Below are 72,089 nucleotides of genomic sequence, written 5' to 3' on the forward strand. Positions count from 1 at the left end.
AAGGAAAAGTCTCAATAATTCTAACCATTTCACATGTATTCGATTAAGCTTGTGTTGGCCTTTCAAGTGTTGTAAGCATTGGTGGTCAGTGTGAATAGTAAATTCCTTTGGCCACAAGTAATATTACCATGTTTGTAGTGCTTTCACTAAGGTATAAAGTTCTTTGTCATATGTAGGATATTTCAAGGTAGCCTCATTCAGCTTCTTACTGAAGTACATCAACAGTCTTTGATCCTGCATTAAAATAGCTCAAATCCCTATTTCACTGACATCGCACTCAATTTCAAATATTGGTTCAATATTAGACAGGGCAAGTAAATGTGCATTACATAGCTTATCTTTCAATTCACTGAAAGCACGTTCTTATGCTTGTCTCCACTCAAATTTCACATGTTTCTTTATAAGTTCATTTAGTGGTGCAACTATGGAACTAAAGTCTCTAATGAACCTCCTATAGAAACCGACTAGCCATAGAAACTCCCAAACTCACTAGCATTCTTAGGTGTAGGTCACTCCCTAGTCCCTAATTACTCTAACTTTCTCAGAATCAACTTCCACTCCATGTTTAGACACTACAAAACCTAAGAAATTTACTTTTTCCATGCAAAAACAACATTTTCTTAGATTAGCATGAAACTTTTCCTTTCTAAGCGTAACCAGAACACATCTAACACGCATAACATGATCCCCTAGTGTCTTAGAATATATCAAGATATCATCAAAATAAACAATTACAAACTCTCTTAAAAATTCACGCAATACATGATTTATAAGTCTTGTAAAGGTACTAGATGTATTAGTTAAGCCAAAAGTCATAACCAACCATTCATATAAACCATGCTTGATTTTCAAAGCGGTTTTCCATTCAGTCTCCAAAATGCATCATAATTCGATGGTATCCAAATTTTAAGTCAATTTTTGTAAATAGGCTACAACCATACAGTTCATCTAGTATGTCATCCAACCTAGGGATAGGATGTCTATACTTAATTCTAATTTTATTAATAGCCCTACAATCTATACACATTCTCCAAGATCCATCGTTCTTTGGTATAAGTAAGATAGGAACACTAGAAGGACTTCAAATTTCATGCATATATTTGTGAGCAAGCAACTCATCAACTTGCTTCTAAATCTCTTTAGCCTCTTTGTAGATTGGTCCAGGACACTGGTCAGTTTAGAATCTAAGCACCTAGAATAAAGTTAATCTTATGTTCTATGTCCCTCAAAGGTGGTAACTCCTTTGGTAACTCCTTGGGAAAGTCTTACTTGATTTCCTACAAAAGAGACATAAAAATACTAGGCAAAAAGGATTCAAGGTCCTTGGTTAGCAAACAAGCTTCTTTAAATATAACCACGAGTATGGTTCCTTCCGAAAACGTAGCTTTCCTAACCTCACAAGATTTAACACTCTAACTTGCTAGTTTTCTCTCTATTTTCTCTCTAGGTTGCAAGCTGTGATCTTGCTTTTCTCTCAATCCTTCATTTTCTCTTCTTCTTCTTCTTCATGTTCTCTTCTTCTTCTTCTTCTTCTTCTTCAATAAACACTTCTTTAGGGGATAAGGGTATAAGTACAGTTTTCCTACCATTGTATGTGAAAGTGTAACAGTTAAGAAAATCATCATAGATAATATTCCTATAAAATTGCCAAGGGCTACCAAGGAGTATGTAACCTGCATGCATAGGCACTACATCGCACAATACTTCATCCTTATATCTCCCTATAGCAAAAGGAATCTTCATCTGCTTAGTCACCTTGAGTTCCCCACAATCATTAAGCCACTGTAGTTTGTAAGGTTGTGGATGACATGTAGTATCCAAGTCTAATCGCGAGATCAAACTAGAGCTCACAACATTCGAATAACTCCTACTATCAATCACTACACTACATGGTATGGTTTGTACAAGATGACGTGTATGAAAAATATTCTCTCTTTGATTCTCCAAATCATCCTCTTTCATGTGTGTACTTAAGACCCTTCTAATGACTAGGGATAATTATGACATATCTTCTATTTCTTCCCCTCCCTCATAGTCACTCATTAACCTTTCTATCTTCTCATATCTTCACTCACATCAATGACTATCTATCCTTCTCTAATGATCATTGTCCTCCTATTAGGACATTCTCGACTTATGTGTCCCATTCCTTGACATTTTTAACACTTAAGGTCTGTATTTCGATCTGTGGGTGCCTCCATCTTTGGTTTTGCTTTCGATGAGGACTCTCCCTATCTTTAGGTTTATCAACTTCTAACTTGGCTTTAAATTTAGATTCTATAGGTTTGTCATTGTGTTTCCCAAAAGTTGAATTGGAAAAGATTTTAGAAGTGTACTTTGATTTTTCTCCTCTGAAGTTGCTTTTCCACTTTCTGCGGTGCACTAATTCCTCAATATCCTTGTATACCTGCAATTTAACATGTTCCATCATATCAATATTTAAACCATGAAGAAGCCTAGCCACGGTGTTCTCTTCATCCTCATCTATCTCCAATCACTCCATCAACATCTCCATCTCTTTGAAATAATCGTCCACACTTTTACTCCCTTAGTGTAGAGCTTGAAGTATTTGTACACAATCTCTCAAGTAATGTTTTAGTACAAATCTCCTCCCTATGAGCTCTCTCGATTCTAGCTATGTTTCGATAGGACCCTCTTGATGCCGCCTCCTCTTAAAACACACATTATCCCACCATGTTTGTGCATCTCCATCAAAATTTGTTATAGAGATAGTTACCTTTTTCTTTTAATAGAGATCATTACCACGAAAAATATGTTCCGCCTCATGTTCCCATTGGAAGTAGTTCTTAGGGTCAGACGTACCATAAAATTTTGGAAATTTATCTTTTATATTTCCAAAACCTCGATCTCCATAGTGGTGTTCTTTTCTATCTTGCGACCTTCTATTATGAAGACCTCTTATTCCTCTCCACCAATATCGCTCCCCTCTTCTGGGTCCACCTATAGTAGGGCTAGAGTTAGATTCATTTTGCTCTAAGTCTTCTTCCTCCTTATGAGCCTCCACAACTTACCTCCTTACTTAAAGTCTTTCCCTATCTTGAAGCTTTTGTTCTATTCTATCCAATCTCGCATTGATTAAGGTTTCCAAATTGTGCATGACTCCCTCATTGAGTCCTTCTTGTAATTGCCTCCATGGAATACCTCTATTGTTTGACATTGCTGCAAAACAAAAACAAGTGAAAGAAAAGTGGATCTCATAAGTCACTCCCTCACATGTTTCACTTAATAGGTGATGTTTGCTTGTGTTTACACTCTTTAATCTAGGCGCTCTCCCATAAAAAAGAATTCTCTCAAAGGTGATGAGCAAAAATTTTGCAATCAAGATCACAAGGGCAAGCCAAAAACAAATCATACCAGAATGAGCATAAAATGTCAAGCTCAAGCAAGGAACTAATAGAATTTATAAAAAAAAAAAAAAAAAAAAAAAAAAAAAAAAAAAAAAAAAAAAAAAAAAAAAAAAAAACTTGAAATCAAGAACCTATTCAACAAACTAGATAAGAAAGCAAAAAAGCAAGATATTTTGAACTAAGAATTTAAGATTCAAGATTCAAAGAGTTGTGCAAGATGAACAGAAAAAAAAAAAAAAAAAAGGCAAAAACTAGACAAAACAATAATAAAAAGGAAACAAATAATTAGGAATAAAAACTAAAGACATTAATTTTACTGAAACTCCAATTTAATCTCAGCATGTAAATGCATCTTTGAAACTATTAATCTTTTCTTATGAAATTTCAACCACTTAAAACTCATGAAAATTAAGCTGCTTAAATGATGTGCCTGCTTGATTTACCTGTTTAACGTGCCTGCTTGAAAAAAAACTTTTGTACGTTTCCACTTCTCCATAAAATTTTTCCCAACTTCTTTTTCTCAAAAACTTTTGTACGTTTCCACTTCTCCATAAAATTTTTCCCAACTTCTTTTTCTCAAATTCATAGTATGCAACTGCCCAAGCCAATTTTGCCTCTTAGATTTTCAATTTTTTTCCACGTTTTTTCTTTTCCAATTCGATTTTGCAACCCCGAGCTCACTCCCAATTTTTCTTCTCAAAATTTTTTAAATGTCCGACGCCGCTCACACTTCAATTTCTTTCTTTTTTTTTTCAACTCAATTTTAATCGCAAATTTCAACCATCGATTAAACCTTAGATTTTGATCCAATATTTTTTTCCTTTTCATAAGAACCACAAAACAGAAAACTCTAGTCCTAAAAAGAAAATAGACTCAACAAAGCAAGCATATACCCAATCTAAAGCCTAGGCTCTGATATCCGATGATATGAAAAACCTTATGATTTGAAAATTAGGAATCCAACTGTTGAACCCCAAATGTCAAAATTATAAAATTCTCAGGCAATTTGACAACAATCCAAAGGAAAGGATTAGATTTGAATTACCATTTGATTGAAGACCAAGAGATAAGGAGAACTAGTTCCTTACTCCAACTTCGAACACTCCACAAGCAAAATGAACAAACTTACTTGAATATTACATTTCTTGGCATGTAACCCTGATTTAAGAATTGCAAAAGATGGCGATGAGACTTTGTCATCTACCAGGAAATTTTCATTTAGAGAAAATCCCAGAATTTCAAAACATCAAAATTGACGTACTGTGTTTTTGTTCCCCCTTTAAACCTATCATACTTAACTAAAGGGATTTAAAAGGTCCATTCTACCCCTAACTAAAAAAGAACCCAAATAAAACATATATGTGATGGAACACGAGACATACGCAGAGAAATAAGGATCTAATTACACTCTAATTTCTTTTAATTAAAAGGAAAATAACATGCAAATGAAGGAAAAAATAGTAAATTAATAATTACCTTTGAAGCTCCCGAAATGCTTTTATTCACTGAATCTCGACCCGAACTCTTCCGGACCACCACTAAAGCTGACCTACTATCCTCTGGACTCAGAACCGGGTTGTGGGACCCGATGGATGAAGAACCTGAGAGAGAGAAAGAGATAGAAAAAAAAGATGGAATTTTGGGTTAGGTTTGGGTTTTGAATTTGCTCCAAAGTAGTAATTTTTCCAGCCCAATTTTAGAAAAAGAATTTTGGCAAAAAGGCAAAAGTTTTTAATCCAAATTCAAAGTCCATATTTATAGAAAAGAGCCATGTAAAAATTGCATGAAATCAATTCATAAAAAATCCAACACCTAGATTCCACTATCTAAGTGGGCTTAATGTCTCCACTATAAGCCAACACCTAGCCCACTATTTTGTTAGTGGAATTATCCAACAAAAGTTTAGATTTTCCCACTAACTTTAGTCAAAGGGCAAAATAGTCATTTTGTCAAAGTCAAACTTTGACCTAAAAGTCAACATTTTGACTTTTTATGATTTTTTCCGTGTTGACTAACTTTGACCTCCCGAGCATGAATCCACATTCATTTTCTCGAAATTCAAATCACATTTGAATGTAAGGTCGGTCAAAGTTTGACTTTTCAAAGTCAAAAGTCAACTATTTGACTTTTTATATCTTTGACCATTTCCATCATTTTCGAGCTTCCGAATATGTACGTATACATATTCTTGATATTTAAATCACATTTAAATATTAAAGTTGTATCTCTAAACTGAAAACTGACTACTATATCACATATATTGTCGGTTTCTCTCTCTTCACCTAATTCGAACAATTCGAATCATTCTATCATACTGTTCTAAGTTTATTCCATATGAGCTAGTAAGGGAACCTAATGGACCTATAGATCATGGGCTCCAATGATTTGAGATTAGCTGGCTAAACTCTTTAGACGGAGTTAATCAACATTCGTTAACTCATGGGTCATTCCACTACAATCTCGTAGTTGCACTCCCCTCACTATATATATATTTGTATCCATATGATATAACCATGATTAGTAAGCTAATCCTTCATAGGCTGTTCATAATATCGACTGGGTCATAAAAACCGTTTTACACCCAAAACTACATCTTGTTCCAACCTATAAATCGAACCCCTCTCGGGCCAAGGAGAGGGTGGGGCCCCTTATTTGAGACCTGGATTTAGTACTAAAAAGAACAACCTATCTACTATCCTTATAACGGGTAGGAGTGAATTCCGTCTTGCACCATATGTTACAAGCTATCCACCTGATCTTGCTCCTGATTCCTCTGATGTTAGCGAGCGTCCAGCCAATAGCTCACACATGTTTCTTGAGAATGCTCATCAACGCATTCTCTTGATCTTCGTTGAGGGCAGAGGAAATCATCACTGGCAGCTTCTCATTCTGCCCCAAAAACGCGTACTTCAAATGTGTTGGTAGGGTTTTTAGTTCAAGTGTTGGTGGTTCCACGAGGGAAGGTTACGATGTTTTTCTTTCTTCTTTTGGCTATTCTTCTTATATTGCAATCGTTCCTTCTTCTTTGTTTGTTTTTGCTATGATCACATTGTAGGCAGCTACGGATGCATTGGCATCCTCTTCTTCACACTCTTCATCAGACTTTTCTTCTTCAATCAAATTCAGGTCATCATCAGAATCTTGCAGGTCTTCCTCATCCGAAAATTTCATGGCACGAATTATGTTAAACTCGAGCTTCTGTCCGTTTATGCTCAAAGTGATTTCTCCCTTGTGTACATCAATTTGAGCGCGACCCATTGATAGAAAAGGTCGTCTCAAAATGATGGATACATCCTTGTCAGCCTCATAATCTAGGATGATGAAGTCAGCTGGCAAAATAAATTTATCAATCGTGATCAGCACGTCCTTCACCTTACCTTCTGGATGAACTAGAGACCTGTCAGCCAATTGAAGAGCCACGGAGGTGGACATAATTTGCCCCACATTTAATTGTCGAAAGATTGACAGCGACATCAAATTTATGTTGGCCTCCAAGTCACATAGGGCTTGCCCAATATAGAGTCCTCCTATGGAGCAAGGAATCGTGAAGCTCCCAGGATCGCTCATCTTTGATGGGATTATAGATTTGGAATCTTGCGTTAATGGCACCGTAGAAAATTTTCTAGCGCCTCTCTTCTTAGTTACCACGTCCTTCAGAAACTTGGCATAGGCAGACATTTCCTCAATCGCTTCACTGAAAGGAATATTAACATGTAATTGTTTTAACATAGACAGGAAATGTTGGTACTGTACCTCTTCATTTTTCTTCTTCCTTAGCCTCTAAGGGAAAGGTGGTAACTGAATTTTCACGGTTCCCGTTTCATTTGACTTTGAGGTTGACGCAACCTCAGGTTCTACTGCTACATTTTCTCTTCATTACTGCAATTCAGGCATAGTTGCGATGGAAGTTGATCTATCTTGCTTCTTCTTTTCTCCTTCCACAATCTTTCCACTGCGCAATGTCACGACCTGACATTGCTCCTTTCTTGATCCCCCTAGGTTGCGTGGAAGCTCGGTTGAACTTGGCAACGCCCCTTGTGGTCTACTTTTTAGCTTATTCACAATGTGGCCCATTTGCACTTCAAGGTTGCAAATGGACGTAGCCTGACTTTGAAGTATTGTCTCGTTTTTCTCTATATATTGTTTCAATAGGCTCTCTAGAGAAAAAGATTGCGTTGGTTGTTGTGAGCTGCTTGTTTGGTTGCTCTATTGACCGTTGTTGCGTTGGAAGAATCCTGGTGGCCCTTCTTTTTGTGCCACAGATTGAAAATTTTGTTGTTGATTCTTCCAGGCAAAATGCCTATATGCAAGTCGCGCACCTTGCGGTGTTTTTACTTATTGTGTTGATTTGCCCATCTTGTGGTGTTGGGCTGCTGATCGCCATTCCTTGAATCAAATTCATCATTGCGTCATTTGGTTTTGTAATGAAACAATGGCACCATTATTTGCATCCGAATCTTTAAGTCTCAATCTCTGGTCACTCTCCCTCCAGTCTTCATGGTTCTTGGAGATGCGGTCCAGAATATTCTCCGCCTCATCGTAAGTTTTGTCAAGCAAATCACCAGCTGCCGCCGCATTGGCAGCAGTCTGCAAAGCAGGATTCAAACCATGATAGAAAATTTCCATTTGCAGGCAGTCTGACAGCCCATTATGCGGATAATGCCAGACCAACCTTTTAAACCTCACCCAAGCATTGCTGAGCGATTGGTCCATCTCTTATTCAAAATTAGTAATAAGCTTTCTTCGTCTTGCGTTCTCGGTAGGTGGAAAATAGTTCTTCATAAACTTCTTCACCACCTGTTCCTAAGAAGTAATCTTTCCTGATTCGAGCGAATAAGCCTATTTCCTAGCCTGATCACAGAGAGAAAATGGGAATAACGTTAGTCGAACTTCCTCAGCAGAGATGTTCAGGAACACAAAGGTATTGCAGATTTCAATAAAACTTCGGAGGTGGGCGTGCAGATCCTCGCCACGCCTTCCTCCGAATTGACCTACAGCCTGGATCATCTACAGCATCATCGGTTTCATTTCAAATCTACTTTCGTCGAGGGCAGGCCTCATGATTCCTGGAGAGAAATCATAGAGGTTTGGCGATGCATAGTCCATAATGGGCCTATTGCGATCTTTGCCAATAGAATCGGATTTGCCATGACATTGTTGTTGTTTGGTGCTCTATTTCTAGGCTGCTTCGCCATCTCTTCTTTCTCGGATTGTGGTTGCTATTAACGGTCTCTTAATCTCCTTCGAAATGTTCTCTCAATCTCCAGGTTGTAGTTCGCTAGAGATTGAGAGTTCTGCAAAGAAATCACAAAAATTACCGTTAACAATTATTTTGCCGAAGTCCCCGGGAACGGCGCCAAAAACTTGATGCGTTATTTTATTGAATGAAAATATGGATGATATGCGTTGATGGATTGCGTTGTGCACTCAAGTTTCTCCAATGGAATTCAAGTGTAAATTCCCTTGAGTTTCCTGGTAAGTCCAGGGTCGAACACAGGGGCTTGTGAAAATAGTTACGTTGGTAATATTTATGAAGACTTCGTGGTAACCAAGTAAATAATAAGTTTTGGGTGTGTTGTCGCGTTGATGAAAAAGAAGTAAATAAAGACGGCGAATTTGAGAAAGATAGTTGCGTTGATAGACGTAATGAGTATGTGATGAATGGGTTGAGAAGGTCTTTTAGCTAGCGTTACTCAGGAATGCGTCAAACCTTGCGATCATGTTACAACCATGCACAACAAGTTATTTTCCAATGTCAGTGCGATGCTCCTAAGTCTAGGACGCATGTGTTGAATGCAAATGTCCATAGAGCTTATCCCTAAGTCTCTACTCTTGTCCTATGTATTGATGTAAAATGCATGTAAGCAAGGTGATCACATACAATCATACCTTATTACTAAGATGCATGCGATGCATTAACAAAAAATAGTGCTCATTCCTAAGCGCCTATCTCCCATTTATGCATTCTAATCTGGTTCTTTCAAACCTAGATTCTGACCTGACCTTTCCAAGTCTAGATCCTATCTTTAGACTACCCTCATGAGTATCTCTAATAGATGAATGAAGCATACATAAACAAGATAATCGCAAAGATGAAGATTCCCTCGTTATGCTAGCTAACTACTTCTCAACCCATTCAACTAATTTAGCTACTCATGCATAAACAACAGGGAGTGAACAGATATAGAGAAAGACATTCCATTCTTATAATTGAGTTGAGTACAAAATGACAATGGAAAGTAAAGGTAGAGAGCCTAGTAGCAATTCCATGCTGACCGAGACTTTTTACACTGAATCTCTATTCTGATCTACAAATATTCTCGCTTCCGTAGGCGTCGGCCTTCTCCCTGTCTTGGAGTTTTCGGTGCTTTCCCAAGCTTGCCAGAACGATCTACCGACACACCTTCTTCCTCGCTTCCGCCTTAAATGAAATAAAACTATGGATAGAGGCATGAACTTATAAAGTGATGAAGTAATCGACTGCTTAACCCCTCTATGAAGAATGCACTTGGTATTTATAGAGTTTCCATGGTGAAAGGTGGCTTCACTCTCCCGATTATACAGATGGGACAACTTTAATTCCTGACTGATGCACTGGATAATTGTCATCGATAAAACTGAATGTACTTTGTGACCGTTATCGACTATCAACTTAATTTGGATCCGACTGCCGTCAGCTTTCTGTCCCATCGATCTTTATTATCCATTCACCCAGATGCGCCCACCATTTGCGCCAACCAAGTTGCGGTGATTCTTCTTGGGCGAATGTTTGCGAGCACGATCAACGCAAAGTCTTGCGGTGAAGTTTTCCTATGATCGTAATCTCTGCATTGCGTTAACGTATATTCTGCACAAAAAAATAAAGATCAACTGCTCTAATACATTGGACGCATGCAACCGCAATATTATAGAATTTACGCTTAATGGATGCAATTTAACATATTTCATCAACGCAATCCAACATTGTTTAAGAACTTAGTACTATGATAACGTGCATTTCTGCCCGTTATCACACCCCCAAATTTAAATAATGTTTGTCCTCAAGCATAAGCTAAAAATTCCTTTAGCAAGTTAACCGCAAAGTTCTTTCCCTAGATTTCTCAATGATACTTCGTTCAAATCATATATGCCAGAATTTCCTTTAGTCTTATTCAAGTCTCTTCCTAAAATATTTCTAAGACTTAGAGATTGAAAACTTAACTTTCAAAAGGACTTTACTAAATTCTAGAACATCGAATGATTTATTTCAAAAAGAAAATTTTCCCCCCGGGGTGTCATATGATTTATCCTTACACAAAAATTTTCTCCATTTCTATTTTTTTCTGACCTTGCGCTAATCCGAGTGCCTTGCCTTCGTTTTGGTTTGCCTCCACGTGTGTCATGTGGACATCCAACTACGAGCAATGCACTCTTTCTCAGACGAAACTCATACTGATTTGGTAGTGGAGTTGTGGTCATTGATTTATGCATTGATCCTGGTGACTTACTTTCATTTTGGCTTGCCCCCACGTGTGTCATGCAGGCATCCAACTACGGGTAAGTGCCTTTCACAACTTAACTCTTATCAACATGGGTTTCCCATTGCGTTGACAGTGGAGTTGTTATTCTCAAATATTTATATATATATTTTTTATAGCAAGGTCGAAAATAAATACCTCACCCCCAAATTTAAAGTACGACAATGTCCTTATTGCCAAAAGAAATTAAAATAAGTCATGCGATGGTCATAGAATGCGTTGTAAAGGAAGTTTGAAATAAAGCTAGCGAACTCCTAACTTCTAGAAATATTTCATGAGGTGACTATCTTAAGATTTAAGTTGACTCTAGTATATACGAAAGAGATAGAAGCATATTTTTCATCATTGAAATCATACTTGACAAAGAAACAACATGCGGTGAATTACTAAATTTATCTACTTGGAAAATGATTGTGGTAATTAAGGAAGATGCGGTGATAAAACTTAAAATGCAATGTAATAGCGCAAAATTTGAAATAAAGATAAGGAAGAGTACACTCCCAAATTTTGCGCCGTCGTCCGCATTGTGTATTGATGCATCCATCCTTGCGACGATCTTTGCTTCTGTGGATTGCGGTGATAGACTGAGATCATTTGCTTCTTCGCACTCCTGTGCCTTAATCCTTGTAAAAAAACAAAGAGGGGGTAAAACGATTTTAAAACAAAACAATTTTTTTTTTTTTTAGAGAAATAAGTGAAATACTGATAATCTAAAATGACGAAGAGTTAAATGTTCAAAAGTTGAGTAAGGGATAGTCTGGGTTGTTCAACTTTGCGGAGACTGTTTCTGGCTAGAAATATCCTCCGCAATATGTCTTTATCCGTTGTCCATTAACTTTAAATGTTCGACTGCCATCTTCGGTGATCAGTTCCACTGCACCATGTGGAAATATTTCTTTGATGATGAAGGGACCGAACCAGTGCGATTTTAATTTTCTCGGGAAGAGCCGCAATCTCGAATTGAAGAGTAAGACTTTTTGCCCGACTCGGAGGTTTCTAGCGCATATGCATTTATCATGCCAACACTTGGTGCGCTATTTATAAATCTTCGCATTCTCATATGCGTTGACCCTCAATTCTTCTAGCTCGACTAGCTAAAATTTTTGCGCTTCCCCTGCTTTCTTCAAATCAAAATTCAGTTTCTTGACCGCCCACAATGCTTTATACTCCAGCTCCAATGGCAAATGGCACGCCTTGCCAAATACCAACGTGTAGGGGGACATACCTATAGGTGTTTTCAATGCGGTCCAGTATGCCCACAATGCATCATCAAGCTTCATCGCCCAATATTTCCGCGAAGGTTTTACTACCTTCTCAAGTATTAATTTAATTTCACGATTGGACACTTTAGCCTGGCCATTTGTTTGGGGATGGTATGCGGTGGCCACCTTGTGGAGGATATTGTACTTGCACATCAGCTCCTTTATATTGTTGTTGACAAAGTGTGATCCTTCATCACTTATGATGGCACAGGGAGTGCCAAAATGAGTGAAAATATTTTTCTTGAGGAACTAGGAGACTACCGCCGCATCATTTCTGGCACATGCAATTGTCTCTACCCACTTGGAAACGTAATCGATGGCCAATAAGATATAATGCTTGCCATGCGAAGGAGGGAATGGTCCTATGAAATCAATCCCCCAGACGTCAAATAATTCCAGCTCCAAGATAGTGTTCATTGGCATTGCGTTCTTCCATAAAATATTACCGATGTGTTAACACCGATCACATTTCATTGCGTAGTCAGCAACATCCTTAAATAATGAAGGCCAAAAGAATCCACTTTGCAAAATTTTGGCTGCAGTACGTTGTCCTCCAAAGTGCCCCCCATATGGCGAATCATGGCACTGTGACAATATGCGTTGTTGAGCAGCGTTTGGTACGCATAATCGAATGATTTGATATGCACCTCTTTTATACAGATTCGGCTCATCCCAATAATAATGCTTGCATTCATGCTTGAGCTTCTTCTGTTGATGGTATGCGTAATCTTCAGGAAATTGTTCACAAACCAAATAATTAACGATGTCCGCATACCAAGGCAATTCTTCTATATGGAATAGCTGCTCGTCCGGAAACACGACACTCACTTTAGATTCATTGCGGTCAACCTTGGGATTTTCCAGTCTGGATAAGTGATCCGCAACTTGATTCTCTGTCCCCTTCCGATCAATTATCTCGATATCAAATTCTTGAAGAAGGAGAACCCATCTGATCAACCTTGGCTTTCTGTCCTCCTTGTCATCAAATATTTGATTGTCGAGTGATTAGTGTGAATGAGTACCTTGGTTCCCAATAGATATGCCCGAAATTTTTCTAACGCAAAAATCACAGTCAGGAGTTCTTTTTCAATGGTGGTATAATTGATTTAAGCAGGGTTCAGAGTTTTACTCGCATATGCGATGGGGTGCAAAATAGTTTTCTTCTTTTGCGTTAATGCGGCTCTCATCGCATACTCACTTGCATCGCATAAGATTTCAAACGGTAATGTCCAATCCGGCGCAATCAAGACGACCGTGATAATCAGTGCATCTTTTAAAATTCGGAATGCGTTGAGGCAATTGTTGTCAAATTCAAACTTTCTGTCCGCTTCTAACAACGCACTCAATGGTCATGCAATCTTAGAAAAGTCTTTAACGAATCGTCTATAGAATCCAGCATGGCCCAAGAAGCTTCGCACAGCCTTCACGTTGGTTGGAGGTGGAAGCTTTTCAATTGCGTCGATCTTTGCTTTGTCCACCTCCAACCCTTCCCGGGAGATTTTGTGTCCGAACACTATACCCTCTTTCACCATGAAGTGATATTTTTCCCAGTTGAGCACTAGGTTCGTCTCTTCACATCTTTTCAAAATTTTCTCCAAATTTGCCAGACAAACTTCATAAGTGTTCCCATAAACGGAGAAGTCATCCATAAATATTTCCACTGAATCCTCGAGAAAATTTGAAAAGATCGCCATCATGCACCTCTGGAACGTGCTTGGCGCATTGCAGAGGCCAAACGACATGCGACGAAAAGCAAATGTCCCATATGGGCAGGTGAATGTGGCCTTATCTTGGTCTTCAGGAGCTATCATGATTTGATTATACCTGGCATATCCATCCAAAAAGCAATAAAAATCGTTCTCTGCTAATCTGTCCAGCATTTGATCGATGAATGGCAAAGGGAAGTGATATTTCTTTGTGGCCGCATTCAATTTGCGGTAGTCCATGCAGATGCGCCATCCAGTGATGGTTCTTTGCGATATTAATTCATTGTTCTTATTTGGGACTACCGTCATTCCTCCCTTCTTCGACACACATTGCACTGGGCTGACCCACATGCTATCTACAATGGGATAGATAATGCCCGCATCCAGCCACTTGATAATCTCCTTTTTGACAACCTCCTTCATCGCAGGGTTAAGTCTGCGTTGATTTTCAATAGTTGCTTTGTGGTCGTCCTCGAGACGAATGTGGTGCATGCAGTACATGGGGCTGATTCCTCTGATGTCAGCGAGTGTCCAGCCAATTGCTCGCACATGTTTCTTGAGAATGCTCATCAACGCATTCTCTTGATCTTCGTTGAGGGCAGAGGAAATTATCACTGACAGCTTCTCATTCTGCCCCAGAAATGCGTACTTCAATTGTGTTGGTAGGGTTTTCAGTTCAAGTGTTAGTGGTTCCATAAGGGAAGGTTACGTTGTTTTTCTTTCTTCTTTTGGCTATTCTTCTTGTGTTGCGATCGTTCCTTCTTCTTTGTTTATTTTTGCTACGTTCGCATTTCAGGCAACTACGTATGTATTGGCATCTTCTTCTTCACACTCTTCATCAGACTTTTCTTCTTCAATCAAATTCGGGTCATCATCAGAATCTTGCAGGTCTTCCTCATTCGAAAATTTCATGCCACGAATTATGTTAAACTTGAGCTTCTGTCCGTTTATGCTCAAAGTGATTTCTCCCTTGTGTACATCAATTTGAACGCGACCCGTTGATAGAAAAGGTCATCCCAGAATGATGGGTACATCCTTGTCGGCTTCATAATCTAGGATGATGAAGTCAGCTGGCAAAATAAATTTATCAATCGTGATCAACACGTCCTTCACCTTACCTTCTGGATGAACCAGAGATATGTCAGCCAATTGGAGAGTCACGGAGGTGGGCACAAGTTGCCCCACATTTAATTGTCGAAAGATTGACAGCGACATCAAATTTATGCTGATCCCCAAGTCACACAGGGTTTGCCTAATATAGAGTCCTCCTATGGAGCAAGGAATCGTGAAGCTCCCAGGATCGCTCATCTTTAGTGGGATTATGGATTTGGAACCTTGCATTAATGCCACCGTGGAAAATTTTCCAACACCTCTCTTCTTAGTTACCATGTCCTTCAGAAACTTGGCATAGGCAGCCATTTCCTCAATCGCTTCACTGAAAAGAATATTAACATGTAATTGTTTTAACATAGACAGGAAATGTTGGTATTGTACCTCTTCGTTTTTCTTCTTCCTTAGCCTCTAAGGGAAAGGTGGTAACTGAACTTTCACGGTTCCTATTTCATTTGACTTTGAGGTTGACGCAACCTCAGGTTTTGCTGCTACATTTTCTCTTCGTTACTGCAATTCAGGCTTAGTTGCAATGGAAGTTGATCTATTCTGCTCCTTCTTTTCTCCTTCCACATTCTTTCCACTGCGCAATGTCACGACCTGACATTGCTCCTTTTCTGATCCCCCTGGGTTGCGTGGAAGCTCGGTTGAACTTGGCAACGCCCCTTATGGCCTACTTTTTAGCTCATTCACAATCTGGCCCATTCGCAATTCGAGGTTGCGGATGGACATAGCCTGACTTTAAAGCATTGTCTCGTTTTTCTCTATATATTGCTTCAATAGGCTCTCTAGAGAAGAAGATTGCGTTGGTTGTTGTGAGCTGCTTGTTTGGTTGCTCTATTGACTGTTATTGCGTTGGAAGAATCCTGGTGGCCCTTCTTTTTGTGCCACAGATTGAAAATTTTGTTGTTGATTCTTCCAGGCAAAATTGGGGTGGTTTCTCCACCCGGGGTTGTAAGTGTTTGAAAAGGGGTTATTCTTTACAAAATATACGTACTGTGGATTTTGCGGGCAATCTTCCATCGTATGCCTATCACCGCAAGTCACGCACCTTACGGTGTTTTGATTTATTGCGTTGATTTGCCCACCTTACGGTGTTAGGCTACTGATCGCCATTCCTTGAATCAAATTCATCATTGCGGTCATTTGGTTTTGTAATGAAACAATGGCACCGTTATTTGCATCCGAATCTTTAAGTCTCAATCTCTAGTCACTCTCCCTCCAGTCTTCATGGTTCTTGGAGATGCGGTCCAAAATATTCTCCGCCTCATCGTAAGTTTTGTCAAGCAGATCACCAGCTGCCGCCGCATTGGCAGCGGTCTGCGAAGCAGGATTCAAACCATGATAGAAAATTTCCATTTGCAGGCAGTCTGACAGTCCATTATGCGGACAATGCCGAACCAACCTTTTAAACCTCGCCCAAGCATCGCTGAGCGATTCGTCCATCTCTTGTTCAAAATTAATAATAAGCTTTCTTCGTCTTGCGTTCTCGGTAGGTGGAAAATAGTTCTTCATAAACTTCTCCACCACCTGCTCCCAAGAAGTAATCTTTCCTGATTCGAGCGAATAAGCCCATTTCCTAGCCTGATCATAGAGAGAAAATAGGAACAACATTAGTCGAACTTCCTCAGCAAAGATGTTCGGGAACACAAAAGTATTGCAGATTTCAATAAAACTTCGGAGGTGGGCGTGTGGATCCTCGCCACGCCTTCCTCCGAATTGACCTGCAGCCTGGATCATCTGCAACATCACCGGTTTCATTTAAAATCTACTTCCGTTGAGGGCAGGCCTCATGATTCCTAGAGAGAAATCATAGAGGTTTGGCAATGCGTAGTCCCTAATGAGCCTATTGCGATCATTTGCCAACAGAATCAGATTTGCCATGACATTGTTGTTGTTTGGTGCTCTATTTCCAGGCTGCTCCACCATCTCTTCTTTGTCGGATTGTGGTTGTTGTTGGTGGTCTCTTAATCTCCTTCGAAATGTTCTCTCAATCTCCGGGTCGTAGTTCGATAGAGATTGAGAGTTCTGCAAAGAAATCACAAAAATTATCGTTAACAACTATTTTGCCGAAGTCCTCGGCAACGACGTCAAAAACTTGATGCGTTATTTTATTGAATGGAAATATGGATGATATGCGTTGATGGATTGCGTTGTGCACTCAAGTTTCCCCAGCGGAATTCAAGTGTAAATTCCCCTGAGTTTCCTGATAAGTTCAGGATCGAAACATAGGGACATGTGAAAATAGTTACGTTGGTAATATTTATGAAGACTTTGTGGTAACCAAGTAAATAATAAGTTTTGGGTGTGTTGTTGCGTTGATGAAAAAGAAGTAAATAAAGGCAGCGGATTTGAGAAAGATAGTTTCGTCGATAGATGCAATGAGTATGTGATGAACGGGTTGAGAAGGTCTTTTAACTAGCATTACTCGGGAATGCGTCAAACTTTGTGATCATGTTACAACCATGCACATCAAGTCATTTCCCAATGTTAGTGCGATGCTCCTAAGTCTAGGACGCATGTGTTGAATGCAAATGTCCATAGAGCTTATCCCTGAGTCTCTACTCTTGTCCTATGCGTTGATGCAAAATGCATGTAAGCAAGGTGACCGTATACAATCATACCTTATTACTAAGATGCATGTGATGCATGAATAACAAATAGTGCTCATTCCTAAGTGCCTATCTCCCGTTTATGCGTTCTAATCTGGTTCTTCCAAACCTAGATTCTTACCTGACCTTTCCAAGTCTAGATCCTGTCTTTAGACTACCCTCCTGAGTATCTTTAATAGACGAATGAAGCATACATAAACAAGATAATCGCAAAGATGAAGATTCCTTCGTTATGCTAGCTAACTACTTCTCAACCCATTCAACTAAGTTAGCTACTGATGCATAAACAACAGGGAGTGAATAGATATAGAGAAAGATATTCCATTCTTATAATTGAGTTGAGTACAAAATGACAATAGAAAGTAAAGGTAGAGAGCCTGGTAACAATTCCTTGCTGACCGAGACTTTTTACACTGTATCTCTATTCTGATCTACAAATATTCCCGCTTCCGTAGGCGTCGGCCCTCTCCCTGTCTTGAAGCTTCCGGTGCTTTTCCAAGCTTGCCGGAACGATCTACCGGCACACCTTCTTCCTCGTGTCCGCCTTAAATGAAATAAAACTATGGAAGAGGCGTGAACTTGTAAAGTGATGAAGTAATCGACTGCTTAACCCCTTATCTGAAGAATGCACTTAGGATTTATAGAGTTTCCATGGTGAAAGGTGATTTCTCTCTCCTGGTTGTACAGATGGGACAACTTTAATTCCTCACTGCCGTTAGCTTTCTTTCCCATCGATCTTAATTATTCTTTCACCCAGATGCGCTCACCATGTTACGTCGACCAAGTTGCGGTAATTCTTCTTGGGCGAATGTTTGCGTGCACGATCAACGCAAAGTCTTGCGGTGAAGTTGTGCTCGACTAATATATTCCTATGATCGCAATCTCTGCATTGCGTTAACGCATATTCTGCACAAAAATATAAAGATAAACTGCTCTAATGCGTTGGACGCATGTGACCGCAATATTATAGAATTTATGCTCAATGGACGCAATTTAACATATTTCATCAATGCAATCCAACATTGTTTAAGAACTTAGTACTATGATAACGTGCATTTCTGCCTGTTATCACTATCCACCTGATCTTACCCCTTAAATGGGAGGCTTATTGGGCCAGCGATAATGAGTTGCCTTCACCAATGCAGATCTAAGAATAATTTCGAGTGAACAGGAGTTCATAGTTAGCTCAGGATTAAGATTAAGTTACCTTGGTCATCAATTAACGAAATGGTCAGTTTTATACATAAAACAACATTTAGAACGTAAAAAGTGACTATTTCATGGTTTAGTCTTATGTAAACTCTTTATATAGTATACCTCCACTTTCATATCTCCACAAGAAAGATTTAGGATCACATTGTTTATACTAACTACAAAATGGGCCGCATCCATAGTGTCTCCGGAATAAGGCGTCCAACCTTATTCATATACTATAGACCATTTTGGCTATATATTTGAACTTGATCCACATTTTATGTCACTACATAAATTCAAACTACATTAAATAGCCTCGAACCTTAGTTTATTGGATTCAAGATTATAATTTCAATAACAATTTTATCGAAAAACAAAACAGAATATGTTTATTTATTTATAAACTACAAGTTTTAGGACATAAAATCCAACAATATGGGTACAATAATGAAAATACTTATTGCAGATTGAAAAAAAAAGTGAATTAAAAATTTAAGAAAGTTCAATCGGTTTCATTTGGTAGCATCAACTGAAACCAATTGCAGAGTTTCTGATAAGATATTACTGCTTGAATCTCCTCAATTGAATCTATTTCTATTTGTACATGAGGATTCAACGCTAACTGTAGTTTCTTGGCTATTGAGCGTGAGATTGGTCCCGGAGGTAACACGAGGGCGTCCTAGTTCATATCACTTGATAGCTAAGTGGTGAACCGCTAAACTAAATCGACAGTTGGTCAGTTTGGATGGTTCAACAATAAATCAATGTGTAGTTCAATTTTGTCAAACTGAACCAATTACACCCTAGTCCAATTCCTAAAACTATTGTAAGTTTGAGGGTATAATTTTAACACTTAGGCCACGTTTACCAACCCGAAGTGAAAATTGTGTTGGGAATGTGCTAGAACTTGCAGTTCGTGTTAAACATTTTATTTATCAATAATATTGACCTGTTGATTTTGCATCTTATTATGAAAATCCAATAAACATATCCATGGCTATAGTCTGAATACTGTAACTTTATGTAGTGACATAAACAGGATCAAGTTGACAGTATACAACTTAAATAGTCTAATAAGTATATGGATGAAATTGGATATCTCATCTTGGTAACAATATTGGATGTGGCCTACTCTGTAGTTGTTACAAGAAGTTGTAAGTGCTACAAACAATATGATCCACAAATCGTTCATGTTGAGACATGTGAGTGAGGGCATCCTATGCAATGAGTTTGCATATAGACTGGACCACGAAAATAGTCATTTTTCTTTATATCGACTGTTTACTTTTAAAACTGACTATCTCATTTATCAAATAACCTAGGTTAACTCGATCTTAATCCTGAGCTAGCTATGGACTCCTGTTTGTTCGAGATTATCTTTTGATCTGCAAACGGTGAGAGTAGTCCAACAGCACTACTCAACAAGTTTCCCATTTTGGGGATAAGACCGGATGAATAGCTGGGAACATAACCTTGCAAGATGGAATTCACTCCTACTCGATTTAGGGTTAGCAGATAGGTTGTTCTCTTAAGTACTGATTCCAAATCTTGAACAATCGGGGCCCCGCCTTCTCATGATAGAGAAAGGATTTGATTCATAGAGATTATGAATCAGAATTGTTTATTAGAGGGTCAGTAGGAACTTAAGGAACAAGATGTATTCACAGGGGTAAAACGTTTTTTTTGACCTAGCTATACGAACAACCTGTGAAGGATCGACTTACTGATTATGGTTATAAAGTGGGACATAATATATTTATAGTAAGGGGAGTTCAATTATGGGTTATAGTGGAGTGTCTCATTAGTTGACGAATGAGGGTTAGATCGGTCTAATGAATTTAGCCGATTAATATCGAATCGTTGGAGTCCATAATCTGTAGGTCTGCAAGGTCTCCCTATTAGCTCGTAAATGGTTAAGCTTTAGAGTAGCTTGAGAGATTAATTTGAAACGTTCAAATTAAAATTAAACGGATTAGGAGAATATATATCTAAATATGATTTAAATATATGAAGATGGTTTTGTACAAAAATTAATTTAATATTTGATATTAAGTTAATTAATATTTTTTTAATTAATTTATGAAATTAATTTTAGAAATTTGATTTTTCAATTTTAAAATCAAAATTGAATTTTGAAATTGGTTTTGGTTTTAAAGAAAAATTGGAAAATTCAGATTACATGCACAAATGGAAATACATAGTTTTCCATTATCATCTTCTTCATGCTCACACAAAACCCATTTTCTCTACTTCATTAACTCCAAGCATGAGCTACAAGCCATGCAAATTTTTTCTTTGCATGTTCATCTACAATAAATAAAGAAGAATGGAGTGATTTGAGTGTATGCATTCTACAGAAATTTTAGAGAAAATTTTGGCGGGAAGAAAGTGTTCTTTGGTAGTGTGCTGCTGTGAGCTTTTCTCTGTAATTCCGTTGCTTCAAGCTGTTCTTGAGTCCCACAACTCGGTCTAAAGCTCCAAGAGGATAGTGGGGAAGATCTTGAGGTGGTTCACGGTGATCTTTGGAGAAGACTACTGCTGTTTGATCAAGATCTTGAAGAGTTCTACAAAGGTATGATCTAAATCCCTCTTAGATGAGCATGCTTTAGATTCTCCCAAAATTAGTAAATTTGAATGCTTATTGATCCTTGTTACTTCCACTACATGTTATTACACTCTAACAAATTAGTGTAATCGAAATGAAATTTAATTGATGGATGAATCGTAATATGCCTGACTTGCAAACATAATTGGATTGTTTTTTTTACCGTGTTTACTTAGAATTATGATTTTGTCACATTTTACTTTACCGTCATCATTATTATTACTACTTGACCCTAGCGATAAAGATAAAGACATAAATAAATGTGGCAAAATTTTCATACGTAACATTATCTGCAACGGTAATGGTAATGGTAAAAGTAATGGATCCCATGTAATTTTCAATTGAGCACCTTTCATTCCTTAATTAGATAACACAATTTGATTACAAATTTCAAGACGGGTCCCACATCTCATTACCATTACAGAAAATAGATAAATAATAAAAGTAATCAACTGAGGTCCGCTTTTTACATTACCATTGATGGATTACCTTTCAACTGATATAAACGTGATTTTACATAAGTTTGAGGATTCAATTTCTAAAATTAAAAGTTTGAGGGTGAAGTTGTAATTACTACCCTACTTTAAAGAGTTATTTTTTCTCCTTCTGCACAAAAATAATATTCAACAGTAGAAGGGCTAAAAAATGAAACCAAAGGGCAAAAAATGAGAGAGTATAAACAAAAGTATAAGAAAACTTTTGGAATTGTCCCAAGTCTTAAGTTCAAATTCAAATTTTAAAAAATTGAAATAAGTTTGAATTGAAAAGAAAAGAAAAGAATATAATATAAATTCAAAAAAGAATCATTGGCTAAAATTTCCAAGCCAGATCCCGCGTAGCAAACAAGCACCGGTAATAAAAAGGCATTACAAGAGGAAACCTTCACTCAACTCTATCGCTAACCACTCACCGCCTTCTCGCATTTCTCCTCTCTCCAACAAAACAATTTTGCTCAAATTTAGGGATCTGAAAATTCGCTATGAATCGCCACAATGATCCCAATCCATTCGAGGAAGAAGAGGTCAATCCATTCTCGGTAAATTTTTTTTCTCTCTCTTTCGTGGCTTAATCGCAGTTTTCTATAGATCTATGCATCTCTCATTTCTTGTTTCATGCGATTTGTATTCGGCGAGTGTCGCGATCGGGTTCTGAGTTTTGAGAGGGTGAGAGTGAGGTTGTTGGATTGTTCTTTAAGCTGGATCTGAGGGAAATCTTGCTAAATTTGGTGGAATACGGTTAGCATATGGCTGCTGAGAAATATCTTGGGAGAATTATAGGAGTGGCGTGGAACTGTTGAAGGACAAAGTAGAAATTCAGGTTTGGAATTTGAAGGATACTAAAAGTAGACTTACAGTAGTAGTAGTTGTTTTGGAAATACTGAGGAAGACGATTTCGTTTCATCATTTGCGATTGAAAATGAGCGTCATTACAATCTGTGTGGAATTGTTATTTGAATATGCATAAATTGAAAGGAATTGTTTGTTGATTATTGACAATGCTCTACTCATTAGTAGTACTTTTGTATTCACCTGTAACATCATCTGATATCTGTAAGTAAGCCAATCATGTTTGTTCTTAGGAGGCTTGAAATGGTAATGATATCACTTGTTGTTACATTTGCAGAAAGGTGGTGGTGCTCCTGGATCAAAGTTTCGAATCCCCCAAATGGTATCAGAAACTCTGGGCTTTGGACAGAAGCATGATGCTACAGTAGATATCCCACTGGATACGATGAATGTAATGACTATCATATTATCTCCTTCTTGCTTGCATTTTTTTTTTTTAAATTGAAGAAGTAATGTTTTATTTGGTTTGTGTAGGATCCGAAGAAGAAGGAGAGAGAGCTTGCTGCTTGGGAAGCAGAACTCGCTAGGAAAGAAAAGGTTATTCTTTGATATCCATGATTTGTGTTCGTGTGAGGCTGAATGATACTACCTACTGCTTGGTCCATAACTTGACAACATATATGAATACATTTTTGTAGTTGTTCACATGCCCATTTCTTTATGCAAGTTGATTTTGTTTTATTCGATTCCATTCCGAAAAAAGACAATAAAAACAAAGATGTGATATTTCTTATTGTGTAGTGGTTTACTCACTGTTCTTATGCCTCATTTTTACCAGGAAATCAAAAAGAGGGAAGAAGCTGTTTCTAAAGGTTGTTGATGCTACAAGAAATGGCATACAATGTTGTTTGCTCTTGTTTTTATGAAGCTATTGACAGTCTATAACCTTTTCTATATTGCACAGCTGGTGTCCCTGCTGATGATAGAAACTGGCCTCCATTTTTCCCCATTATTCATCATGATATAGCTAATGAAATACCAGTACATGCTCAGAAGTTGCAGTACTTGGCTTTTGCTAGCTGGCTAGGTATGCAAAGTTAATTGTCTCTCCTTTTTTTTTTCTTTCCCTCTCTCTCTCTCTCTCTCTCTCTCTCTCCCCTTTTATTTATTTACTTTTTAATTTTTACTAATAAAAAAAATCACATCTGGTGCATTGTATTTGAGACAGTAATTGATCCCCACACCCACATTTTTAGTTGTATAAACTTAATCCAAATATTTGAGTTTAAGCATTCTTCAAAGAGTTGCTTTTCTATGTGTGTATAATGCTCTTCACCTCACTCAAGTTCTTGCCTTGCCTCTCATCCTTGACATTTTCATTTCTAAGCGTGTGCCATGCAACGTAGTTATTTGAACTCTACATTTTATCCCTTGATGTTTTTGCAGGTATAGTTTTGTGCTTGGTCTTCAATGTTATTGCTATAACTGTCTGCTGGATTAGAGGCGGGGGTAATTACTTTACTCTCAAATTTCTTTTTTTGTGCAATGGGTTACCTTAAGCTGCAACAAATGGATTTGTTGTTGACTGTTGTCACCACTTGCAGGAGTCAAAATTTTTTTCCTTGCTGTAATATATGCCATACTTGGAATTCCTCTTTCCTATGTGCTATGGTACAGGCCTCTATACCGTGCTATGAGGTGAGATCGAATGATCTTTATATTTCATTCTAATGGGTTAAGAGGCTTTCCTTTATTGGGTTACTTTCTTCCCTCGTATTCACCCAGCCGCTCTTTTCTTCTGCTCTCTCATTATATTCTTGTTATTAACTTCCTAAGATGCTACTGTTGTTTTTGCTCATTATCCTATGCTGTAGACAGTATGCTGACTGCTGATGATATTTTGTATTGCTCATGTTATTTAACTTGCAGGACAGATAGTGCCTTGAAGTTTGGTTGGTTCTTCATGTTCTACTTGGTATGAAAACTAAATACTGTAGTGAATTTTTTTCTTTCAAGATAAGGATAGTTTTATCCCTTATTTTTATTTAGTAGTCATAATTATTTTTGGGTAAGAAACCTTGTTTACTAGTCATTAACTGAGTTTCCACCACCGTGCAGCTACATATCGCATTTTGCATTTTTGCTGCCATTGCACCTCCCGTCGTGTTTCATGGGCAGTCATTGACGTAAGTTTATGGCTATCATTTCAGCTTCTAATATGCTTCAACCTCAATATGTTTATGAAATGAAGTTCCATTCTTATGCCTGTTCAAGTAGCTCCTATTTTTTTCGTTGTTGTCACTTGCATTGTGCTAAATATATCCTTTAAACATTTTCAGGGGCATCTTAGCAGCAATCGACGTCTTTTCTGATCATGTCTTGGTTGGGGTAAGTTTCAAATAGATAAAAATATACAACTATAAATCTCGTAGACTGTCTATTTATTTATAAAGAGGAACGGTGGATCTGATCAATTTTCATCATGATAGAATGGTGAACATAAAAATTGGACTGTCTTTGTTGCCTCACCCATGCATCTTTTTAGGTCCTGCTTCGTGCTTAAAAATTGAGTTTAAACTATCTTACTTGGTCTTGGCTCTCTTGCTAGTCATTCTTTAGGCATAAGCATATGCAGCTTTCTAGGTTCCTTAGCAATGTCAATAGTGTGATTTTGTACTCGCTGATGATTTTACGCCGTTAGATCTATATGAGAGAACTTTGAAAAATGTTTGAATATGCTTCTGGTGGTTATTATTAGGACTGTTACAATTACAATTAGTTACGTTTTCGTAGTATTTAGTGATTGAGTGACGTGATTGCTTTGAACTGCTGTACCAATAGAACCACATTTGAACGGAATACAAACATAAATGTAACTGAAGATCAGATTCTCCCTATTATTTGTTAGCGCTCATACTATTCCGAGTTTGACTGATATTGGGATTTTCTTTGCAGATATTCTACCTCATTGGATTTGGCTTTTTTTGCTTGGAATCACTTCTTAGTTTGTGGGTCCTTCAGGTAAGTCATGAATATCTCGAATTCTCGATATTCTAATTTCCTTATGATTTATCTTCTTCTTAGTCCTATTTGGTAATCAATCATCTTATTTTTAGTTTTCTTTTTTGGAAAATTAAGCTTTTACCATGGTCGTGAGGAAAATTTTCCATACTCCCACCCTTTATTGGGTGTCACATCAACATGTATTAAAGAATAGTGTGATACCCACTACATTGTGAGGTCCATTAGTATTTATGAAGGCAAATTATAACATGAACTATGATATGCTCATGTAGTACTAGAGATTTTCTTGTAGTTTTCTTGATTTATCACTCTACTTCCTAAAAGCATTAATTTTTTTTTTTTTAGAAAAAGAGAACACTTAATTTCGTTTCGGAATCTAGCACCATTTGGATTGACTTGGAAAAAAGTGTTTTTTTTTTTTTAAAATTCATTTTTATTTAAACACTTTTGGTAAAAATTGACTAAAATATATTTGAAAAATTATTTTAGGTGGTTGCCAAATACTCTAATTTCTTACCAAATGACTTATTTTTTAAATTAAACACTTGAAAATATAATCCAAACACATTTATAGTTTAGTGTCATTTTTTTTTTTTGAAGAAAGTGGGAGGCTTATAAAAAATTGTGAGTAAGCATGTCTAATTTTTAAAGAAAACCAGAAACAAAAGGTTTTGAGAGTTCGTTATTTGATTTTTGCCTTCTGCATTTTTTTCTTCTATTAAATTGCAAAAATTTGGTTATATTTTGGATCTGTTCAACGTCTTATTTTTTCTCCTTATTTATTTATTGTAATTATTTTTGCAGAAAATCTATTTGTATTTTAGAGGAAACAAGTGATGCAAAGTGAGAGATGAAGCAACGGTTGCGATGTGGCAGCTGTTAAATCCTTGGGTTGATATTTCTTGTGGCGGGGAGTATGGTCATTGTATTCTAGGATTTTTTTTCCCCTTTTTAATGAGCTGAGAGATAGATGTGGATTCTAAAGTTGATTGATTTGATATTGTTGATGTGATATAAATATATAATTTTGCGCAAATTTGGTGCTGTATTTTTGTATGGTCTATCATATCATAGATTATTTAATGTTGCTTTCTGCGTTGGATTTTGGTAAAATATTAGAAGTGTGGTTTGTTCCACATCGATTAAATTGAAAAATGGGGATGAGCTCCAAGCATGTAAAGGAACCTATGCCTCTAGTTTCAGGTTGTCCCCGTTAAAAACACTTTAAGTTTAGTGTGTTAACTCTAATTAAATTCCTTTTGTATTCTCTAGTTGGAGAGTAGAAAAAAGGTGCGAGTAGTTAAAAGTTTTGAGAGGGTGCTCTTGTAATTGGAATCACGAGTATTTAAAAGCTTTGAGAGGATGCTCTTGTAATTGGAATCACGGGAGAGAATTGTTTTGTGTGATTGTAACAAATTTTCACAAAGTGGATTTAATTCTGGTAGGTCGATTTTCTCCGAATTGGGAGTTTTTCACGTAAATTCTTGTGTTTTCAGTTTTATTGTTTTCTTTTAATTTCTCACAAGTGGTATCAGAGTCATGCCCCTAACTTAATCATGCTCGATAGAATTCTCGATGCTGAACAAAGATATATAGTGGGGCCATGGAAGTAGTCATGGTGTGGTCCGTGGTTGAACTCTATTGGATAGGCAGTATGTCAAGTGAAAAGGAGTTAACCTAGATTTGAGGGGAGGATTGTTGGAAATGCGATCAAAGTCTCACATTGATTATCAAGGGAGGATCATGGGCATATAAGTGATGATGACTATCTCCATTGATATGAGGCCTTTTGGGATGAAACCAAAAACAAAACCGTGAGGATTTATGCCCAAAGTGGACAATATCAATTGGCATACGGGTCTGTCGTGGTTTGAATCTCCCTACCTCTAATTATATTTAAAAATAGTTATATAAATAATAATAATGTGGGGTGTATACTTGAAAATTAGTTGGGAAGAAATTTGAAAGGCATTGGTTAGTAATTAACAGAAAAGACCACATTTTGGATACTTTATTTTTCTATTTCAAGTCACCAGAAACATAAAGTGCTAGTTATCTGGTAGTTTAGATTGTTAGTTCTTCCAAAGTCGAAGAACTAAATTCTTTGATTATATTAATAAATTTAATTCAGAATAAAACAAGAAAAATAAGTCTAATTTTCTCTTTGTATGTTGGCTAAAACTAATTTTCTTTTCAGTATAAAAATTAAGCTGAATGAGATTCTGAAGAGGTTCTTCAATTGGTACCATCATTGAAGTGGTCAAGTGAACTATTTCTCACACTGCTCATTTTTCTCCCTCTCATTATTGGCACCAAACCCCTTAAAAATGAAAATGTCAGCATAATTTTCCATGAAAATTTTATTTCATGTTTATAAATATGATTTTTTGCCCTTTTAAAATGAGATTCAAACCTCAAATCTTTAGAGGTAAGAAATACATTGATCGTCATTCTCATGTAATACTTGTATACATAACAATGTCTATTCACCACTTTACTATTGAAAGTTTCTTTTTCTACCATTGATGAATTAATAACAGTCAAGATCCAATTGCAGGGGTTACTTTTAATAAATTACAATCTAAAATGTAAATATAAATCTAAGATTGTTCGATTATATATGGTCTTCTCAAACAACCTTCTCTTCTTTTCATTGAATTTGTGGTCCAAATTTGATGGAGGACATTGAGAAACTGTACAGTTCAAAGAGCCAAAGATTGAGTAATTTGGATTTCAGAGTTTTCACCTCTTCTCCATTCTACACCTCTCACTCCTCATCCATAAACATCCAATCCACCATTGCCACGTGGCATAAAAATATCCAAAACTGAACGAGATCCACCACAAAGTTCCTCTCATCACTGTTGTCATCAACTCATCAAGAACTCCATCTTCAATCAGAAATCCAACATTTCAACTTCTCATAAGAAAAACTAGGAAATGACAGTTTTACCAATGTCCAATGTCAAAAACTCACACATAACCGCTCTTTCCAACCTAAATTTCACTAAGCAATCAGGGGTAATTGAAGAAACTTAGCAGTAAGTATATATTATAGCATTTTCCTTTTCAAGTAGTTCTCTGTTTTCTTGATCCATTCTAAATCTTTGTGTTCTAAATCTTTCCTCTGCAAGGAAAAAAAAGAAAGGAAAAGAGAAGGCCAAACCCATTTTATGCTTCAGAAAACCAATTTAGAGTAACCAAAGATCCAAATTTCAGACCATGGCAACAGTCTCTACAGCCAAGTCCCTAAACTACATAAATTTAGTCTTTTCATCATCAAAAACAAGCTTAGGACGTCACCAAGAACAGGTAATTTTCTTCACAACTGGAAAAAAATCCAAGAGAGGCAAAGGCAACCCAAACCCATGGCTGATAACCTGCTCAGCTGGTGACCAACAGACAGTTGTGATTGGTCTAGCAGCAGATTCAGGGTGTGGGAAAAGCACTTTCATGAGAAGGCTAACCAGTGTATTTGGAGGTGCAGCAAAGCCACCAAGAGGTGGAAATCCAGACTCCAACACACTCATAAGTGACACAACAACTGTGATATGTTTAGATGATTATCATTCACTGGATAGAACTGGAAGAAAAGAGAAGGGAGTTACTGCACTTGACCCAAGAGCCAATGATTTTGATCTCATGTATGAGCAAGTTAAGGCTCTCAAAGATGGAATTGCAGTTGAGAAGCCTATTTATAATCATGTTACAGGTCTTCTAGATCCACCTGAGCTTATTAAGCCTCCTAAGATCCTCGTCATTGAAGGTCTACACCCAATGTAAGTTCTTTTACCTCTAACTTCTTATGTCAGAATATGAATCCGACAACAAATATTCCTTTTTAAGTCGTTTACGAACAGCTGCTCAATCGATTAGTTATGAAATACCGATTAACTCTAGGCGTCTTATTAATATCTCTATGTTCATAGATACTTTGAGACATAAACTTCTCCAACCCTTTTTCTTCTTGAAGAAGGGCGAAAGGAATTGAATAGATATCTCCATTTTTACAACATCCTCGCCCTTCCTCCTGCATTCGATTCTTGTGAAGGGATCACTTGAAGTAAAGAGTTTTCAATGTTTTCTTATTTTCTATATATCACTGATCAACCAAACCTAGCTTTCCACTTTGTTATGAAGGGATTACTTGAAATGAAGAGTCCTTTTTGCTTTGCATCTTCATATGTTTTCTTATCCTCTGTTACCTGATCAATCAAAGCCAAACCATTCCATTTCCACAATAGAGGAGAAAGGATCCGCACTAAAATTTTATGGCCAAGACAATGTGAAACCATTTGAGGTAATTTTTATGAAATTTCATGCATTGGATCTATGTTTATGCAGGTACGATTCACGAGTTAGGGATCTTTTAGACTTCAGCATTTACTTAGATATCAGCAACGAGGTCAAATTTGTTTGGAAGATTCAGGTATACATTAATCAAATAGTATATACGAATCAAGTAGGGCAGAGTATTATTCTACTTACTCTACAGTTCCAATTAGAAATTGAAATCAAAACGATTGCAGAGAGACATGGCAGAGAGAGGCCATAGCCTTGAGAGTATCAAAGCAAGCATCGAAGCACGAAAACCAGATTTCGACGCATATATCGGTAATAATTAAGCTTCAAAATCCGCCATAGATAATAAGATGCAAAGAAAAACTTACTTGAATCTGAATGGCGATTGTTTTGGATTTAGATCCACAGAAGCAATACGCAGATGCGGTGATGGAAGTGTTGCCGACGCGATTGATTCCAAATGACAATGAAGGGAAAATTCTTAGGGTTAGATTGATAATGAAAGAAGGAATAGAGAATTTCAATCCAGTTTACCTGTTCGATGAAGGATCAACAATCTCATGGATTCCTTGTGGAAGAAAGCTTACATGTTCTTATCCTGGAATCAGGCTATCTTGTGGCCCTGAAACTTACTTTGGTCATGAGGTAATCTTGTCTCAACTCATGCATTTCATGCAAACACTTTTATTTCTTATTTCTTTTTTTCTCTCTCCATTTTAAGATAAATTAACAGTTTTGTGTTTAATCGTTCGGGTTCTTGTCTATTAGTTTAAATTTTCTTTGCTTTACTTCATTTCGATATTTATACTAGAAAATTTTGGGTGTTCTCTTAAATGCACCTATCTTGATGCATCTAATATAATATAATACTATCAAGTGGCGGTTTTAATTTTTCTAATTTTTTTTTCCAATTTCTTTTTTTGTGTGCTAAAGGAGTGAGGAACATATAATTAGATGAGCTACACACAATCTACTTTTAAAATATTTATTTTGATCTCTATAATTTCAAATTTGGTTTATTTTGGTCTCAATAATTTCAAATTTGGTTTATTTTAGTCCATGTATTTTTAAAATATTTATTTTGGCCTTTGAAATTACAAGAATCAAAATAAACGTTTTAAAAGTATAAGGTCCAAAATGAAATAAAATTGAAAGGATAGAGACCAAAATAAACTAAAAATTAGAAGTATATAGATCAAAGTAGTATTTAATTAAAAATATGGTTAGCTTTGTTTGATAACTATTTTGTTTTTTAAAGTTAAGTTTATAGATACTATCCCTCGTAAGTTTCTATTCACCTTGCACTAATGTTTAAAAAACCAACCCAAAATTTGACAAATAGAAATGTATAGTTTTCAAAAACTTATTTTTTTTTTTTAAATTTTGACTTAAAAGTTAAGTGGTTCTTCAAGAAATGTGAAAAACCATAGTGTGTAGTTTAAGAGAAAACAAAACTTAAAATTTCAAAAGAAAAATACAAAATCGTTACGAAATGAGGTCTAAACTTTTATTTAGTTACATGGGTCTATTGTGAGTCTTCACATTTTCAATTTTGTATCCAATAAATATTTGAAGTTTCAAGTTTGTGTCTAATATGTACTTAACCAATTTGACTTATATATATATATATATATATATAAAGAAACTCATGGACATACTAGACATTGGACATAAAATTTAATTTTATATCTAATATATTAGTTTATTTCTTAAAAATTTTAATACATCAAAGATCTATTAGATATGACATTGAAAGTTCAGGGACAAACTTTTTAAGTTCAGTGATATGTTTTTTTAACACAGATTTAAAAGTTGGGAGAGAGGGGTTAAAAACATTTTTCAATTAGTGAAGGGTGTAATTGGAATGTATTTTTAAGTGATTAATTTAAAAAATAAGTAATTTTGAAAAAAAAAAATTAAAATGTTTTGACAACTGCTCAAAATAACTTTTGAAGTGTATTTTCAATCATTTTTATAAAAAATATTTAAATAAAAATGAGTTAAACTTTTTTGTTTTGCAAAATGACTTAAATTTTCATGTTTGTGTTAGTGGTCAACTTTATGAGTCTGATATATTTGGTTCATCTCTCTAGGAATTTAATGGAATCATTTAATGGGCTAGTTTAATAATAATAAAAAAAAGGTTTATGCTTAGCCTATTTTATTTCTAAATTTTCAAATGGAACTTGCAAAAATCACTAGTGAATTAAATGGGAGTGTTATATAATCTCGAATTTTTAATTCTAAATGTTACAATTAAGTCTTTACAAATAGTAAAATACACATATCATGATATCCATCTCTTATATTCGAAATATCTTGGATATGATACGTAGCATTTTAAACTCTAAATTATTTACGTTTATGATCTTAGGATTTAGAAAAATGCATTATATAAACTTTCTAAGACGCACATCTATATTATGAATAACTCTCTCTAATAAAACGGTTCTTCCTCTCTCTCACAGATGTAGCTAACACACTATTAGTGAACCACGTAAATCTCTCTATTGATTCTTTTGTTTTCTTAGTTTGTCGACACCATAACATCTTAAAGTTTTGATCATATGCCAAATTAAAATTCATTGATAAAGATTTGTTTTGCGGTAATTTCAGGTAACTGTGTTGGAGATGGATGGACAGTTTGATAAATTGGATGAGCTTATCTATGTAGAAAGTCATCTAAGCAACATTTCCACCAAATATTATGGTGAAATTACTCAACAAATATTGATGCACTCTGATTTTCCAGGAAGCAATAATGGAACAGGCCTTTTTCAGACCATTATTGGTTTGAAAATTAGAGACCTTTATCACCAAATTATAGCCCCCAAACAACTTTCTCAAACTCAATCAGCAAAGGCCTAGAAGTCTCTTTCATTTTTAAATTTAATTTATAAATGATAGTGACTTTTAAAATGGTAATTGATATCTTTCCAATTTGATTTGTTAATTAGTTGGTATAAGTGGTAGTTTTGTGATATAGGGAATTAAAAATATTGTTAAAATATGTAAGTACAAGGATATTGTAGAATAAGAAAAATGGTTTAAAATACCATTTTTTTTTACTACTTTTGAAATTTGTCAATTTTAGTTATTATATTTTTAAATATCTAATTTTAGTCTATGAAATTTCAATAAAGGTTGAATTCCTCCAAGTTAATTTTTATCCAAATTTGTTATAGAATAATAATAATTTCAACTTAAAAAATGCAGATGTGATACTAAATCTACACGACCGAGGACTAACAAAAATATGAAAGTTGCACAATCTAGCATATGATTTACAAGATCTCATTAATAAAAAAGACAAAAGAAATGAACATGAACATGAACACTTTTTTTTTAAGTACAAATAACAAAAATAACTAAAAAAAAATAGAGATCAATACTAAGGTGCATCTTAGGTTGTATGCAGTTCACTGCAAACACATCATAGGAAAAATTAAAAAATATTTGAGTAAGAAAAAGAAATTCATGTGGCAAACTGTGATTGTATAATTTAGTTGGTTGAGAAACAATACCATAGTTGAGATATATTAGTGAGAGACAATATCTTTACTACATGACATTTTAGATGATTTTTTTTTAAAAGTGTAAGTTTATGATAAAAGTAAATGATATCAGAGTTTAGTTAGAATGTAAATATTATTACAGATAATGAAAACAACTTCAAAGTTGTTAGAAATTAGTTACATACAAGTGTCTTTATATACATTTGTATTTTCTTGTACAAGTAAGAGAGTGGAAAAAAATACAGAGAGATCAATATAGCAAATCAGACTTATCTTGTATAATTCTTTTGTAACTCCCCTATCAAGATCATCAGCTTTTCTGCGAACATATGCTGCCTTTGGCCGAACCACGTAAAACCTTCTTATTCTTCATCTTCCATGAGCTTCTTTACTCTATCATGTACTTCTTTGACACCGATTGTGTACCTCGGCACTCCCATCGTGTAGACTCTCCTCCACATCGAACCTCATCGTCTAGACGATCTTTAGTAAAACTTTCATCGTCTAGATGAATATTGCCTCATGTCTAGACGAATCACTGTTTTACCTTCAATCAACTAGACGATAGCTGGCTTCATCGTCCAGGCGATCTCCAACAACATCTCCCTCAGGTTCTCCCTTTTTTTTTTCTCTCGATTTCTTTCTGCAACAAAGAAAAGAAAGAATAGTCATTGAAAGTCTAGAATCCTCAGAGTGCTTGAAACTAATCTCAACCATCAAAATGTAGGGTGAAGATTATTCTTCACATGGATTGCGCTTTTAGCACACTGTTTTTGAGTTAGTGTTGTTCCACCAAATCAACTTTGTTTCAAGTTTACAATGTATCTCGCTGCCCATTAAACCTATAAAGCCCAATAGTGTAGGGGTGGGAGAATTTAACATAGGAAATAGGTAATATATATAGAAAAATAAAATGTGGTTGATGGAGAAGAAAAACAAAGGGATTGAGGTTATTGATTAGTAACATAAACCTTAATATCCATGAGGGTTGCTATTGAAGGTTTGGTTGAAATGAAACTTTGGGATGGAGAATATTTTTAGAGATAGAAGGGAGGGGAAGGCAAATAGTTGAAATGAAAATAAGAATAATTAAGGCAAAAAAATTTACTTTATTTCTATTTAGTCCTTAAGTTTTCAAAAATGATACTCTTGACCATTGAAATATGAGTTTTGGTCATTGAAGTTGCAAAAGTAACATGTTTAGTCTTAATATTATAGTTAGTTTTTGTGTAACTTTGCGTAATAACAATAATAACAATAATAATAACTATAACAATGTCCACTAAAAAAAGTCATAATTGGAAATATTGATTCAGACTAATTATTTTTCTTGGAAGCTTTAATCATAAACAAACACGATAAAGGCTAAATTAAATTTGATTGAAATGTTGACGACTAAGTTTACCCATATAAAATTACATAGACTAAAATAATACACATCTTATAATAAAAAGACCAAAGTGATATTTTCGAACCAGAAATTTTTTGAATTACGGGAATACATGGTACTCCTTTGTTCGTATTATAATTTGGCCGTCCCTACTTTTTAAAAAGGATATTGATGTGACAATTAGTTAAAGGCTAGTTGCATAAATAGAATTTAAGCCCAAAATAATAGAATATATAGTACAAAGATAAAATAATTGCATATATAGATCAAAAAATGGTAAAAGACTAAAAAACCCATGCCTAGCCCCCATTTTTTTCGTTTCTTCCCAGTTTTCTCAAATTAAAAGCTATCACTGATAGCAGCTATCAGTGATAACCACTGATAGGTTCTATCAGCTGCTATCGTTGATAGCTTCTATCAATTGCTATCGATGATAGTTGCTATCAGCGATAGCTTTCAATTTTAGAAAATTTAATATAATCTTGACATATTAACTTTTAATTTGCTATCAATTATTATTAGCTATCATTGATTCACTTTCATCAATTGGAATCAACGTTGAAATATTACTATTTAAGGCTATCAGTGGTTATCAATGATAGATTTATAAATAGTGGTCAACTTTGAAAAAAGACCAACAACTTTGATTACCATAGTAGTTATCACTAATAATCTTTTATCATGGCTATCACTGATAGCAGCTATCAGTTATTATCACTAATAGACTTTCATCAATTAGAATCAACCTTGAAATATTAACACTTAAGGCTATTAATGATAGATTTCTATAACTGGTTATCACCTTTGAAAGAAACTCGATATATAGATATCACTTAAGTTTTATCACCGATATCACTAACATCACTCATATTGTAGTTATCAGTGATAGCTTCTTTCACTGATAACATCACTAATGAGATGCTATCAACGATCTCACTACTATCATGCTATCAGTGATAGTTCTCTATCACTGATAACGTGCTATCAGTGGTAGCTTCTATCATCGATAACGTGTTATCGGATAACTTCTATCATCGATAACATGCTATTAGTATTAGCTCCTATCATTGGTAACATGTTATTAGTAGTAGCTTCTATCAATCATAACCACTGAACACCTTTTTGCCTCTTTCTTGTCCTTCCAAACATTTTATATCTCTTTTCTTTTCGATGATAGCTTCTATCACTGATAAACATTCTATTAGTGATAACTTTTAGGCATTCCACTTACATTTTAGTCGAGATTCAACTTTAATTAATTAAATTCACTAAGTTGGCTATTAATGATAGATTTCTACAAGTGGCTATTAACTACGAAAATATAATCAAAGATTAAGCTATCAATGATAGAAAATATTAGTGGCTATCACTGATAAACTTTCATTTGCTATTTATATTTATTATTTGTTATAATAATCAAACTTGATGATTGACTTGTTGGTGTTAAGTCACTTATGAATTGAATACTTTCAAGTCGTGCATATGGAACTCAGTCTCATAATTCTTGTGGAAAAAAGGGAGAAGAAAAAATTCAAATAAAGGAAAGAAAAATTTTAAAAATAAGAGAAAGAGAAGAAGCAAAAACCGGAAAAATGAAAGAAAAACTAAAAAAGAAAAAGAAAAAGAAAGACAAGAAGTAAAAAATCGGAGAAAGACAAGAAAATAAAATAATAAAAAAAAGATAAGAGAAGAAGCAAAAATCGGAGAAATGGAAGAAAATAAAAATTAAAAAAAGGAATAAGTAAGAGCTGAAGAAAGAAAAAAAAGAAATAATAAAAAACTGAAGAAAGAAAAGAAAATTAAAAAAATGAAAAAAAGAAAGGAAAAAAGAAGGAAATGAAAGAAAATAAAAAAATAAAGGAAAGAATAAAAAATCGGATAAAGGAAAGAATAAAATTAAAAAAAAAAGGAGAAGAAGCAAAAACTAAGAAAGAAAATAAAATGAAAAAATGAAAATAGGGAGGGAAGAAGCAAAAATCAAAGAAGAGAAATAAAATAAAAAGACTAAAAAAAAGTTGTACAACAAAATAAGACAAAGGAGGACAAAATTGAGAATTAAAAAAAATTCAAAGATTGACTAATCAATTCATCCATATTTACAAATATTTTTAAAATGTAATATATTTTTAAATTTTTTGCATTACAAATATCCATGAGTTAATACTTACTTAGTACATTAATTCTTTGGGGAAAAAAAACTAAAAGTGAAAGGTGAGGAAGGATGAAAAGAATATCGAGCAATTTTGGCGAGGTCTTTATCTGTTTAGTGAAATAGGGAAAGCGGCTTTATTTGTAAAAAAGCAAAATTTCCTTGCTTAAAGTTGTATCATAGTCATAAAATTTAAAGTTGAAAAAGTACTTTGTATTAAACTTTTCATCAAACTTTTGATGAAAGTAATAATTTAGACTTTAAATTCTAATTTGTAACAAACGAGATGATTATTTATCCAAAATTTTAGCATGTAGTAATTTAATCAATGTATTTCAAAATTTTAACTACTCAATATGTATTGTTTTCTCACTTACAAAACACTAAAATATAAATTTATATATGTTCACACGAGATTTCTGGAGAAACTTGTTTCGTGGAGTTGAACTTGAGTTGGTGTTGATGTTGAAGTTAATTTGATGCGATGTGGTTCGATCTCTAGTACTTGATCCTCTGATTCTTTTTCAGCTGGGTGAATGTGTTTGACTTGAAGAAGAAAAACACCGAACGTTCTTGAAATAGAAGTCTTGGAAGAGTCTTTGTGTCTTCAAGTGTCTTCTGTCTTCTGTCTTCTAAGAGTGCAGCTTTAGGAGTCTTCTACTTATTGATGAATTCTCTGGGCTCTCTGAATGTAGAAAAATCCTTGTATCTTCAAAGGATTTCAGTTTTCAGAATGCTTGTATCTTCAAAGGACTTCAGAATGCTTGCATCTCTTCAAATGCTTGCATCTCTTCAGAATGCTTGCATCTTCAAAGGACTTCAGTTTTCAGAATGTTTGTATCTTCAAAGGACTTCAATCTTCAGGTGAGTCTTCTGATTGTAGAGAATTCCCTCTAAGCTCTCTGGAATGCAGAATTGCTGACCCCTCTAAATGAGGATAACTTCTCTATTTATAGAATGCACAGGTGTGCTTGGGCTTGGTTGATCCATGGGCTTGGCCTTTGAGCCCAATTAATTGGACTTGGGCTTGGTTGGTCCATGGGTTTGACCTTTGGGCCCAATTAATCAGATTTGACCCTGATTTGACATTGTGGTCAAATTCAACCTATTTTTGGGCTTAGTTGAACTTTGACCCAAATAATAATATCAAATTGGGTCAAATTAATCTTATGCGATTCAACATAAAACCAAGTGGCGTCATTGAAATTTGTCTTCAACTTCAATTCAGGACATATGTCAACTCCTAATTGAGCCCAAATTTAATGATTTGGAATTTCATCATTGATTTAGTAAATGACGTGACAACTTGTGATTGGTCTAAAATTTCTCATTCAACAAATGCCCTTTCGAGATTTATGCACATAGGATGAATCTCGAAAATATAAAGTCGGAATCAAAATCCAAATATATTTGTTCTTGAATTTGACCTCAATTGATGTGTCAGTCATACTATGAATTTAGTACATAAGTTTAACTTGCCCAAATTTACGAAAAATTTTGAACTTTGTCCCAATTTAATTTGATTTGGATTTAAGATAAAATTTGGGATATACCCAAATTTGAATAAAAGATCAATTGAGACTTTTTTCTGTAATTTATTTTGATCGAAAATAAAAACTCAATAGGATACTTGAATTTGGAATATGGCCAAATTTTAATTTGGGATAAATTTTAGATATTTCCCACAACTTGATTTAGAACCTAAATTTAGATGAATTTGATATAAAATTTGGAAGATCCAAATTTTAATTTGAGATTTGATCCTTAATAATTTGGCTAAAAGTCTGGTGATTTAGTGATTTAGATTTGAGATAAAATTTGGAATATACCCAAATTTTAATTTGAGATTTTATTTACAATTTAATCTCAATGTTGAACAATTTGATTTTGAATAAAATTTGGAATATGGCCAAATTTTAATTTGTGATTTTATCCACAATTTAAATTTTATTTTGAATAAAATTTGGAATATGTCCCAATTTTAGTTAAAGATAAATTTAAGAACAAAATCTAATAAAATCAAATTATATAGGGAATTTATTTAATTTAATTTGACATTAGGATAGAATCAAATTAGAAAAAAAAAATCTTATATTTTGAAGCAAATCCTTATTTGATTTGGATTTCCTAATTTGTTATGGAACATAGGAACCTCAATAAATAGGATCCAAACCCCTCCATTATTCTCATCCCCTCCTCTTCTTCTAATCTTTCCTTTCTTTCCTTTTCCTTTTCTTCTTTCATTTTTTAAAAAGAAAATTTCGTATTTTATTCTTCTTTTATTCTTCTTCTTCTTCTTTTTTTTTTTTTTTTTTTTTTTTTTTTTTTTGCGTAGGTTTACTAACTTGTCCCTCTTTTTGTAGAAGCTAAAACGCAACTCAAGGGAGTACAACTGCATATTTTGTGGAATGGCCTTGGTATGGTCTATCTATTGTATGCCTGTTCATGCTTCTTGATTGTCATGAGAAGGGCCCTGTAAGGCTTACAACTCTCCCATACTTTCACCCTAGGGAGGATTTCGATAAGGTCTACCTTGTAGCATCGGCATATCCTGATCGTCATGAGAGGGGCCCTGCAAGGTTTACAACTCTCCCATGCTTTCACCCTAGGGAGGATCCCAATAAGGTCTACCTTGTAGCACCGTTCGCATATCCTGAACGTCATGAGAGGGGCCCTGCAAGGCTTACAATTCTCCCATGCTTTCACCTTAGGGAGGATCCCGATAAGGTCTATCTTGTAGCATCGTTCGCATATCTTGAACGTCATGGGAGGGGCCCTACAAGGCTTACAACTCTCCCATGCTTTCACCCTAGGGAGGATCCCGATAAGGTCTAACTTGTAGCACTATTCGCTGTTGATATTTTTAGGAACGAATTGTTTTATTTATTTATTATGGATGGATGGGACTGTACATGAATTCATGCGTTAGACATAGCTTATGCGTTTGCACCCATGCGTCTGAGGTCATGCGTCGGAATGAACATGCGTTAGACTAATATGTAATGACCACGCATTCCTATCACAAGTTTTCTTACGCTTGCGCCACGTATAATGCAAACGCAAGTTTTTCGGGTAATCCGAGGTCGAACACAGGGATTTGTCACTCAATAATTCTTGTGAGGCAATGCGTTTGAGGCGATGAAAAGGAAAATAAAAGAAGTTTAATACATATACAGACTATTCCTACTCCTAACTAAACAGATTGAGCAATAGAAGACTTGCAATGAGAATAAGCAGAGACACAACAACCATTAACGCATAGTAATGTTTATTATCTTAAATCGCCCGAATAATCCCAGCTCATTGCACTAACGCGTCGCACACCTCTCGGTGGTCAGCCGCATGACTATATCTCTATAGTGCATGGTTGCGTCGAGCATAAGATTGTGCTTATCTCTAAGAACAATGCGAACTTTGCTTTAGTGCGTTCTATCTCTTACCTTCCCAGGTAGTTAGACACGACTATTTAACTTATAGACAAGCAATGCAACATCCCATAGACAAGCGCTGCTATAGCCTTTCACCAAGCAAAGAGGATTAACTCATTATACTCGCACATCGCGCACCTCTCAATGGGTTGCTTCATGCGTCCTATCTCTAGGCTACACGATTAAGCATGCGATTCTCTTTGATGAATAAACGTTGAAGATAAACTATGATAAAGATGAAGATGATGAAGAAGACGACAATGAAGGAGTTAAGATTTGCATTGATCATAAAACATCTTAATATCTTAAGCTAAAATGTAATACAACACAGAGATTAGAAGGGAGAGGAAGGACTCTACGTCAAGGCTGCCGGTGGTGCCATGGTTGGATGGTGGAGATGTTTCTCTCGAGCTCCATCTCCGGCGAATGCTCCGATCGTCACTCGGTCTAGGTTGTGGAGATGAAGAATTCTCACTGAAATTTTTTTTCAAGCTCTCATCTGCGATCACAAACTTCTGCCTTGAGATAGAAATTCAGATGTCTTAAAATGAAGGTCCCAAGGGCTATTTATAGAGTTTGGACGCCGACAGCTATAATGATGATGGTATGGCTCACTGCTATTTTTGTCGTGGTATGGGCATTGTCACATTGCCTTATCTTGTTGATACTCCCAAGGTATGCATCCGAGCTTAATTTAGCTTGAAGTTATCAACGCGTTCTACCCATCTTGCGATCTTCTATTATGGCTATCACTTCGTGGCCGAAATCTCCATTTGGTCACCGCAATTCCCATGCGTTGGACGCATGTGATTAATGTCTGCGATTGCTTAGCTCATGCGTTTGTCTTTGCGATCGTCTGGCTTCAGCGCATGTGTTTGTCTACGATAGCTTATTTCAAACGCATGCATTTGATTCATGCGATAGCTACAAAAATAGACACTTTGGCATGAAGTAACGCATAATATTGGGGTGAGTGAGGATTTAGGTACTAATTGACGCAAAACTCAATTTTTCGCAAATTCTAAGTATTATCACCGCGTTTTCTACCTATTAGCCCTCATGATTCTAAATAAAAGGCTTGTAATAACTGACATTTCTGCCAGTTATCATTCGCATATCCTGAACGTCATGGGAGGGGCCCTGCAAGGCTTACAACTCTCTCATGCTTTCACCCTAGGGAGGATCCCAATAAGGTCTACCTTGTAGCACTGTTCGCATATCCTGAACGTCATGGGAGGGGCCCTGTAAGGCTTACAATTCTCCCATGCTTTCACCCTAGAGAGGATCCCGATAAGGTCTATCTTGTAGCACCGTTCACATATCCTGAACGATCCATGGGAGGGCCCTGCAAGGCTTACAACTCTCCCATGCTTTCACCCTAGGGAGGATCCCGATAAGATCTACCTTGGAGCACCGTTCGCATATCCTGAACGTCATGGGATGAGCCCTGCAAGGCTTACAACTCTCCCTGCTTTCACCCTAAGGAAGATCCCGATAAGGTTTATCTTGTAGCACCGTTCGCATATCCTGATCGTCATGGGAGGGGCCTTGTAAGGTTTACAACTCTCCCATGCTTTCACCCCAGGGAGGATCCGGATAAGGTCTTACCTTGTAGCATCTATCGCATATCCTGAATGTCATGGGAGGGACCTGCGAGGCATACAACTCTCCCATGTTTTCACCCTAGGGAGAATCCGATAAGGTCTACCTTGTAGCACCGTTCGCATATCCTGAACGTCATGGGAGGGGCCCTGCAAGGCTTACAACTCTCCCATGTTTTCACCCTAGGAGGATCCCGATAAGGTCTACCTTGAAGTACCATTCGCATATACTGAACGTCATGGAAGGGGCCCTGTAAGGCTTACAACTCTCCCATGCTTTCATCCCTAGGAGGATCCCGATAAAGTCTACCTTGTAGCATGTTCGCATATCCTGAACGTCATGGGAGGGGCCCTGCAAGGCTTACAACTCTCCCATGCTTTCACCTTAGGGAGGATCCCGATAAGGTCTACCTTGTTATGTTACTCCTTGATCAAAAATTTGAAGATAAGGAAAATATACCATCGAGTATTGAAGATGAGGCGGATATGCCATCAAACTTTAAAGATGAGAAAGACTATGCCATCAAGCGTTTGAGCAGAGTCAGGTTGGCTAGAGTCGATCTCGCGTACAAGGAGGAGCCGGACGGACCCGAGTTTGTCCTCGCATATGAGGTGGAGCCGGATGACCAGAGTTGTCCTCGCATATGAGGTAGAGCTTGGCAAACCAAACTTGATCTCGCATATGAGGTGGAACCACACCCACATTTTTTGAGAGGAAGCGAAGCTACGCTAATTTTGGAGAAGGGGTGAAGTTTGTATCAATATTTTGGAGAGGAAACGAAACCACACCACAAAATTTGAAGCATGAGTGAAGCGCGCATCAGTTTGGAGATGAAGTGAAACTGCACCATCAGTTTGGAGATGAAACGAAGCCACGCCACGACTTTGGAGATGAAGCGAAGCCGCGCCAACATTTTGGAGAGGAAACGAAACCGCACCACGACTTTAGAGATAAAGCGAAACTGCGTCAACATTTTGGAGATGAAATGAAGCCGCACTATCAGTTTGGAGATGAAACGAAGCCACACCACGACTTTGAAGATGAAGTGAAGTCGCATCATCAGTTTGGAGATGAAGCGAACCACGCCAGACTTTGGAGATGAAGTGAAGCTGCGTCATGATTTTGTAGACCGAGTCATTGAAGATGGAGCTGAGCCATGCACACCGACCTTGAACTTGAAGATGGAGAAGCATCGACGGGACCTTCGCGTTTGAGTTTGACAAAGCATCGGCAAATCCTCCGCATTTGAGTTTGACGAAGCATCGATGAATCTTCACATTGAGCTCGACTTCGCGACTTTGAGCGTGAAGATGACATCGCAAAACTTCCAGACTTGAGCATGATGATGAAGCATCGATGAAGCCTCTAAACTTGAAGATGGAGGAGCATCGATGAAGCCTCTAAACTTGAATATGGAGGAGCATCGATGAAGCCTCTGAACTTGAAGATTGAAGAGCATCGAAGTTTGATTTTAAAGAGGAAGCGAAGCACATTCCAAGTGTGTGTCTTTTATTTACTGTGTTGGCTCCTTACGAAGGATGAACATCTTCAATCTATTGTGTTGCCCCCAATAGGGATGAACATCTTTAATCTGGAATGTCATTCTTTAACGAGGATGATCAACATCAATCTTGTAGTATCATACTTAGGTGGTTGTGGTACCTTTTCTGATGGACTAAACTTAAATTTTGTTAAGTTTCCATCGTACCTTTAAAGAAAGGGTTCAAATCATGACATAGTTCAAGTTTTTTTTTTTTAACTGGACTGAACTTGAAGTTTCTTTCAAGCTGCCTACATACCCTTCTTAATGATAGAGATCAAGTCATAACGTAGTTCAAAAAGGATTTTTTTTATGCGCGACTAAACTTAAATTTCTTTAAGTTGCCTATGTACCCTTTATAATGACAGGGATCAAGTCGTAACGTAGTTCGTACAAAGGGTTTTTTTTTTTTTTTTTTAACATTTGTTAAGCGTAAAACTTCTCGAGAAACTTGCCATTGATTGGGCCAATTCTTAGCCCATCTTGATCAACTATCTCGTACGCTCCATTTGTGTAGACTTCTTTGACGACGTAGGGCCTCCCATTTAGGTGTAAACTTATTCCTCGTATGTCTTGTCGTGATAATTGGTCTCCTTATGGCAAGCACTAGATCACTGACTTGAAAGGACCGAGGCTTTACATGCTTATCGAAGGCTTTAGACATTCGCGCCTGGTAACATTCCAACGTTTGTTGAGCTTCTAATCGTTTTTCATCCAGTGCTTCCAACTCTTAGAGCTGCAGTTTGGCGTTGTCCTCTGTAGTGAGCCCTTCTTGCACCACCATTCTTAGCGATAGAATTTCTCTTTCCAAAGGAAGGACAGCTTCTACCCCATAAACGAGAGAGTACGAGGTGACTCCTATAGGGGTACGGTGAGTGGTGTGATAAGCCCACAACGCTTCACCGATCTTCTCCTGTCAATCTCTCTTCGACTTGGAAACTTTTTTTCAGTAGGTTGCACAATGTCTCGTTAAATGCCTCAACCAACCCATTTGCAGCGGCGTTATACATAGATGACTTGTACTGCATGAATTTGAATTTTTCACACAACCTGTCCATCAAACAGTTGGAGAATTGTCTTCCGTTATCCGTCACGATCCAATGGGGAATACCGTACCGATGAATGATATGAGTACGGATAAAATCCACCACGTTTTCTTTCTTAGCTTCCCTTAGCGCACAACCTCAGCCCATCTTGAGAAGTAGTCAGTGGCTAAGAGGATGTAGGAGTGCCCTGCTGATGACTTAGGTGTTATAGGGCCGACCAGATCAAGCCTCCATGCTTCGGAAGGCCACGAGGTTATGGTCAGATGTAGAGGCTCGGGTGGCTGATGAATGAAATTCGCGTGATATTGACAGGCTTCACATTTCTTTGCATAATCCATTGAGTCCTGGATCATTCCCGGCCAATAGTAATCCATTCTTTTTAGCTGGAATTGTAGCTTTGGTCCACCTTGATGCGCGCCACATACGCCTGAGTGTGCTTCCTCCAAAGCCTTCGCTGACTCTTCTTTACTGAGGCATCGAAGGAAAAGTCCTTCAAAGGATCGACGGTATAGGACCCCTTTGTAGTAAATGAAATGCGCGGCCCTCCTACGAACCTCGATTTTACGACGGGGGTCATCTAGGAGCCTTCCATGCTCAAGGTAATTTATGATGGGCTGCCGCCAGTCTTCCTCGTTGGTTAGGTAGACTGATATCGCATTCGTTTCCCCATATGTAGTCCCAACCAGATGTAGAACCCATCTCTGCCAAAGCGATATATTAAGGGGCACATTATCCAGGTCCGTTAAGGAAGTGGCTAGGTTTGCCAAGGCATCTGCTTTCTTATTCTCTGTCCTCGAGACATGTTCCAACACCATGCTTTCGAACTTCTCCATCAACTAGCGAGCGTAAGTGAAGTAGGGTTTCAAGTCGTCATGATTCACCTCGTACTGGCGTTGATTGATTATCAAGTTTGAGTCACCGAAGATTTCTATACAAGCTACTCCAATCTCTAAGGCCATTTGGAGACCAATTATCAAGGCTTGGTATTCAGCGACGTTGTTTGAGCATAACTCGGCAAGTGCGAAGCTATAAGGCAACATGTGCTTTTCTGGCGAAATGAGGACGATACCTGCCCCTGCACCACTTTTTCGTGCCACACCGTCAAAGAATATGACCCACAACCTTGAGGTTTCTGTGAAGAGAACTTCGTCATCGGGCAAGTCTTCACTTAACTCCCAATCCGATGGAACTGGGTGATCTACGATGTAGTGCCTCAACTTATCTATGGAAAAGAAGAGCGCAAGGCATGTCTTCTCTATATGGGAATAATTGCTCTCGGCTCCATTCAAGGTCCTACTTAAGTAATAGAGAGCGCTTCTTTTCCCTTTTCTCTTTCTTGTGCCAATAGTGCCCTAAGTGATCTCTCTTGCGCTGCAATGTACAGTATCAACGACTTGCCCACTACTGGGGGTCCTAAGATAGGAGGGCTGATCAGGTACCTCTTTATGCTATCGAAAGCATTCTGGCAGGCCTTATCCCATTCGAATTTCTCTCTCTTTCTCATCAGTCTTTGAAAGGGTTGACACTCCCCTGCCAGGTTAGAAATAAACCTCTGGATGTAGGCCAGACGTCCCTGCAAAATTCTCAACTCATGTAGATTTCTTGGTCTTGGCATCTTTAGGATGGCATAAATCTTGGATTGGTCTATCTCTATCCCTCGCACAAGGTCATCCACATAGCACTCCACGTGTTTGTGCAACATATCGTTCAAAACACCTTTCTGCATGGCACGTTGATAAGTAAGCGTCGACGTTCTCAACCAAAGGGCATTTACTTGTAACAATATATCCCTTTTGAGGTTCGAAATGCCGTCCATTTCCTCCGTCTTGGAGGCCATCGGTATCTGGTTATACCCCGGAAGATCTGTCCATGAAGAAAAAGCCTTATGCCCTGTGTCCGCATCGACCATGATCTCTGAATGAGGGCAATGGAAAATCGTCTTATGGAGCATGCGGTTACTTTAGGTCAGCGAAAGTCTAACACGCAACACACGCCACAGTTGTCCAATTCTTTTTCATATCTGGGACAAGCGAATGAACCCAACCTCAATCAACTTATTGACCTCAACCTCAATCTGGGGGATAAGTTCTGGCCGAAAGCGTCGTTGAGCCTGCTTAATGGGTCGACACCCCTGTTTGATTGCGAGATGATGGACTGCTACTTTTAGATCTAGTCCCGGCATCTCTTTGTATGACCAGGCAAAAACATTCCTGTATTCGATGAGCAGACTCATGTACTCGTCCTCTTCCTCTTCCGAGAGGGACGCACTAATGAAAGTCGGACGCGGTTCTTATACAGTGCCCAGATTCACCTCTTTTAGCTCGTCCTCCGTGGATTGACCACCGTCCTCTAGACCTTGCGGAGCGTCCTCCACTTCCTCTTTAGCCATAGCCTCTTTGGATTCTTCGGTGATTGTGATGTGGTGGCATGAAGTTTCGCCTTCCTCCTGCTCTAAATTTTCATTCTGAGGATTGGTGAAAACGATGTCGTGCCTCTTTACTTTGAGCGTGCCCTCACTTATGCTTACAGTAACGAAGGTCTTTCTCTTCATGCGTGAGGGGACGGTACTACGGATTTCTCCATTACTTCTTGCCTCTCCTGATGGCTTCTAATCCAATGACACTTCAGCGTTTTTAAGGTCGATTCGTCGCCAGATGGACGCTTGGGGTATCGACCCCCTCTTTCTCATGGTCATTTCGGGGGCATCAGCGCAGGTTTTTCCCTTCTCCTTTGTCTTACTAAGGACATATTGGTCGAGGGGATCTTCAGCCCTCTCGTGCTTCAGGCGATCAAAAACAGGAGCGTGGGGTTTTCCTTCGTTCTCCGTCGTAACTGCGCCTAGTCTCCCGAAGGCCGACGGTCGCTCTACCACCGGCGATTGACAGATGATTTCCTCATTTCCTTCATTTAGCAGAGTCAACCTTCGAAAAACTGAACGTCGAGTAACTCTGGGAATAGTATGTGGGCTTTCCCTTTCTGTTTTTGTCATGCTTAACCTCTCGAAGACCAAGGCGTGTGCGGCAGACGGTCTAATACGGTCGAGGGCTGAGGCTCTTTTATCTTTTCTCTCCTTTTCTCCTGTATCATCGATTTCTTTTGTAGTGATATGATTGCTATTGGCCACTTTCCCCTTCGCCTTTCTGATTATGCGGACTGGCTCTGACGGCTCATATCCGAGTCCCGCCCTCGACGTGGGTATAACGTGTCCTTCTTGCAAAAGTTTCTTTTGGATTGGCGAGAATCGGGGTTGCTCATAAATCTTCACACTCTTGAACTCAGTGTGAGTTGTGAAGTCATAGCCCGCCTTCGCCAACAGCTTGTAAGCCTTGGGATCGAATCTGTCTTTAATTCGCCTCTCGGGTAGCTTTAACCCTGTCACTTCCGCCTCCAACTTGTGGACAACCTGCTTTGTTATCGACGTGAGAGGTGTGACGAAACTCTCCTTTAGAATGTCTATGTCTCCAACCTGCAAACCTTTTGAGCATTCCATAAAAGGTGATTCACCCTTTTTTCGTCTCGACCAAGGGACATAGCGTAGAATCGAAGGTTTTGAGGATTTTTTGCCCCTCACCATGGGTGTTTCTCCAACACCGAGGGATATTCTACTCTCTTTAGGGTTGGAGGCTTGTACCTTGCTACCCGCACTTTTCTCTGTGTCTATTAGCGACCTCGATCGAGATCCATCTGCTTTCTTTGCCAACAAGTTCTCTGCCGGCATAGTCTCACCGGAATTCTCACTCTTTAGGTAAAACTTTGCATCTGCGAAGTGAGACTCGGCCTCGAAAAACGGATTAGAATCTGCTTCAACCTTCTTAATCCCGTCTTGGTAAAACTTAAAACAATGATGTAGTGTCGATGTAATCACACCATTCCCATGAATCAAAGGGCGTCCCAATAGCAGCTTGTAGGTGGTCTTTGAGTATCACATGAAACAACGCGTCGGCCTTCAGATAGCCAATGAAGAGCTCTAAGCGTATCATGCCTATCGTCCTTTGGCTGCCTTGATTGAAACCCTGAATTACTAATTTGCTGTTTGATAGCTCTTTCATGAGTATGCCCAACTGTTTCATAGTCGCCTTAGGCATTATATTAACGGCGGATCCGTTGTCGATGAGAATTCGACCCACTTTCTGTTCTTGAATGTATCTAGAGACGTACAAAGGCCTATTATGCAATTTGAATCCTAGTAGCAGATCTTCGTCTGAGAAGCCTATGGATGTGCAACACGAGGCATAAGCACGTGCTGTGGAGATCGATGCACCAGAGGCGTTGGATTCTAACAGTGCCTCAATGAGGGTCATCTTAGCTTCTCGCGGGAGTGAAAGTAGGTCATCTATGTTGAATGGTGACGAACCCTTTGGTTCTCCTGTCGACTTTAATGGACCTAGAACGGTATCTTTGTCCTCTCTGATACTGACAGTATGACATGCAACAACCTCTGGTGTCTCCTCTGAACCCCAATTGCAGAAGTTCTTCGGGAGGAAATCTGCTAACGTCATCTATCGTCTGGGACGAGGAACATCCTCGTCTCTCTCATCAACAGCTTTGGGCCTTCAAGCCTTCTTTCTACCTTTTCTTTTTTGTGTCTTGCTCTCTCTCTTGTAGCTTCTATGAGAGCGTAGCTCTTTTTGGGTAGAGTCCAGTTTTTCCTTCTTACGACGTGCCACAAGAATCCAACCTTCGTCATCGTCATCGTCAGCGCGCTCTCCTCCATTTTGAGGATCTGTAGCTTGGACCTCCTGCTGAAACCGCACTACCATAGGTTCGAAGGTCCCAAACTGGACAGAGCTCTCCCTTTCTTCATAATATATGATTGGTGTCGCCACGTTTGGAGCTACTGTCACTGCAACATGATTCATTTGGACCACCTCGTCTAGATCCAACTCTATTTTTCTCTCATAGGCCAATTTGAGGACCAATTCCTTCAGTACAAAACATTTTTCAACTGGGTAGCTAACGACCCTGTGATACTTGCAGTAGTTGGGATCATCCACTTTGCTGGCCTGTTCCGATCGTTTATATTCTGGTAGCTGGATAAGGTGGTTCTATAGTAGTTGCTCAAGCATATCCACAACATCAGAGTCGGGGAATAGGTAGACTTTTTCCTATCGTTCCTTCAGGGTTAGGCAATGTCTTTCGCCTCCTTCGTCTTTCTTTTCTATCTTCTTCTCTTTCCCTTTCGAGGAGAACTTCAACAGGGTCGTATTAACGACTATTGATTCCTTTGTGGCACCTTTCACAATTTTCTCAGTGCCCTTCACCTCCTTCTTATCTTTCTTCGGTTCGTGGCTCAAGAAGTCCCTCGTTCCTTTATTGACGATACTTAGCTCCAAAGGTACAAGACTTTATTCCCTGCAGGATGTAGAGGAGTTCCCAGTGCATCCCCTGTGTTCACATTTCTACAGTAGATAATTCGGTGAGTCGATCTTTGCAATCCAGACTCAGAGCTCTCCATCGGTTGATATAGCCGACGATCGACTCCCCTTTCCGTTGTTTGGCGTTTGTCAACTCCATCATGCTGACGGTGCGCCTAGTGCTGTAGAAGCGATTCAAGAATTCTCTTTCAAGTTGCTCCCAGCTGTCAATCGCCTCAGGCTCTAAGTTTGTGTACCAGTCAAAAGCGTTTCTTTTGAGGGTTCTGATGAATTTTTTGACTAGTAGATCTCCCCTTGTTCCCGTTTCTCGCATGTTTCTACGAAGTGGGCGATATGTTGCTTTGGGTTGCTCTTTCCGTTGAATTATTGGAACTTTGGGGGTTGGTACCCTGCAGGCATTATTAGATTGTCGATCCTCTAGGTGTATGGCTTGGAATACATGAAGGAAGTTTGAGCCGACCCTCCATATTGAGCTCTTATGGAGGTCATGACCAAGTCTTGCAGTTGTTGGAACGACAGAGAGGCCACTGAGTCTAACTGTCGCCCTTGGTTTTCTTGCAGCACGGTCTTTCCCTTGTCAGTTGCTTTGACCGTAGGTACTTAGCTGGATTCAGCAGCCTCTCGAGACTGTATTTGTTCTCTCAGGACAGCCATCTCATAGTCTCGCTTCTCAACGGCTTTCATCAGAAAGTTAATCTTCCTTTCCATTCCTGCCATGGCCACTTCTGCCGTCACATCTGCCATCATGACAAAGATTACATCTGGCGTTGAATCTCTTTTTGGCTTGCTGGAGGCAAAAATAGAATTGTCAAACAGGGGGTTTTCCTTGATGACAACCCTGCCTTGTGGGGATTCCGTCATTTGCCTCAAGATGTTGTGGGTAATGAGGGAGCTTTATTCTTACTCTTGCATGACTTCTCTTGAGCGGCTGCGGGTGAAGGTCCCATGTATGAGCCGTTTGCGGAGGAAGCCTTGGATGCCATCTTCTTAGGTGCCATTTGCCTTATTTGGATGCTGAGAGAGAGATGAGAGGTAGAGATGTCCCACTGGACGTGCCAATTTGTTCACACGAGGCTTCCGGAGAAACTTGTTTCGTGGAGTTGAACTTGAGTTGATGTTGATGTTGAAGTTGATTTGATGCGATGTGGTTCGATCTCTAGTACTTGATCCTCTGATTCTCTCTTAGTTGGGTGAATGTGTTTGACTTGAAGAAGAAAAACACCGAACGTTCTTGAAGAAGTCTTGGAAGAGTCTTTGTGTCTTCAAAGGTCTTCTGTCTTCTAGGAGTGTAGCTTCAGGAGTATTAGGAGTCTTTTGCTTATTGATGAATTCTCTGGGCTCTCTGAATGTAGAAAAATCCTTGTATCTTCAAAGAACTTCAGTCTTTAGAATGCTTGTATCTTCGAAGGACTTCAGTCTTCAGGTGTGGTCAACTTTAGAAGTCAAGGGAGTCTTCTGATCGTAGAGAATTTCCTCTAAGTTGGAATGCAGAATTGTTGACCCTTCCAAATGAGAAGAGCTTCTCTATTTATAGAGTTCACATGTGGGCTTGAGCTTGGTTGATCCATAGGTTTGGCCTTTGGGCCCAATTAGTTGGATTTGGATGTGGACTTGATTGGTCTATGGGTTTGGCCTTTAGGCCCAATTAATCGGATTTAGACCTTATTTAACATTTGGGTCAAATTCAGCCTATTTTTGGTCTTAGTTGGACTTTGACCCAAATAATAATATCAAATTAGGTCAAATTAATCTTATGTGATTCAACGGTCATGATAAAACCACGTGGCATCATCGAAATTTGTCTTCAACTTCAATTCAGGACATATGTCAACTCCTAATTGAGCCCAAATTTAATGATTTGGAATTTCGTCATTAATTTAGTAAATGACGTGACAACTTGTGATTGGTCTAAAATTTCTCATTCAACAATATATAATAAAAAAACATTTCAATACATGTTACTACTTTTCCAATTTACAATAATTAAGCATTATTGTCAAACAACCATAACTACCAAGTATACTATATTTGGTTGCCTTAGAAAGTCATACAATATTAAATTCTAAGTAGATAGCCATAATGACTAATATTAATTATCGGTTCTTGTCACCGTTTTTCATTCACTTAATACAATCATGTGATCCAAGTTAAAAACTGTCAACTCAATATAGAGCCATTCCAATCACAATCTTAGAAAAACAACAAGAAGCCAAACCAAATTCAACAAAATAAAGTCATTATATACATCAACATGAAAAATTCCAACCCATTTGAAAGAAACACTAAAATCCTATTTGATAACCATTTGGTTTTTGGTTTTGAAAATTAAATCTATCTCATTCACATTTCTTACAATAGTTTACATTTTTCTTTAAGTGTAGTAGTTGAATTCTTAGCCAATTTCTAAAAACAAAAATAACTTTTTGAAAGCTATTTTTTTTAGTTCTCAAAATTTGACTTGATTTTTTAAACCATTGTTGAAAAACAGATAATAAAAGAAGAAATTTAGAGGTAGAAATAGTGTCCATAGATTTAATTTTCAAAACCAAAAACTAAAAACAAAATGGTTACCAAATCAAACCTAAACTTATAATAACCATCTGGTATGATTTCCAAGGCCAATCTCATCAATTAAAAGACAAGAGAATGAAACTAAACAACACTCAAATATTTTTCATTGAGAATGATAATTACAATTAATGAAAGAAGAACATAAAGTTTGGTTAAACCTATTAGCTTGGGGGGGTCAATTCCTATATTGATTAATTTTAATTGTTCTAATGCTCAGGATCATAACTATAGGCATATTGGTGTGAAGGATATGAAGGATATACAAAATGAGGAGGGGACTGGGGATGATAGATATAATGAGGTGGGGACTGTGGATGATGATGATGATTATCAACAATGTGTGGTGGGGAAGGAGAGCTGAGTTCACTCACAGAGCTATCATCATGTACTGGAGACTTTTGTTTCTCAACTTTAACCTCTGATAATTCTTCTTCCTCAAAAGACCTGAAAATTGGATGCAAGTAAGCATCTGCTAAGAAGGCTTTTACGTTGAGGTCGGGTTCCGTGCTCTTCTCCAGTGTATCTTTTGCCATCGCTTCCTAGAGAAAAGAAAACAAAAGAATATAAGATTATTAAATAATTGATTGACCGAGATCTTGAGTTGATGAGTGAAGGTAAACTTAATATTATTTAATTTAACACTACCTCTCCCTGGTGGGCTTGAAATATGTAGAAGACCCAACAAATAGAAATTAACAATAATTAGGGAGAAAATAATATTGCAAGGATTTGAATACGGGATTTCCTGATTACTCTGATATCATGTTAAATCATAGATGACCCAAAACTTTAGCCGATGGGTGGAGGTAAAAGTAATACTATATAATCTAACAAAGACTTCAAGGAAAACTGTAAAAGCCCACTAAGAATTATAATGTTTGTTACCATCGTACTTCCAAACATTCAATATTGAGTCAAACTTTAAAGGTTGTTAAAATTATGCTTGAGAAATTGCTATAATTTTACCTTCACACTTATGAAATCATTGCAATTCAATAATAATTATGTTATCCCAAGACTTTATGTGCTTGTATCAGCAAGTCATGAAGAAACGCATCAAAATATCAAATACATATTGGTTGAGATCCTTTTCAACAACTAGATTTGAAGTACTTAGATTTTACCTCGAGAGGATATTTACGAAAGGCGGGTTCAAATCGGTTCTTGCAGTACTTATGGAAGAATAAAGTCAGTATTGGTAGGGCGACGAGCAGCGGGGTAGAATTGGCAGCTTTTTTTGTACTGAGCAAACCCAACAAAAGTAGTTGAGATATCAACAAGCTTGCTATGATGCGGCTATGGACATGGGGCCAAAAGGCACCAACACTCTCATATTGCTGATTATATACATTGATGATCTGCACAAATAAATCCACACATACAATCCATGATTCAGTTAGACGTAAGAAATAACAGGATCGAATAAATCCCTGAACGTCAACTGTGTTGCTTTTCAATTACAACAAAATACTCTGTTCTCTAGTGAATTTGTGCAGCTTGTTGTATTGAAGTGTGCCCAAGTGTTTTTGCTCTTTCTAATGTGTCCATTGAGAAAAACAATTCATTTCTGAGTAGTCAGATAATCAGAGTGTAAGGTGACAAACCTGATGTCGGTATACCAAGTATGCAAATGCAAAGAAGACGAGTATAAATGGGAGAAGAATTGGGGTGACCACAGCGTACACAATTCCCAGAAGAAAGTACAATTGTAAGCTCGGTAAAGTTTCGGGAAATTCCACACTTCCTGGGTCCATTGCCTTCGCTCTATCTCTTTCAGTTTTCACCATAAAGAGATTCTTGAGATGAAAGATGACCAGCGGTCTTAATCGAAGAATCTCGCTTGCTATCCCAGCCCACCCATCGACCATTATGTATGTAATGAAGAAAGTAGCCTTCATCGGTATGGAAACTCCAATTGTCCGAGGAATTCTGCAAACAGGTTTGATGAGGAAAAAAAAATAATTAAAATATGCATAAGAAGCTCAGTATAATAAGAAGAATATGATTGAAGGGCCATTTGAAGTTTGATCTTTAGTCCATATACATTATTAGAGATAAGAAAAATGAATGGGAAATTGAATATCATTGAAGGGTGTGAGGCATTACTGGGTAGGAGATTGGTGAATGAAGGAATCCAGTTGCTCAAAAGCTGTACCAGTCACAATACTTCCCAAGAACACATTTACAAGCATAAAATAATAGTACTTCGCCGCGGCCCTTCTTTCAAGGGAAGAAACTGCTACATGCCCCTCAATTTTTGACATGACCATTAGAACCGATGGAAGTATATACAGAAATATTTTGAGAGCCAAACCCGGAAGAAAACCCTGTAAAAATGACTTGATGAACTTCCTGTATAGCATGATTAAATTTAAATGATCAACCTTCGAAGATTCCTCATAAGGAGGTATTCAAATGGATCACAATCAAAATATAAAAATGTTGCCAAGTACAAAAATTATGGAGCATAGATACAGAGGGAACAATGTGCATTGACTTACAATTCTATCACGGGCCTTAGGAAAGGAGCGACTCGTTCGAGACCTTCCAGATTGGCAAGTGATTGTACAAAAGCAATTGGTATCATGTAGAAGAATACTAGGGCGAAGACCAATAATGATATAACTAGTTTTCTGATGCTTAAGGAAACAAATGGTATAGCAAGGTTCTGCCAATAAACATCATAAGGTTCTGGAGCCCAATTTGTCAGCCATAATGTGGGATTCTTACTCTGCTGCGTCTGTGCACAAACTGCAGCACCCCATCGAGAATCAAATGAAACGAAAGCAACTGGTAGTATTGCTTTTGGATCTTTGATAATTTTCTGTCTCTCCAATGCCATCTATACACATGGGGGTTCAAAAATACATCAAGCCCAATTTAGATTGCTCAATTTTTATGTATTAAGAATCCAATTCATAAAATACGGTGAACTATTGAATCTGCTTTCAAGACTTACTTTGGCATCGAGATCCTTCATTTGTTTTTTGTAGTATTCGATAGCGTCAACTCTTCTACCGCAAATTCCGAACCATCCTGTCTGAAAGAAATAGTTCAACTGGTCTAATCTCTAACCATAACAATGAACCAATAGGTTTGCAGCCCATGTGATACACTGAAACTAAATAGTTGAATCAAGTGCATGGGAATTTGGATACCTTTGTAGTTGGTCTCTTATCCGGATGCCTTTCAAATTTAAGTAGATAATAGTCCAACCAATTCTGGAGCCTCGCTCTCTTTTTTGCTAGTTTAGCAAACTTGTTGGCATTATATACAGCCTAAAACAAGAAATGAATTTTAAAAAAACAAACATGAGCTAGAGAAAAGGTCCCCGCACGGTGTGGGGGGAGCTATGAATCATGCCCAATTTGCTTTAAATAAATTTTTATATAGTAATATTATTACCTGATGAGAAAGATAATGTTCGGGATGATTTTTATGAAAGAACTGATCAACCACATCCGAGGTGGATCGACCAGATGAATGTGGTACATTTCTAACCAACACCTGAAAAAAATAACATTAAGAAGTCGGTGCAAAGATTTTCTCAATGATAAACACATTGGAAAATGGTTCCCAGAGGGCCAGAAGAACAACTATTAAGCAATAAAATTCTTTACTCACAGTAAACTGCTCGGCCCTTCTGCGTTGTGATGCCAAGAAATTCAATCTCATTTGTGCTACATTGTCATATTCTTTGTAAAGCATGTAACAAATCCATAGGGTGAACAAGTACTCCAATCCTATATGAGCAAAAAACCTAAAACTCAAATGTAACAAATGTTAAGTAAGTGTGAATTTCCCAACAAGTCATAGTATGAAATCTAATTCAAGTTAAAATAGGAGATCAAACATGTAGAGAAGTATTGAAAATAGATGATAAATAAATGACACTTCACCCTAATGTGACATCAACGCACAAATTTGAGCATTTTTTAACACAAAAATAAATTGTAATGTTCATGTTTTTGTCTTTCACGACAACAAGAACAGCTCACCTTATAGATTGAGGACGAACATTGGATATCGAAAGCTTATCGATGTCGCTTACAACCAATTCTTTCCTTAAGAAGAACAATGTCCCACTAGACACATTGACTGGTATGAGAACAAGTAGTGCAACAATGGTTATTGGGAAGAATATCTTCAACCTGCCAATAAGCATAAGGAGGAAAAACCTTATAAATTGTTATTTATTTCTTATGAGTTATGAATTATAAAAACCAAGAAAAATCCCGTATGATAACCATTTTTGTTTTATTTTTACTTTTTTAAAAACAAAAACGTTTTTCTCATCTCAAGCTCTAAATACTAAAGAACAGAGTTTTGTTTCAGAAACTATTTTCAAAATAGTTCTGTTTTTATTTTTTTTGCACTGACTTTGTCAATGAAAATGTTACTGTACTCATTGATATCATTGTTTATATATATTAATTTATTTATTTTAAATACAGGTCCCTGATGAGAATATAGAAAAAAAAAAAAAAAAAAAAAAAAAGACAAAAAGTACAACTTTAAAAAACTAGTTACCAAAATATAATTTCACCAAATAATGGTTTAAAAACAACAAAAAAAAAAAAAAAAAAACCATACGCTTTAGAACTCTGTTTCTTTTTCCAAAATCTGGGAAAAAAGATCGAAAATCTCTTACAAAGATGAAGAACACAACAGATAAATCTCCAAAAACACAAAACAAAATCATTATGAAACAGAGGAAAAACCATAACCACCAAATAAAATCATACAAATGGCCTAAAAACCCAAACAGTAAAGATCCACAATGCAAAAAAAAAAAAAAAGTGCTTAAAATCAAAATCAGCACGACATGAACAACAGGGTAAAAAGATTGTAAATCATAAACCATCTTCAAACTTAACGGGAATCAGATAAATTACACAAGACATCAGCAAAATGGAGGGGAACAAACCCGAGAGTGTAAATTCTGAGAAAAACAGCAGAATCAAACCCAGCATGAGTAATAATTTCAGTTTCACTCATCTTCAGAGCCGCAGGCATCCAGTTCAAGAAAGTGAGATAAGTGCAAATGTTGAGATTAACAAATTTCCCAACAAAATTTCTGGAACTACGAGGACTATTTCGTCCGCCATTGATATACCATTTAGGAAAATAAACTCTATCGTTGATGGGTTGAATTCTCAAGAGAGCAAAAGCAAGAAGGAAGACAAAGGCAGAGATGATATTGATTAATGCTGAAACCCCAATATCCCCAAGAGTCGCCATTGAAGACCTGAGAAATTTCTAGAGAGGGAAATTGTTTGAAGGAAAAATTGGGAAGAAGAAGAAGAAGAAGAAGAAGAAGAAGAAGAAGAAAGGAATATGGAGGAATTTCTGAATGTAAATGATGAAATAAGGAAAATGGGTTTCACTGAAAATGGATAATCAATGGAAGGATTCAGCTGCTTGAAAGAAAGAAAGCATATAGTTGCTTGTGGGATTTGGTTTTCGACTTCACCCATCCGCCATTTTCCACTAGTTTTCACAGTGCATGTGCTGCTTAGAAGAGAGAGAGAGAAAGAGGGAATTTGGTTCAGTCTTTTATCATTTTTTGTTTTGTTTTTTTTAATTATTTTTATTATTTTAGTAGAGTCTTTATCAAATTGCAACCCTATGTTTATTTTATGGATTATGAATTTAACTTTTTAAGAAATGAGATAAAAGGTGAATTGTGAGCGAACCCACAATAATAAATTAAAAACCTCTTTCCAATTTTTTTTTAAAAAGAATGAAAACCTCAAAAAATTATGTGAATGAAACTTTAGTAATTTGTATAATTATAATAAACTTTTTTAAATTTTTTATTCAATTTGATAGGTAGAATGAATGTTTTCAAATATAGAAAAATGAGACAACTTATTTATAGATATAGAAAATATTATTGTTTATTAGCATAAATCTGACATGTGTATCATATCATCATTATCTATCACGAATAGATGATGACATTTTGTTATATTTGAAAATAATTTCAACATTTTTCCATTAAAAAGTAAATATAAATGAAAGAAATATAGATTGATATCAAATTAGTGGGTGAAGGCAAATTTAGTTTTATACTACTAACAATATCAATTACTTGTGAATTACTTATAAAATATATTCATAAGTTTCTAGCAACATTTTTTTAAAAAAAAAACATACGTTTATTCTTAAGGTTTGAATTTGGTAGCATCAAGTTAATTTTAAGCATTAGCTCACACTTCCTCCATGGATCGCTTTTTCTAACACTATGATTGGAGAAGGGTTATACTTTGTTAAAAGTAGATACAAGTTAGCTTAATAACTTGCTTGTGAGACTCTACATCAATAGAGTATCAAAGTAAAGAAATGTGGCACCTACTGTGGAGTATAAACGTCCTTTAATAATTTATTGTTTTTGTGACAACTTACATGCTTTTATTGAAGTCATTCCTGTAAAGGTAAATCTTTATCATAGAAAAATTTGCGGTTAAGGCTATTGACCTCTCTACAAAAATGCTCTTGAAACAAAGCTCCATATTATCTAGGATTATAAACAAACAAGCAAAATTAAAAGACGTTGGTTCCTTGTGTTATCATATATGAACACAAATTACGCTAACTTTACTTCTCTTTTTTGTAGGGTCTCAGTGCTCTAAGTTCGATCAATGGAAATGCATATTTTCGCATTGATAATAGTTGCTATTTGGAATTAGTATGTATCTCAACGATGTTTGATATGACTAAGAAGATGTGGTTTGACCCTATCCAATTAGGCTTGGGAGTTTGTTGAGGAGGTGGATGTATGTATTGTTCAAATAAGATAAAGTATGTCATAGCCTTAAATACCCTTTCTTTTGACTATTAATGACATTTGCACCAATCACTAGAAGCCCCTTGAGGGTAACTCGTATTATAAACTTAACTCGAATGCTTCCCTCAACAATGAAACGATGGACTTTGGAGTCATTGTTCGTGATTCTAATGGTGAACCCATCATTTTGATGCAAAAAACCTTAAAGTTCATCGATATTGTTGAGCTCACTGAGGCTACTACTCTCCAAGACAAAATCATTAAAGTTGAGGAAGTATAGACTTATCCTTTATCAGTTGAAATAGATTCAATGGCTCTTTGGAGCTTATTTGAAAGTCGATACTATTTTAACAACAAATTCCAAGCCTTTGTTGATGACATTCAAGCTTTTCATCCGATGAGGCATTGTTTTAGGCTTCTTTTTTTGTCCACAAAACTATAATTTTATTGCTCACATTATAGTATGTAATGTATGATGACTTAACGTGTCCAGGATCTTACTTGAAAACCATCATTCATGGATCGATGTTCTTCTGTCTATTGATTTGGTAGCTTTACAATTTTTTTTCTTCTTTATATTATTCAAAATAAACAAATTTGTTAGCATCTATTCAACCCAATGTTGACCAAAGTTGACCGTCATCATGGATTCAATTTTCTTGTCATGTAGCATGTTGTATCGATATAAAGCTGTCTTTTGTCCCTCTATTTCGAAGAAGATGAAGAGGGAAAAAAAGCATAGTTTCTAAGTTTTACCATTTTTTAAAAATGTTGGTGAAAAATTTTATCCAAATGAAAATTTTTGGTTTTTAACTTGGAAGAAGGAAAAGTGGGAATCCCACATTACTTATTTTACTAAGGGGAGATCCCCTTATATGCCCCTATCGGGGGTTATGGATTTAGGCCCCAAGGGTACCAAAGTTTTAGAAGGGTGAGATGGTAGACAAATGTGGGCTTGGTGGGCTTTTCACACGTGTGCCACCGTCGTCCGGGCGAGGTGAGCAAATTTTTTTTATTTGAAAAAAATATTATTATTTTTTTAAATCTTTTAATTCAAAAATCTACTCCAACATGTGCCATGAGCTGATGGCACCGATTGAGTCCTCCACGCACTTTGCACAACTGCACGTTCAATGGCTATGCGATTTTCGTGGCGTCTTCCGTTAGCCTTCGAGGCTTATATAAAGGGTGCGCCTTAGACTTCAGAAACACATATCACAAACATCTTCTCTCAGTTCCCTCTCCTCGTCCTTCCTTTGTCTTCTTTTCTGTTTACCGAGCAATCAAGGGTGTGGGTCCTTTCGATCGGGTTTCAATGTAGTTCATGTTGGATCGACACCATCACGCAGCGGAAGAAATCAGGATCCATAAGCATTCTAATTCATTAATTTTGGTTGAATAGAAACATGCTAAAAATAGAGTTTAATGAGTTTCAAGAACATACCTTGCCCGAACCAACGAAATCTCCATTTTCAGCTGCAAAATCCTCTGAATCCTTGTGTAGACCACCACAAGATCTTCCCTACTATCCTCTTGGTACTCTAGATTGAGTTGTGAGAATCAAAATAAGCTGGAATCAAAGGGAATATGGAGAAAGCTCACTGAACCAACCCATTGAAGAACACCTTCTTCATCCGAATTTTTCAGTAAAAATTCAGTCGGTTTTTTCATCCTTTTTCACTCTAATCTCTTCAATATATTGTAGACTATCATGCAAAGAGAAGTGATGCATGGGATGCAGCTCATGCTTGGAGTAAATCAAAGAAGAGATGGTAGGTTCCTAGTGAGCAAGTTGAAGATGAACTTTGAAAAAACCCATTTTCAATTTTGTGTAATTTTTCAATTTTCAAATATCTATTTTGATTTTAAAATCATATTTTATTTCTAAAATAAAAATTTATTAATTTTACAAATTAATTTCATAAATTAATTTTCTAATAAAATTAATAAATAATTATTTAAACAATTTAAATAATTCTAATTAATTTAATTTCCAATATTAAATTAATTTTTACAAATTCATCTTCATATATTTAAATCATATTTAAATATATTTTCTCCAATTTCGTTTGATTCTAATTTCAAATTAACTTATCACACTACTCTAGAGCCAATCCATTTCCAAGCTAGTAAGGGACCTCATGGACTTACAGATCATGGACTCCAACGATCCGAGATTAGTTGTAAACTCATTAGACCGATCTGACCCCCATTCGTTAACTAATGGGTCACTCCACTAAAGCCCATAATTGAACTCCCCTCATTGAAGATATATTATGTCCACTCGGTATAACCATGATTAGTAAGTTAATACTTCACATGTTGATCGTAATAAAGGTTGGGTCAAATCTCTGTTTTACCCCTGAAATTACCTCTTATTCCTTAAGTCCCCACTGATCCCCTAATGAACAATTGTTTTGTGATCCAATCATAAAACCGAGTCCATCTCATTCCAAATGAGAGGGTGGGATCCCTTGTTCAAGCTCCAGAATCAGCACTTAAGGGAACAACCTCTCTACTATCCCTAAAGCGGGTAGGAGTGAATTCCCTCTCGCATCCTATGTCCCCAGCTATCTATCCAATCTTACCCTTGAAATGGCAGTCATATTGAGCCGGTGCTATTAAGCCAACCCTCACCTATGCAAATCTAAGGGCAATCTCAGATAAACAGAAGTTCATAGTTAGCTCAGGATTAAGATCAAGTTACCTAGGTCATCGCCTTGAAATAGTCAGTCTTAAACAGTAAACAACGTTATAAAGTAAGAGTGACTCATTTCTTGGTCTGATCTTGTACAAAGTCTTTTGCACAAGGACACCCCCACTCCTCATGTCCAATATGAACGAATTAGGATCACTTCGTTTGTAGCACTTTACAACTCCTTGTAACAACTACAAAGCAGACCATATCCAATAGTGTTACCAGAATAAGGTACCCAACCTTATCCATGTACTATAGATCCTTTTGACTATTTACTCAAACCTGATCCACCTTTATATTTCCACATAAAGTTCAAGTACTCATCCAATAGTCAAGGGACTTTTAGGTTTATTGGATTTCTATTCAAGCACTAGATCTATTCAGTAATACCTTTATTGAATTTTCAGAATAAGCTCGATTGTTTACATACCACAAGTTTTAGGACATAAAACCCAATAGTTCCGATCGAGACAGTATATTTTCTGGGTTGTTTTGTCTTAGGGACGGTGTGAAAATTTTGTAGAATTGCTTGTACATTGGGCAGAGTCGCAAAACGTCTTAAAGATAGTGAGATCTACGACTCAACCTGTTACGAGTTTCTTTTTTTCAGGTTCAACTTTCTAACGACTGTCGTTCGTGACTGTTTTCTACTGTTATCTTTTGTCCATCAGAAGGCAACCGTTCCAAAAATTTTAAGACGTATTCATCTACTGCTGTTGTCATGGAAACCCACAACGATATTATGTCCTCTGACCTCAACTGTCCATTCTGATTCGAAGGAGCGAACTTTAAACGGTAGAAACAGAAGGTGTTGTTTTTTCTCACAATTAAGAAGATTGTTGACATTTGTACTACAGAAAAACCAACTATCCCAAAGGAAGATCCGACTGAACAACAAATAAAAGATGCAACTGACTGGGAAGAAAAGGATTTCTTGTGCAAAAATTTTATAACGATTCGTATGATTATTACAGTACAATGAAGATAGCAAAAGATGTAAGGGACGCTCTATTGAAGAAGTACAATACTAGGGAGACCGCGTCTAAAAAGTATTTCGTCAGTCGTTACCTAAAGTTCCAGATGACAGATGACAAATCTGTGAAGGCCCAGTCCAATGAACTGCAGAAGATAGCCCACAAAATAATAAGTAAAGATATGCCCCTAAACGAGCAATTCCAAGTTTCCGTTATTATTGACAAATTACCTCCTTTGTGGAAGGATTTTAAGAACATCTTGAGGCATAAGACCAATAAGCTTTCCTTGGAGAGTCTGATCACTCGCCTGAGGATTGAGGAGGAAGTCCGAAAGCAGGACCAGAGGGAGGAGGTGAATATTGTTTCTGGGAGATCTGCCTCTACCGTGATAAAGCCTGACCAAAAGTTAAAGGGAACCAAGAGAAATGGTCAAAATCATGGATACAGCAACCAGAACAATCAAAAGAAGAAAAAACCCCCATCAGGAGAAATGATACAGTTTCTTTACTTTAACTGTAAGAAACCTGGACACATTGCTAAGAACTGTAGGAATAGGCATCGTCCTACTGGTCAGGTGAACCTGACAGAAGAATCGTTAGTTTCAACGATCACATAAGTAAATGTGATCAGTGGTTCTCAGGGGTGGGTGATGGACACTGGCACTACCGCCATGTCTGTCACGACCTTAATCTTTTTTAAAACTTACACTAAAACTAAGGATAAGAACATATTGTTAGGGGATCACCACTCAATGAAAGTTGTTGGAACCAGAGAGGTGGAGTCGAAGTTTACCTTTGAGAAAACTTTCACATTGAAGTAAACCCTGTACACTCTGAAGATAAGGAAGAATCTAGTCTTAGGCTATCTCCTCAATAAGAACAGCTTTACTCAAACTATAGGGTCAAACTTATATACTCTTACTAAGAATAGTGTTTTCATAGGAAAAGGCTATGCAACTGATGACATGTTTAAACTTAACCTTGAAATGAATAAGATGAAATCTTCTGTTTATATGTTGTGTTCATTTAATATTTGGCATGCTAGACTCTGTCATGTAAATAAATAGATAATTAATAACCTGAGTAGGTTAGAAATGATTCCTAAGGTATCCATGAATGAATTTGATAAATGCGAATATTGTAGTCAAACTAAAATAACTAAGACTCCGCATAAATTTGTAATTAGGGACAACCTCCAGATTTAATTTGTTATGATTTATGTGAATTTGATGGTATCTTGACTAGGAAAAATAAAAGATATTTTATTACTTTTATTGATGATTTCTCTGATTTCACCTTTGTATATTTGTTGGAAAACAAAAGTGATGCGATTGATGCTTTTAAATTGTCTGTAACTGAAGTAGAAAATCAGTATAACCAAAAGATAAAAGACTTCGTAGTGATATAGGAACTAAGTACGACTCAAACGAATTTAATGAATTCTTTAACTCACATGGAATAATACATGAAAAGACTGCACCTTACTCTTTTGAAATGAACGAAAAAGTCGAAAGGAAAAATAGAACTCTAGTTGAGCTAGTAGTTGCTATTTTACTCAATTCAGAAGTTGCATCTGTTGGGTTTTTTGTCCTAAAACTCGTGGTATGTAAACAATGGTGCTTATTCTGAAAATTCAATAAAGGTATTATTGAATAGATCTATTACATAAATAGAAATCCAATAAACCTAAAAGTCACTTGACTATTGGATGAGTACTTGAACTTTATGTGGAGACATAAAGGTGGATCAGGTTCGAGTAAATAGTCAAAATGATCTATAGTACATGGATAAGGTTGGGTACCTTATTCTGGTAACACTATTGGATACGGCCTGCTCTGTAACTGTTACAAGTATTTGTAAAACGCTACAAACAAAGTGATCCTAATTCGTTCATGTTGGACATGAGGAGTGGGGGTGTCCTTGTGCAAAAAAGTTCGTACAAGATTGGACCACGAAATGAGTCACTCTTACTTTATAACGTTGTTTACTGTTTAAGATTGACTATTTCAAAGCGATGACCTAGGTTTCAATCCTGAGTTAACTATGAACTCCTGTTTATTTAGGATTGCCCTTAGATTTGCATAGGTGAGAGTTGGCTCAACAGCGCCGGCTCAATATGACTGCCATTTCAGGGGTAAGACTGGATAGATAGCTGGGGATATAGGGTGCAAGAGGGAATTCACTTCTACCTGCTTTAGGGATAGTAGATAGGTTGTTCCCTTAAGTGCTAATTCTAGGGCTTGAACAAGGGATCCCGCCCTCTCATTTGGCATGAAAGGAACTCGATTTTGTGATTGGATCACAAAACAATTTTTCATTAGGGGATCAGTGGGAACTCAAGGAACAAGAGGTAATTTTCGGGATAAAACAAAGATTTTACCCAGTCGTTATTACGGACAACCTGTGAAGGGTTAACTTACTAATCATGGTTATATCGAGTGGACATAATATATCTACAGTGAGGGGAGTTTAACTATGGGCTTTAGTGGAGAGACCCATTTGTTAACGAATGGGAATTAGATCAGTCTAATGAGTTTAGCCGATTAATCTCGGATTGTTGAAACCCATGATCTGTAGGTCCATGAGGTCCCTCTACTAGCTCGAAAATGGATTAGCTCTAGAGTAGATGATAAGTTAATTTGAAACGTTCAAATTAGAATCAAACGGAATTGGAGAAAATATATTTAAATATGATTTAAATATATGAAGATGAATTTGTGTAAAAATTAATTTAATATTAGATATTAAATTAATTATAATTATTTAAATTGTTTAAATAATTATTTATTAATTTTATTAGAAAATTAATTTATGAAATTAATTTGTAAAATTAATAAATTTTTATTTTAGAAATAAAATATGATTTTAAAATCAATTTTGGATTTTTTGGAAATTGAAAAATTACACAAAATTGAAAATGGGTTTTTCATCTTCAACTAGCTTAAAAGGAACCCACCTTCTCCTTTTGTTTACTCCAAGCATGAGCTGCATCCCATGCAGCACATCTCTTTGCATGATAGTCTGCAATATATTGAAGAGATTAGAGTGAAGAAAGGGGTGATGAACCGACTAAATTTTTGCTGAAAAATTCGGTTGAATAAGGTGTTCTTCAATGGGTTAGTTCAGTGAGATTTCTCCATATTCCCTTTGATTTCAGCTTATTTTGAGTCCCACAACTCAATCTAGAGCACCAAGAGGATAGTAGGGAAGATCTTGTAGTAGTTTACACAAGGATTCAGAGTATTTTGCAGCTGAAAATTGAGATTTCATTGGTTCGGTCAAGGTATGTTCTTGAAACCCATTATATTCTGTTTTAGCATGTTTCTTTTCAACCAAAATTAATGAATTAGAGTGCATATAGATCCTGATTTCTTTCACTGCGTGATGGTGTTGATCCAACAATTGGTATTGGAGCATCTTATAAGCATTCAGTTCGGATTAATTCTGGTTTGGTGGGTGTTTTGTATGAAAATATGAAACTGTTGTAAGGATATGGTTTTCTGAGTTTTGGCCTTTAATTTCTCTTTGATTTCCCGTTTAAATTTGTAATTGGCTCTTGCTTGATCAGCTTTAATGTCTTTCTAAGAGTCTGTAATTTATTTGGAGTCATTAGAGTTGAAATTAAGCTGTAATTCGAAGAAACAAGCGAAGGGGCTGAGTTGTAGATTCCAGACGATCAGCCTCTATTCATATCGTCGTTAAGCTTCAGTAGCTAAACGATGATTTAGCTTCATGCGTTACACGATATGAAGAAAAATTTAAACGATCATGTAGCTTTGGGCGTTAATCGTTTAGGTGTTGTGCGCTAGACGATCGTCTACCTCCGGAGGTAAGTGATACGTTGTTTTGCTATACGATGGAACAACACGATCGTGTAGCTTTGGGTGGGAGCTAAGCGATACGGCGAAGAGCTATGCGATGGCACTGAGTGATCGCTTGCACGATGTTTACCTTTGATCGGGATCTAAGCGATGTGGTGAAGAGCTATGCGATGGCGCTGAGCGATCGTTTACCTATGAACGGCAGCTGAGCGATGCATCGATTGCTATACGATAGCACTGGGCGATCACTTACCTCGAGCGCGTGCTAAACGATCAAGACGCGATGCTAAATGATTGAGCTATGTGATAGTGTTTGACACTAAACGATCGTGTAGCATCCTCTGGTGCTAGACGATGACACTATACGATAGAAGGAAACACTACACGATCATGTTGTTTTTTTAAACGATAGGTGTTGGTTGCTAAACGATCAGGAAAATGCCAGACAATGGTCGTCAATGCTAAACGATCTGACTTAGCGAGATTTTGGGCGAGAGCAAGATCAGCTGATTCAACCGGTTCTCTTGAGGTTTGGTCCGATTCAGCTTCAAATGGTTTGTGGTTGGTCCGGTTCAGACTTTGCTGGTCCGGTTCAGAAGGTTCGGGTCCAGTTCAAGTGGTTTTGGAGAGGTTCGAGCGGTGTTGAAGCCCTTTTTGTAATAGTTAGACTTTTGTTTGCTTGTTTTTGCCAAAACTAAAGCCATATCAGTACGTGTTTAATTATTTATGCATTGGATGTATGTTATAATTAAATAAATCTTATATGTGCATATAGCACGTGATTTAGATTTAAAATCCCATCATAGGAAGCATGCAACATGCATAGAAAGTATGTTATAATTTGTTATAATATATAGTATGCATGTTAGGGTTTCTTGTATTTAATCTAAGTGTTATATTAGATATTGAATGCCTGTATGTTGTGGATGTTTAGCATGTTTAGCATGTTTAAAGTTTTATAAATTGTTATAAAATTAGGTTAGACATTTAAAATCCATAACAAAGAATAGTTGCATGCTCACGTAGGTTAACCACTTGTTTTAATTAGTTAAAATAGGTTGTTAAACTTGTAAAACTAGGGTTATAAACTCAATCGGTATATAATCCTGTCGAAGGTTGGGGGAATTTAAGTTGATGGTCTACAAAACACCTCCTACCTGGGGATTATGACCAAATAATTGAGCGTTGATAACCAATTTTATGAGTATTCGTGAGCAATGTGAGGTAATAGAAGTGTTTATCACCTAGACATCGTAGGTTTAAGTCCATTTATAAGAGTTATACATGGATAAACCACATAGATTTAGTGTTATTTTTATTTAGCCAGAAAACAACCTAAGTAAAAGGTTACCTAAACGTTAGAATACTTCAGTGGTAGTGAATAACTTCTATATGATAGAGTTATTAGAAAACTTCAGCAGGAGATTAATAACCTACGCAGTATGTTATTCTTAGCTCTCTCGTCCCTAACAGTTTACAGTCTAGATTTAAGCGGTACTTCGTGTCAATCTGGAAGTGACCTCCCTTCGGAAAGTATTTTTTAGCTTAAATTTAGATTCGGGTGAATAAGGGGGAAGTTTTTCAATAAAAAAATCGAGGGTATGATTTCAACTGCCACATCTCCATATAGTTCACACCGTGAGATTCATATGATGCTTCGTGTCACCCTAGAAGTGACCTCCCTTCAGAAAGTGTTTTGTATGTGTCAATACCAAGGTGAACGGAGGAAGTAGTTCATAGTAAGTGGGTGAAAGAAATGTGTCAACATATCCTGCAATCTCCTACATTAGTTTGAACCGTGAGATTCCTATGTTGCGCCTGCTGGTTTGCTTTAAGTGCCCTTTGCTAGTCATTTAACAATGGGTATCCCCTCGGAGGGTTGTAACATAAGATTCGGAACAACTCAAGCTCCAGAAATGGTTAGGATTTCTTTGGTAATTAGTGGCGTCTGACGTCCGAAAATGGCGAGTCTACACTAACAGAATTATTAAGTGTTAATAATGTCTTTCCAAAAGCGATACCTAAATGACTATCGAAATATAGTTATTCTGGAGGTAGTATTTAGTAAAGAATGTCTTGATGTAGTATCGTTGCAAAAGAATAATCTTGTGTAAATTATTAAAATTGCTAAAACTTGATTGGATATTTAATTTTAGAATGACAAGTTCAGTAATACAAGTGTTGGTGTCAGATTAATTTATTGGGGATAATTATGTGAATTAGAAATCAAATTTGAACATGATACTTGTGATAGACAATTTTCGGTTTGTCTTAACTGAAGACTGTTCTCCCATTCCTAGCTCAAACACAAATCGAAATGTTAGGGATGTATATGACAAATGGGTCAAGGCTAATGATATAGCATGTGCTTATATCCTCGCCGGCTTATCTGATGTGTTGACAAAAGAAGCATGAGGACATGAGTACTGCCAAAGAGATTATGGAATCTCTGCAAGGGATGCCATTAAGTACGTTTACAACAGTCGCATCAAAGTGGGGACGAATGTTTGTGAACATGTCCTAGACATGATGGTCCACTTTCATATGGCAGAAGTAAACAGTGTTGTCATGAACGAGAGAAGTCAAGTTTGTTTTATTCTGAATCTCTTCTGAAGAGTTTTCTGCAATTCTGAATGCAATAATGAATAAAATTTGACTACTCTACTAAATGAGCTACAGGCTTACCAGACAATGTTGAGAACAAAGGGTCTGGTGCCAGAAGTAAATGTTACTACTGCCAAGAAGAAAGGAATGTCCTCCAAGCCTGATGTTGCCTCCTCTTCAAAGAGTAAGAATATTCTTGTAAAGAAGGGCAAAAAGAAAGGGAAGAAGATTCCTACTGAATTGAAAGGCAAAGATAACGCTGCAAAGGGAAATGTTTCCACTGCAACGATGAAGGGCACTAGAGGAGACACTGCCCTCAATATCTTGTCAATAAGAGAGCAGAGAAAAGGTAACTAGGCTAACTTGACTCTAGGACCATTTGCTGAGCTCACTGAAGTTGCTACTTGTTTTTAACTGTTAAAGCTTGTAAGGAACAAATTGTATATATTTTTGTGTAAATGAAATGTTCATTTTCAAAAATTATATTTGTTCTAGCAACCTTTGTTGAGAATCAAATTGTTAAAAGCCATTTGTAGATATTCAGATATCTAGATGGATAGATCAAAGTATAGAAAGTTTAAAGATTTCTAGATCTAACTGTTAACAAAGAGTTGTTGAGACAGGTCAGATGCATCTTGCTCAAAAAGTTGAGAGTACCTCAATATAGTGGGAGGAAAGTGTGCTTCCTGGCAATTATTGAGATTAAGATGCAATCACCTTATAGTTTTATCAAAAGCCTATTGTATACCTAAAATGTTTACAATAATTCTCTCGGCTAAAGTGTTTGAGAATTACCTAGTAGGACTAGGAATACCAGATAACCTAGGGTAGTGGGAGAAATATTGGGTATAGAGATACCGAATGGTAAAAGATGGGTATGGGATGTACTAGTTTATTGTATTTCTCTATAAAACTCAGAAACTTAGTCTTATATCTCGGATGTATAAGTTATCACTGGAGTTTTAGTCCAAGTGGGAGTTTGTTGGGTTTTATGTCCTAAAACTCGTGGTATGTAAACAATAAAGCTTATTCTAAAAATTCAATAAAGGTGTTATTGAATAGATCTATTACTTGAATAGAAATCCAATAAACCTAAAAGTCTTTTGACTATTGGATGAGAACTTGAACTTTATGTGGAGACATAAAGGTGGATCAGGTCGAGTAAATAGTCAAAATGATCTATAGTACATGGATAAGGTTGGGTACCTTATTCTGGTAACACTATTGGATACGGCATGCTCTGTAGTTGTTACAAAGAGTTGTAAAGTGCTACAAACGAAGTGATCCTAATTCGTTCATGTGGACATGAGGTGGGGGGTCCTTGTTCAAAATAGTTTGTACAAGATCGGACCACGAAATGAGTCACTCTTACTTTATAAACGTTGTTTACGTTTAAGATTGACTATTTCAAAGCGATGACCTAGATTACTTTGACCTTAATCCTGAGCTAACTATGAACTCCTGTTTATCTTGGATTGCCCTTAGATTTGCATAGGTGAGGGTTGGCTCAATAGCGCCGGTTCAATATGACTTTCATTTCAGGGTAGACTGAATCTGAGGACATAGGGTGCTAGAAAGAATTCCCTCCTACCGCTTTAGGGATAGCAGAAGAGGTTGTTCCCTTAAGTGCTGATTCTGGGGTTTGAACAAGGGATCCCGCCCTCTCATTTGGCATGAGAGGGACTCGATTTTGTGATTGGATCACAAAAATAATTGTTCATTAGGGGATCGGTGGGGGGACTCAAGGAACAAGACGTAATTTCGGGGGTAAAACAGAATGACCCAGCCGTTTTTATGAACAACCTGTGAAGGGTTAACTTACTAATCATGGTTATATCGAGTGGACATAATATATTACAGTGAGGGAGTTCAACTATGGGATTTAGTGGAGTGACCCATTAGTTAATGAATGGACATTAGATCGGTGTTAATTAGTTTAGCCGATTAATCTCGGATTCGTTGAGCCATGAATCTATAGGTCCATGAGGTCCCTCTACTAGCTCGAAAATGGATAGCTCTAGAGTAGAGTGTGATAAGTTAATTGAAACGTTCAAATTAGATCAAACAGAATTGGAGAAAATATATTTAAATATGATTTAAATATTTGAAGATGAATTTGTGTAAAAATTAATTTAATATTAGACATTAAATTAATATAATTATTTAAATTGTTTAAATAATTATTTATTAATTTTATTAGAAAATTAATTTATGAAATTAATTTTTAAAATTAATAAATTTTGATTTTAAAATCAATTTTGGATTTTTTGGAAATTGAAAAATTATACAAAATTGAAAATGGGTTTTTCATCTTCAACTAGTTTACAAGGAACCCACCTTCTCCTTTTGTTTACTCCAAGCATGAGTTGCATCCCATGCAACACATCTCTTTGCATGATAGTCTGCAATATATTGAAGAGATTGGAGTGAAGAAAGAGATGATGAACCGACTGAATTTTTGCTGAAAAATTCGGATGAAGAAGATGTTTTTCAATGGGTTGGTTCAGTGAACTTTCTCCATATTCCCTTTGATTCCAGCTTATTTTGAGTCTCACAACTCAATCTAGAGCACCAAGAGGATAGTAGGAAAGATCTTGTGGT

The 72,089-nt window shown here is 36.8% G+C and overlaps 3 protein-coding genes across 3 annotated transcripts; 2 read left to right on the forward strand and 1 right to left on the reverse strand.

The window, feature by feature from the left end:
* Nucleotides 1–22,204: 22,204 nt before the first annotated feature.
* On the forward strand, nucleotides 22,205–26,732 carry LOC120081425 (secretory carrier-associated membrane protein 4). The gene is made up of 12 exons (XM_039036273.1): nucleotides 22,205–22,410; nucleotides 22,998–23,111; nucleotides 23,195–23,257; nucleotides 23,499–23,532; nucleotides 23,625–23,747; nucleotides 24,107–24,169; nucleotides 24,265–24,358; nucleotides 24,590–24,635; nucleotides 24,779–24,846; nucleotides 25,000–25,048; nucleotides 25,616–25,681; nucleotides 26,489–26,732. The coding sequence occupies exons 1-12, from the start codon at nucleotides 22,354–22,356 to the stop codon at nucleotides 26,519–26,521; spliced, it is 810 nt and encodes a 269-aa protein (XP_038892201.1). The 5' UTR covers nucleotides 22,205–22,353; the 3' UTR covers nucleotides 26,522–26,732.
* Nucleotides 26,733–28,569: 1,837 nt separating this feature from the next.
* Nucleotides 28,570–33,098, forward strand: LOC120081424 (phosphoribulokinase, chloroplastic-like). Its single transcript, XM_039036272.1, has 6 exons — nucleotides 28,570–28,725; nucleotides 28,819–29,463; nucleotides 30,029–30,113; nucleotides 30,214–30,298; nucleotides 30,387–30,631; nucleotides 32,603–33,098. Exons 2-6 carry the CDS (start codon nucleotides 28,907–28,909, stop codon nucleotides 32,852–32,854), a joined length of 1,224 nt encoding a protein of 407 aa, XP_038892200.1. The 5' UTR covers nucleotides 28,570–28,725; nucleotides 28,819–28,906; the 3' UTR covers nucleotides 32,855–33,098.
* A 19,580-nt stretch (nucleotides 33,099–52,678) lies between these two features.
* Nucleotides 52,679–58,175, reverse strand: LOC120081941 (CSC1-like protein At1g32090). The gene is made up of 11 exons (XM_039037127.1): nucleotides 57,530–58,175; nucleotides 56,601–56,753; nucleotides 56,227–56,362; nucleotides 56,008–56,109; nucleotides 55,761–55,880; nucleotides 55,562–55,642; nucleotides 55,104–55,444; nucleotides 54,709–54,954; nucleotides 54,207–54,531; nucleotides 53,727–53,960; nucleotides 52,679–53,141 (listed from the first exon to the last, which is right to left on the reverse strand). The coding sequence occupies exons 1-11, from the start codon at nucleotides 57,841–57,843 to the stop codon at nucleotides 52,809–52,811; spliced, it is 2,385 nt and encodes a 794-aa protein (XP_038893055.1). The 5' UTR covers nucleotides 57,844–58,175; the 3' UTR covers nucleotides 52,679–52,808.
* Nucleotides 58,176–72,089: the final 13,914 nt, after the last annotated feature.

This window comes from Benincasa hispida, chromosome 7, assembly GCF_009727055.1.
Source record: "Benincasa hispida cultivar B227 chromosome 7, ASM972705v1, whole genome shotgun sequence".
Lineage (NCBI taxonomy): Eukaryota > Viridiplantae > Streptophyta > Magnoliopsida > Cucurbitales > Cucurbitaceae > Benincasa > Benincasa hispida.

Coding starts and splice junctions, on each gene's coding strand:
- LOC120081425 (XM_039036273.1), top strand. CDS start 22,354: ATGAATCGCCACAATGATCCCAATCCATTCGAGGAAGAAGAGGTCAAT. Junction 22,411..22,997: donor AAGAGGTCAATCCATTCTCG/GTAAATTTTTTT, acceptor TTACATTTGCAG/AAAGGTGGTGGTGCTCCTGG. Junction 23,258..23,498: donor AACTCGCTAGGAAAGAAAAG/GTTATTCTTTGA, acceptor CATTTTTACCAG/GAAATCAAAAAGAGGGAAGA.
- LOC120081941 (XM_039037127.1), bottom strand. CDS start 57,843: ATGGCGACTCTTGGGGATATTGGGGTTTCAGCATTAATCAATATCATC. Junction 55,881..56,007: donor AACATTATCTTTCTCATCAG/GTAATAATATTA, acceptor TTCTTGTTTTAG/GCTGTATATAATGCCAACAA. Junction 55,445..55,561: donor TGAAGGATCTCGATGCCAAA/GTAAGTCTTGAA, acceptor CCATGTGTATAG/ATGGCATTGGAGAGACAGAA.
- LOC120081424 (XM_039036272.1), top strand. CDS start 28,907: ATGGCAACAGTCTCTACAGCCAAGTCCCTAAACTACATAAATTTAGTC. Junction 29,464..30,028: donor ATTGAAGGTCTACACCCAAT/GTAAGTTCTTTT, acceptor ATGTTTATGCAG/GTACGATTCACGAGTTAGGG. Junction 30,632..32,602: donor AAACTTACTTTGGTCATGAG/GTAATCTTGTCT, acceptor CGGTAATTTCAG/GTAACTGTGTTGGAGATGGA.